This window comes from Vicia villosa, linkage group LG2, assembly GCF_029867415.1.
Source record: "Vicia villosa cultivar HV-30 ecotype Madison, WI linkage group LG2, Vvil1.0, whole genome shotgun sequence".
In the NCBI taxonomy this organism is placed as follows: Eukaryota; Viridiplantae; Streptophyta; class Magnoliopsida; order Fabales; family Fabaceae; genus Vicia; species Vicia villosa.
Genome location: NC_081181.1, coordinates 218,741,606 through 218,798,670, shown reverse-complemented (window position 1 = coordinate 218,798,670; position 57,065 = coordinate 218,741,606). Strand labels below are relative to the sequence as shown.

The window sequence follows — 57,065 nt, the reverse complement described above, 5'->3', positions numbered from 1 at the left end:
TTTACCCTAAACCAATATCAAACTCAACTCCTCTGAGATTTTCTGCAGACCCACTTCCAAGGCTGCATCAAAGGCTCCAATCACCTTGCTATACTACATTCAAAAGCTCTCCAATCACTTAATTTGTAAGTTTTATATTTGTTAGATCCATATTTCAAATGCATGTTAGGGTTGTTTTCAATTGCATAAATGATATAGGGGTAGGTTGTTAGTAGTATTTAGGTTTTTTAGAAGCATTATGGGTTGTTTTGAAGTTTGATTTTGGGGTCTGCCATTGGAGGTTGCAGAGAAGTTCTGCGCAGGGGTGTTTCGGAAGTTCATTTCCGAAAACACCTCCATTCCCAGTTCCGGAAATGAACTTCCGAAGTGTATCAGAATTTCAATTTTTTTTAGTTTTTTCTGTTGTCTCGCATATTAAACGATTTCAATTGTTTTCAGGAACATGTCAGGCAACCAAGCACGCATCAGACAGGGTAGAGAGACCCAGACTGCGTCGGCGAGACGCGAGCGGGCGGCGGCGCAGCTGGCGTCGACACAGGGCCGGGGGCAGGGCCGGGGACGACGTGTGCGAGTTCCCGTGGACGTGGGAGAGGGTACCTCTTCATCTGGATCTAGGAGTCGGCTGGCTCGGGTATCTTCTTCCCGCCAGCGAGAGGAGGAGGAGGAGCAGGAGGAGGAGGTGGCAGTGCCATACCACGAGCCGGAGGGGTACCGGATGTTGACCCTCCATCCGGGGAGGAGGATGAGCAGGAGGACAACTATCCGGGAGGGCCCTTTGACACTTCCGTGCTGATATCCTACCGCGATCACGTCGCTCGGCGTATCTGGGAGGGAGAGGTATTTTTTTTAATTTAACCGTTTATAATTTAGACGTTTATTCGATATTTTCTTAACGGTCTATTTAACATATGCTTTTATTTGTTTTTTTTGTAACAGGAGAGAGATCCTTTGAAAATGGTGAACCACGCCCGGAAGATTTTCAGTCTGTTTAAACCAGCAGCTGAGTGGTTTAACGACGCGGTGCGAGGTTCAGGGCTTAGCGGGCTCTGCATGACGGGGTACACCACCATCAGCCACGGCATGCAAGGGGCATTTGTGGAGCGCTGGCACAAGGAGACGTCTTCTTTCCACTTGCCGGTTGGGGAGATGACGATCACCTTGCATGATGTGCAGTGTCTTCTCCACCTGCCCATCAGGGGGCCGCTGTTGACCCACTCCCGGATCCAGAGGGTCGAGGCCAGTCAGTGGATGGCGCTCTATTTGGGCATGGAGCCCGAAGTTGCTGACTTCGAGTGCATCACGACAAATGGGCCTCATATCCGGTTCACCACACTGAGCGCTTAATTCGAGCACCACCTGGACGCGGCGGCCGATGCCGAGGAGGCGGGTGACGATCTATTCACACAGTATTACCGCGGCTGCGCTCTCCGGTGCTGGTACATGTTTGTGGTAGGCGCTGCATGCTTTGTGGATAAGAGTGCAAGATACGTCGACGTGACATACCTCCGCTACTTCATGGACCTGGATACCGTTCACCAGTGGAACTGGGGGGCAGCTACTCTGGCATACCTCTACCAGAAGCTGAATGAGGCCTCCAGCTGGAGGACGAGGCAGTTGGTTGGATCCTGCACACTACTTACGGTATGTTTCATTTTAATTGTTTCGTATTTATTTATGTTTCGTATTTATTTATAATACATTATCGTGTTTCTGTTTCAGAGCTGAATCATCTCCTACTTCTCCCGCATCCACGACTTCCACATCGATCCTTCGTACGTTGACGCCATGCCCAGGGCCGCCAGATACGTTCTCCAGAGGGGGAACAATGCGGTGGGACCATACCGTGGGTACCTGGACTGCACGATGCACGACGACGTCACCTGGAGGCCGTTCAGCGATTACACTCAGATTGTCCCCTTTGACGACATATCTCTATATTCTGGATGGTTGGCATGCGGGACTACCATCATGGTCCGGTATCTCCCTGAGCGGTGCATGCGGTAGTTCGGATTCGTGCAAATGATACCCAGGTCACCCTTCGAGGCTGCTCCCGACACAGTGACCAGAGTGCAGCTCGCTGCCATGTTTGAGGATTGGGAGCATCATGTGGTACCGGAGGAGTATCGTCGCCGGCGGGTCACCCAGGACTGGCACAGTGTGGAGGGGTACGTCACATGGTTCTATCGGGTTTCACATCCTCTGCTGACACCCGACGCTCCCGGCGCTCCTACGCCAGCACACAAGGAGATCCTGGAGAACCAGCAGGCCGAGGATGACCACGCCATTGATATCCTGCCGATCTGCCAGCGGATAGAGATGCTTGGGCGGGACGCGTTGGATCGAGGTGTCGTTCATCAGGGCGGTCCAGAGGCAGTCGCCGTGATGGAGATGATCGTCACTGATGCGGGTCGTGCGGTGGCATACAGGCGGCAGAGGAGGGCCCAGGGTGAGAGGGTTAGGCACACCCAGTAGTGGTCGGGTTTATTTATTTTTTGTTTTCGGATTGTATCTTTAGCACACTATTTTTTTTTGGATTTGGATCGGCTTGTATATATTACTTTTTTTATCATATTAGTTTTTTCTGTTTATATGTCATTTATTTTATTTCCCGGTTTCCTTTAATTAAAAATACGAGACTGTTAAGAAAAACATAAAAAAAAACACAGTTTCTGCATAATTCGGAAGTTCATTTCCGAAACCCCCCAAAATCTGAACAAAGGTGTTTTCGGAAGTTCATCTCCGAAAACACCCCCCATGAGGTGTTTTCGGAGATGCACTTCCGAATTGTGGAAATTTTTTTTTAAAAAAAAGTGCTTCGGAAGTTCATTTCCGAAGCAGGGGTAATTTGGGTTTTTCGCTGGAGGTGACCCCCATAGGGAGGTGGCTAAAGAAAAAACCTTGATTTTATTCATAACACCAAAAACCTCTTGAAATGGGGGAACTCAAAAATTGTATTGTAGGAGGGTTTTAGAGCGCTTACATAAATTTTCCAAATATCTTTTAGGTTGTTATATTATTCTGAAAATTAAAAATTTAATAATGATAATGATTCTTTTATCATTTTAAACAAAATCATTTTTTCAAAAAATGTCAAATATTTTTCTATATTTTTTAAAATTTTCGTTTTCGGAAATCTTCCCCTCCCTTCCCCTTCAAACTCACAAACATAGCCTTAATGTATTTTATAGTGTTTTGATTCTTATCACAAATAACACTATGCATTGGTATGCTCTGGACCATAAAATAAATCATGCTCATAATATGTGTTCAAAATTTAAAATTTGAACACAAACAATATAGTGTATAATGCCTGATCTTATCCTAAAATTTGAAATATATCTTTAGTGAAGGAGTATTATATTTTTAATTGTGTAACTTTTTAAGATATGAATACTCAGTGATTCTTTATAGTATATTTATTCGCGCCTACAATTAAAGATTGATAAATTTTTTATTTCATGAGATAGTTTGTTGACATGAATTCAAGGTGAAACAGAGAAGTTAGTATTTACTAATGCCATTGTAAAATTTGATTATAATGGGAAAAATTGATTTTTTTTATTGTGTTGGACGGTGAAAGTTATAGTATGCATAAATCATAGAAGAAGAAATTGACATATCAAGATACATTATCTCTAAAATAAAAGTGTCCATTTAGATGAGAGGTTATTTTTTGAGAAATGGTCTTCAAAGTTTTAGTATTGTGCCTGGTTTTTTGAAGGTCATAAATATGTAGAATGTCTAAAAATAGAAAAACAATTAAAGCTTGTTCATGAGATAACAAGTAATATGTTCATCTCAACCACAAGCTTCATCATAGTTGATCTAGTTGTGATGATAATCTTTGGAAAGAGGTGGCATGAGGAGATAAACGACTTCCACCTTTCGGTTATGGAGACATGTCATGCCTTCTTCAACTTCCCATCTAGTTGTTGGTTGCTTTGGGTGTGCATATATTCACAATCAAAGTGGTAGCAAATGTTAAAAGTAAGAGTATTAATCTCACATAGATTGTATTAACTTAAATTTGATTTTCTAGTCAAAAGCTTGTAAATAGTATCAAGTAAAGAATGATAATTATTGTTTGTTGTCACTAGCTTCAAACTTAGATATAGTAAATACGAAGTAAGAATGTTTAACACAGTTAAAAACATGTTGAACAATGATCAATTCAATGATTTTATCTATTTTGCAACTGTGATAAAATATGTCCTAACATATGAGGCTAGAATGCTACCTAGCGGTGTATGCATAAACGAATGAATATGTGCAGTAAATAATTATGGAACAAATTATTAAGTCCCACGATAGCATCTATACACTTCTTTTTCGAGTTATGCTTTTCTCTTGGTTTTAGTTATTTTTCCCTAAAGCAACTAAATGAAAAATATTCATGTTTATTTTTTATCCTTTATGATGTCCATTTATTAAAGGATTATTTAAAATTAATAAACTATTATTTATTCCTAAGATGATTAGCCAAAGAAATAAATATACAGTGTTAATGCATGAGACAAAATAAGTCATTAAAATTAAATCGCATCACAAAAAAAGGTTATTTTTTTTTATCAAACTTGACACTGACCAATATAAAGAGTTTTGCTCAAGGTGAGACTAAGAAATAAAACATCACAGGATACTAATCTTAAACTTTCTAAACAATACGGAAAAAAAAATTTAAGAGTGACACTTTTATTACTTGCATTCTTTAACCAACACGTCCAAATTTTTAAAAAATGATAGATCGAGCAGTATTTTTAAAAAATGATAGGGCAACAAACACGTCAGAATATGGTTTAGCCTTCCTTCTTTATTTTTCAACTTCTTAACATTTCATTTTCCAACGCAAGTCATTTTATAGCCTTCTTAAGTTATAAGGTTGTTTTCAAACTTTAGAACTCGGGCCTTTTGATTATCTATTGATTAGGCTCAAGGAATAAAACATATTCTCTTATTTATCCTCTAGTACTAGCAGTAGTAAACAACATGCAGGAGATAACACGTCTTGCATTAAACTTATTCCGTAGGGTGACTATTACAGCGTTCAAAAATAATGTTTTTAGACTTTTGTCTTCTAATGCTCATCCTCATCTCTTTAACTTTGTAGCTCAACTTTAGTCACCTTCCTCTAAACTCTTCTAGTCAGTCCTAACATTGAGATTCAAAACTTCTACTAGTATCTTCTGGCTAAAGGCCAGTTAGTTAGTGGTCATATATTTTTCACGTGATAAAGCTTGTCTCCAAAATTACTCATGCACACACACACAAAAAGACAAAAACAACAAAAGAGAGCACCTAATATGATCATTAACATTTAATCAGAAAGCATAAAAACACTAACAAATAGCTCTAAGTAAGCATAACTTTGCCATTTAATTTTATAGGCATAAATATCTCACAAATAATGAGATATCACACTTCAAAACTGGAAGAGTTACTTGTCCTTAATTAGGTGATGCGACAAACAAACATAAAAATAAACAACTAAAGAAATCTAATAGCAGTAGCACATTTGTCATAAATTAACTTTTTTAGTGAACTATATTAAAACATTGATACAACTCAGTCTTTTTAATTGGATATATGTACATTTAGTGTGTATGTGTGTGTATGAGAGAGAGTGTGTGTGTGTTTAGATACTTTCTAGAGCGAGTCTTGCTCCAATTTTAGTAGGTGAAGACTATTCCAAGGCATTCCTCCATTCTAGTTTACTTATGATGACTATTCCAATATCTTAAATACCATAAACACATGTTATTCACAATGGACAATACATCTAGATATAAGAGGTTATATATTATGACATCACATCCCTACATAATTCGCTCAGTAAAAGAACATTCGATAATTACTAGCTTAAAAGGATCCTTTGACATGAAATTAAATAGTATCAAATTTTGTACCTCAAAATAAATTAAATATAATAACATATTGAACCTTTTTCTTTTATTATGAAATATATATATATATATATATATATATATATATATATATATATATATATATATATATATATATATATATATATATATATATATATATATATATATATATATATATATATATATATATATGATTTTATTTTATTAATATTGACACATTTATTATATAAGAAAATTGACGGGGGCATTGGTTCATTTTGAATTTGAGGAGAGATGACATTGTCTTATGTGATTAAAGAGGAGGAAAGTAAGTGAATAGCTAAGATTAGAGTTAGTTTTTTTTTTTACTAGATTGAATAATTTGGACCATTTATTTAAAAATAATTTAATAAAATTAATCTATATTCAACAACAACTAAGATTTATCCTACTAATTAGGGTAATTTTTTTATATAAAGATAAATAGCTTTAAATAAAAAGTGATTATTTAGTTTTTGAGTGTGTCGAGTTTAAAGAATGGTGAACCATTTTAAAATACGACGGTGACTCAACCCAATCTATTTTTAACAAGTCCAGTAGACTTGAACAAAAAATTCTTTTGATTTTTTAAAAAACTTCTTATTTTCTCACTATGTTTTTTCTCATTTTATCACTTAATCCACCAATCTAAAATCTTTACATTGTATCATTTTGTCATCAAATATTGCTTAAACCAATATGTATTCAACTGTTTAACAACAAGTTAGTACACATTCGGTTATAATATTTGATTTATTGCATAGATATTTTTCCTATGTTAATGCTATATTTCATAATAGGAAATTTCTTTGGCCACCTCCCTACCTTCTAGTTCACCTCTGGTGAAAATCCCATACTACCCCTGACTTCGGAAATGGACTTCCGAAATGCATGAAAAAGGTGTTTTCGGAAGTTCATCTCCGAAAGCGCCTTTTTTTTTAAAAAAAAATTGTCTTATTTCGGAAGTTCATTTCCGAAAACAGCATTTCGGAAATGAACTTCCGAAATAAGACACGTTCTGCAGATTTAACAAAACACTCCCCCTCCCCCATTCATTTACCCTAATTCAACATCAAACAACACCAAAGGCGAAATTTTGTTGAAAGACTTCCAAGGCAACATCAAAGGCTCCAACAAGCTTCCTATACTACATTAAAAAGCACTCCAACCTCTTCAATCGGTAAGCATTTTGAGTTTTAGATCTATGCTTAAAATTGATATTAGGGTGTTTACAAATAGGAAAATATGTATTAGGTTAGGTTTGTACTGGTATTTAGGATGTTTAGAATGTGTAGACATAGGTTTAAAGTTTGATTTTGGGGTCTGCCATTGTAGCTTGCAGAAAAGCTCTGCGCAGGGGTGTTTCGGAAGTTCATTTCCGAAAACACCTCCATCCCAGTTTCGGAAATGAACTTCCGGGGAGGAGGATGGGCAGGAGGACGGCTATCCGGAAGGGCCCTTTGACACCTCTGTGCTGATTCACTACCACGATCACGTCGCTCGGCGGATCTGGGAGGGAGAGGTATTCTTTTTTAATTTAACCGTTTAATTGTCACCATTTTTTATAGTTTAACCGTTTATTTGTCGCTTATTTAATATATGTTGCTTATTTGTTTTTTTTTTTGTAACAGGAGAGAGAGCCATTGAAAATGGTGAACCACGCCAGGAAGATTTTCGGTCTGTTTAAACCAGCAGCTCAGTGGTTTAACGACCATGTGCGAGGTTCAGGGCTTAGCGGGCTCTGCATGACCGGGTACACCACCATCAGCACCGGCATGCAGGGGGCATTTGTGGAGCGCTGGCACAAGGAGACGTCTTCTTTCCACTTGCCGGTGGGGGAGATGACGATCACCTTGCATGACGTCTAGTGTCTTCTCCACCTGCCCATCAGGGGGCCGCCGCTGCACCACTCCAGGATCCAGAGGGTCGAGGCCATTGAGTGGATGATGCACTATTTGGGCATGCCGCACGAGGTTGCTCACCTGGAGTGCGTCTTGACTTCTGGGTGTCATGTCCGGTTCACCACACTGAGCCTCTTTTTCGAGCACCACCTGGACGCGGCGGCCGAGGCCGAGCAGGAGGGTAACGACCTATTCAGGGAGTACCACCGCGGCTGCGCTCTCCGGTGCTGGTACATGCATGTGGTAGGCGCTGCATGCTTTGTGGACAAGAGTTCCAGGTACGTCGACGTGACCTACCTCCGCTATTTCATGGACCTGGATACCGTTCACCAGTGGAATTGGGGGTCAGCTACTCTGGCATATCTCTACCAGAAGCTGAATGAGGCCTCCAACTGGAGGACGAGGCAGTTGGTCGGATCCTGCACACTGCTTACGGTACGTTTTATTTTAATACATTATCGTATTTATTTATTTATTTATGTTTCGTATTTAATTTTAATACATTATCTTGTTTATGTTTCAGAGCTGGATCATCTCCTACTTCTCCCGCATCCACGGCTACCACCTCGATCCTGCGTACGTGGAGGTAGGGCTGGAAATGAGTCGAGTTGAGTCGAACTCGCCTCAGCTCAGTTCGACTCGTTAAGAATTGGCCGAGTTCGAGTTCGAGCTCGATTCATGACGAACTTTTTTTTCAGCTCAAACTCGACTCGCTAAGAGTTGGCCGAGTTTGAGTTCGAGTACGAGTTTATCTCGAACTTTTTTTTCAGGTCAAACTCTACTTGTTAGAAGTTCACGAAAATCTCGATCCAACTTGTTAGGTTTATTTGTTAGGTTCAACTCGCTTATTTCACAAACTTAAAAGTAATTTTTTAAATTCTATATATATATATATATATATATATATATATATATATATATATATATATATATATATATTTGTCATTTTAAATTAATATTTTTTAATTAATAAATATAGAAATAAAATAAAAGTTATAAGATTAAAATTTATACGATGTTAATTTTATTTGTATAATTATTTATAGAAATATTTTGCTCACTAGAGAATATAAATTATCAATTAAAACCGTTAGATTAAGATAAAATATGATACTAAGACTTAGAGCAAATATACAATCGAGTTGACTCATGAACCTAACGAGTCGAACCATGTATAGTTCAAGTTCAGCTCATTTAGTTAACGAACTTAGTTTTTAGCTCATACTCAGCTCATTTGGTTCATGAACCTAGTTCAACGATTTAATTTTCGAATCGAGTTTCGAACTATTCTCGAGTTAGTTTGGTTCATTGCCAGCCCTACGTGGAGGTCATGCCCAGGGCCGCCAGATACGATCTCCAGAGGGGGAACGATGCGGTGGGACCATACCGTGGATACCTGGACCGCACTCTGCACGACGACGTCACCTGGAGGCCGTTTAGCGACTACGCTCAGATTGTCCCCTTTGACGGCATTGCACTTTATTCAGGCTGGTTGGCCTGCGGGAGCAGCATCATGGTTCGATATCTCCCTGAGCGGTGCATGCGTCAGTTCGGATTCGTGCAGCGGATACCCAGGTCACCCTTTGAGGCTGCTCCCGACACTGTGACCCGAGTGCAGCTCACTGCCATATGGGAGCATTAGGAGGATCATGTGGTACCGCTGGAGTACCGTCTCACTCGGGTCACCCAGGACTGGCACAGTGAGGAGGGATACGTCACATGGTTCTACCGGGTGTCACATCCTCTTCTGAGACCCGACATTCCCGGCGCTCCTAGGCTAGCACACGAGGAGATCCTGGAGAACCAGCAGGCCGAGGATGATCACGCCATTGATCTCATGCCGATCTACCAGCGGATATCGATGCTTGGGCGGGACGCGTTGGGTCGAGGTATCGTGGAGCGGGGCGGTCCAGAGGCAGTCGCCGTGATGGAGATGATCGTCACTGATGCGGACCGTGCGGCGACATACAGGCGGCAGAGGAGGTCTCAGGGCGAGAGGTTTAGGCACACCCAGTAGTGGTCGGGTTTATATATTTTTTGTTATCGGATTGTATCTTTAGCACACTATTTTTATTTTTTTCGGTTTGTATATATTATTTTCATCGGATTAGTATTTTTTTTTGTTTATTTATCATATTAGTATTTTCAGTTTATCTATTGCTTATTTTATTTGGCGTTTACGTTTAATTAAAATGCGAGACTGTTTTAGAAAAAACATTAAAAAAAAACACAGTTTCTGCATAATTCGGAAATGAACTTCCGAAACCCCCCAAAATCTGAACAAAGGTGTTTTCGGAAGTTCATTTCCGAAAACACCCCCCATGAGGTGTTTTCGGAGATGCACTTCCGAATTAAGGAAATTTTTAAAAAAAAAAAAGCGTTTCGGAAGTTCATTTCCGAAGCAGGGGTATTTTGGGATTTTCGCTGGGGGTGACCCCCATAGGGAGGTGGCTAAAGAAATTTTCTCATAATATAAAATTTGAAAACATACTATACAACTGAGTTCAGATTCTATAATCTAAAATGTAGCATAATGCATATTGATTTGTTGATTATTTAATTTCTTTCGCCCAAATTACTAATTAGTTTATATTTTTGTCAATTTTTGTAAATGGATAGGATCAATATGTTAAGAACTCTTTCAAGGAGAAACAAAGACTCAACCATTGCTTAAGTTAGAAAGGACTGACAATGTAAGATTCGAGCAAATCAAGCTGAATCATTGATCCACAACCTCAACCTAAGGCTGTGTACAATGGAGGTGTTGAATAATTTTTTCAATAGTTGAATGCTTGCAATAAGGTGTTGAATTGAGTGTTGAAAGTGAGGTGGATTAATTGATGTTGAAAACATTCAACATGTTGAATGAGGAGGGAGTGAGACCACATAAAATATTTTGCAAATTCTTATTGGTTTTTGTGAATATTTAAATTTTTAGTGTGTTGTGAATGGTGGTGGAGTAAGGTGTTGAATTTTATTAAGCAAAATCAATGTAGTGAGTAAAAACTAAACATGTGTTGAATTATTAGGTGGAAGAAAGAGAAGATGACGTGGAATATAAAAAGTGAAAAAAGGAGGGTGTTGAATTTATAAACCATTGTTCATAGTCTAAGGAGTTAAATATGCCTTGAATATGGAGTTAAATGATGATATACATTTTAGGACAAGACATCTAATAGGATATATGACACCAATTTAAGTAATATATTAGTGTATTTATTTAGTTAATTATTAGATTATTTTATTCAAACATGTTTTCTTATTTGTATAAGTTGATGAAGGCAAGAATGTACCAACATTTTCACATCTTTTTAAAGACCAATATCGTTATCCCGTGTCCACAAACATTACGTTATTTCTATTACATTTATATTGTTATGTATCTTTTAATTTTATTCTTTATTTTTCATCCATACAATTTTAAATGTTTGCTATAATTAATTTTTTATATTTAAACAAAGAAATAAAATGAAGTAAAACATAAAAAAATATCTTTGGTTTTTTTTAATCGTCTGGTTCACCAAAATCGGTCTCGATTTTACGTTTATTTTGGTTTTTTGTACTTGAAACAATTTTATCCCAATTTTACAGACCTAGCCGTTTATTGGTCCAAAGCGAACTGAATTAGACAATAGTTCAAAGTTGAACCGTTTCTATCGGTCGGGTCAATCCAGGTTTTTAAAAATTGCCTAAGGGACATTCTGGGGTACAGGCTGAAGATGAAGCACTTGCTCAAGAGACAAGAGAAGAGGAAGGCAATAGTAAGCTCTCTATTAATGCATAAATATGCACATCAGCTGAGTTATTATCTCGTTGTATTATAGAGAAGAATGATGAAGCTTAAATTTTAGTTAAATAATATTCTAATGGAGGCTAAGAATGTCTTCCATCATAAGAGGCTTAGAAGAAAGGAATTAGTTTATGTACTACATAGTGTGATGTATTTCATATTTATACACAACATGACGTGTATTCATTTATCCATTATTGATAATGCATTTTTGGGTTATAATATTATCTCTTAATCTCATATTACAATTATTATTTATCTTTATGTACTTTGAAGGATCAAATATCAACAAAAAAGTATTTTGCTGCAAAACACAAGTTCATACTCTAGAATGTGAAATCATGTTGAGGGGTGTTTTGCATATTTTAAATTCTATAATTCAAACCCATATTGGAGGGGTGTCTTGCATGATCTAAATTGTATTGCGTGGTCTAGATTGCACCATTACATTATGTGGACCATAATACACAAAAACTTGTATAATAGGCGTGATTGGTTCATTTGCAACAATTAACATTAAAAAATAATGAAATCTTCTTACCCATAGTTAGGTAGAATGAATTTTAATCTAGTTTCAATTTATTATAAAAAAGAGATTGATCAATATCAATGTCTGATTCGAATGATCAACTAGACCAAATGAATCATCATCTTAATCGTCGTGAAACAAGAAAAATGGTCAACGTTGAGTTCTATTGTCTGTCAATCTATATTGATGAACGCATTTAGTTTATTAACATACAACTTCAAAACAACAGTGATGTGAGTATCATGCTCTAGATACTCGGTCAATATCGTGCCAATGAACCATACCCAACTAAGCATGAGATGCTATAAGGAGGTAGTAATATGAATATATAAAAAAATGACCTATATAGTGTTGTTACTTGTTAGGCAATGAGCACATTACTTGATCACATTTCTGGCTAATCATGTTGTACAAATTATATAACTTATTTATTCTTACAAACTAGTAATTTTTACACAATTTTGAAATTGATCTTTAGTCTATTTAATAATCACACATATATATATACAGAAAAATGCAAAAAAAATACGTACATACATATATTGATGCAAATGGTGATATACGAAAATTTAGAAAGTACATATATATTTCAATAACTTCTTAATTTGTTTGAAGAATTCTTCCTCGATTCTCAGCTCCTTGTTCAACTGCAAAATATAGAACCATCATATGAAGTATTGTCTTTTTGAGGTTCAATAGTTTATTATGAAAATAAGAAAAAAAACTGTTTGATTTGGCGAGCCAAAAGCAATTATATGGATGTATAATTGATTCTGGATGATTTTGAGGTGTTTGATTTTTCAAAAGTAGAATTGATTCTGCCTCCAAAATTGATTCTACTTGAAGCTAAAATTTGTAGCTTCTAAGTTTAAACGTGATTTTTACAATGAATTTTTTTGTTCAACTCACTTCTACTTATATGTATCGAAACATAAATCAATTCTGCAAAACTCAATTATGTTTAGAGATGACAATTGTACCCATTCCCAGTTGGTACCCTAAAAAATCACCCATAACGGGTAGGGTAAAAATCCGTAAAACGGATACAAGCATGGGTACGAGCAATTACCCACGAAAAAAAGCGGGTATGGGTGCGGGGTACCTTAGTGTCCACCCCGCCCCATACCCGCACAATTTATATTTATATTTTTATTATTATATATACACTAATGCTTATCAATTATATTAACTACATCTCAATTAAACTTGCACGCGTTTTAATAAAAAAAATGTTTATTTCTTAACTCAATAATAACATTCTCGAATTTTTTAAATGTTGTTAGAAACTTAAAACGACATGATATTATAATTGATCGATAACTTTTTATTAGAAATACTTAGGTACCCAGAGGGTACGAGTACAGGCACAAACGTTGATGCCCACGCGGGTATGGGGATGAGTACTATAGTACCATATCCAGACCCTATCCATTGCCATCCCTAATTATGTCAAAATTAGTTCTACAAAAATCTATTCTTTCAAAATCAATTTAGTCCACCACCGATCCAGACACACATAGTATAAGAAAATATCAATTAGTATATAGTATAATAACATTGTTTAAGAAAATATGTGGTATTTACTCTTTAGCACCAACACCTTTGAAAATGTGACGCATGTATATGTGTTTGAAACCGAAACTAACACTTGTGATTATTTTTAATTTATTCACTTTTTAAAATTATTAGTAGTGTCGACGTATCTATGTCAGTGTCATGTTTCCGGTGTCCATGCTTCATAGGCTATTTATATTTTATGTACCTTGTTGTGTATTGTAGCCTGTTTGTGAGGAATTAGCACGCGTCATAGGACTTTTAACACCATATTTTAGATGTGCTTGTTCATCATTCTTTAGCAAAGAACTAACAGCTCCTTTCACCCTCTCAATCACACCACTACCATTAGAACCTCTTCTAGGACTCGACAATGCTTGAGAATTATATGAACTTTTGGGGCTTGTAGTATTATTAGTCTTCACACTCGCAAGAGAAGGAGACGCATTTTTCATCATTACTGAAGTAAAAGGAGCAACCGGGGTTATTGAACCAACATGATATTTAGAGGAGGAAGCAGATTGAGATGGTGCAGTTGAGTTTGACCCTTCAACATTGGATGATGTCAGTTTCTGAGTCATTGTTACACTTTCTTTTGGGCTATTAGTTGGTGTTGTTGCAAGTTGAGGAGATTTTATTGTAGAAGTTGTGGACTTGATTGGAGTAAGTGCATTTTCTTGATCTTGCTCTTCTCCTGATTTCATTGTCCTTAGAACACGCTTCTCGGAGATTACTGGATTTGCTCTTGGATGTTGTCTCGCATTTTCCTTGTACTCTTCTGGTGCTAGCTCTGATTCATAGACTGAAATAATGGAATATAAATGTTCACATTAAATTTATATAAAATTGACTAAGAAATAAGAACGAATAGACATAAGACTAAGGTTTTAAATTGCGGTTGAAGTTGCTATCTGATTATAATATCGTTAGTGGCCATTTTCTAACATGTAGATTAGGAATTTAAGAATTCTGTTAATTACTTGGAGCTCCAAGGTATTCAGGGTCTTCTTCTTCCTCTTCGTCTTCTAGGCTAACTCCCCAAGACGGAGTGAGATTTTTGTCGTCCTGTCTTTTTTGGCTTAGACTGTTGCGCAATACTAATTTCTTGGCCCTTTCTTTCACTTTGGCGAGAACTGATTTTCTTTGATAGAGGCCTTGATCTTCTTCAAGGTCATGGGGCTTCATCCCAAAATAAGGAGAGGAAGGGGAAGAAGCAAATGTGGGAGAATAGGTTGGTGACATCCTAGAGGATTCCCCTCCTGCATATGGAAACATAACATAAAATTAATATGACTTTTATGTAGGACATAAAATTAGATTATTTTTTTATAGGCGTTACTTGTGATGCAAGTAATTCATTTGTGTAATTTGGTAAATCAAATTTAAACAAATTTTGTGATTGTTCAAATATCCATATGGTTAAAAGATATCTATGATAACAAAATATATATAGTTTCGACATCTCTAAATAAACATGTATTTAGTGTCAACCACTTGTTAGTACTTAACACCGACATGACACTGATACATGTGATTAGATTCAATGTCGGTGATGTGTTATGTATGTGTTTCACATGTCAAAACTTGTTAATAATTAGCATAATTTCATTAACCACGAATATAAATGTGATTAATCATAATTTATAAGGTGTTACCTCGGAGGAATTGTTCCATGGTAGCAATGGAAGGACTTCTTGTTGTAGTATCAACATGTTTGTAAGTGCGTTCTGTCTGAGGCATTTTTCTAAAAAGTTCCCTGGAAATTGCAATGTGCTTCAGCTTTTAAAGTAACGTTTGTGAGATAAATTTGTATGGTTAATAATAAAAGGTTATTAATTTAACACAAAATGAACCATGGTGGAGGAATTGGTTCCGAGATTATAGCATTGTGCAATGATTGAAAAGGCTAAATAGAGTAGAGATACATTAGTGGACTCATATTTTTGCACGTGGTGGAGTCACAAATTTTCAAGCTAAGTAGTGACTTGACATTGATAACATATTGAAACTTGTTTTTGGTTACGATAAGGAAATAAATTGAAACTTGAAACTTAACACACACCCACACATAAGAATTTTTCATGAGAATTGAAGCGTTGTATAACACTTTATTTTAAATTAAGGGTGTGTATTTTAATTTGTTAGATACTTGGTTAATATAAATTATTCTTCTTTTCCAAATATTTATTAGTCTAATAAATTTATATATGTATTGAAAAATTTATAAAAAAAAAATTGTAATTATATTTGATTATAATAATTTGAATTGTTTTGGCACCTTTTATTTTTGTGACAAAAGTTCAATTTATCATATCAAAACTAGAAATGTGGTTTGATTAATAAGATTCGTGGACCATGCACACTATTAGATTGTTAGGTTGCGTTATTTCACTTACTAAAAAATTGGTAAAGAAAAAAAAATGGCAAAGCAAAAAAAAATAGCATGATTGGTTTTAGAGAAACCAGATTTAACAGTGTTTGTTTCAAAAGAAGATGGAAGGATTGATTGTAGAAAGAAAGAAAGCACGGGAAACGATATCCTTCCTTCATTTGGTTCTCTCAAAAAGTTAAAAGAAGGATTACATTTTGGTGGGTCCCACTTAAACAAATCTTCCACGCCAAAATGAGAAGAAAGTGGGATAAGTATATGTATTTTTATTTCTTTTCACTTTCTAGAAGTTTTTATCTTTCTTTCCTTCTATTTTCTTTCATACCAAACAATTAAATTATTCATCTCACTTTCCATTCTCATTCTTTCCTTGAGGAGTGCTAGCAACACTCTCTTTTGAACACTCTCTCAAGCACTCACTTTCTTATTGGTTGAAACATGTGTGGGCCCCTCATTTTAAAAATTGGTCCCACATAAAGTAGTAGGACCCACACATGTTTTAACTAATAAGAAAGTGAGTGTTTGAGAGAGTGTTCAAAAGAGAGTGTTGCTAGCATTTCTCTTCTTTCCTTTTATTTTCTAACTTTCTTTTACCAACCAAACACAAAATTATTCATCTCACTTTCCATTCTCATTCTTTCCTTTTATTTTCTAACTTTCTTTTACCAACCAAACACAGTGTAAAAGTCCGAATGAAAAAGCAGTTTTTATTAGGAACCGGTTTTGAACCAACCTGATCCAAATATAAACCGGTTTTATATACCTAAAACATTTTTATAAAAACGGTTTTAAAAACTAAACCAAACCATATATATGGATCAATTGCACACCCCTAACTGATAGTCATTTTAGTAACAATAGAAATTGTTGGTCTTGTTGTAAATGATAATCACTTAATTAACCATAAAAATTGATTTATTAAAAAGTAGAACCTAAAAATAATGGTCAATAACGTATACAACAAACAATTCATGAGATGAAACCTACCCGGATTACCAAAAGATAATCATGAGGTGTATCATGAAGCATGATTGTACTAGATATTCCCAGTCTGTTCAACAGAAGATAATACCAATTGAAATCTGCAGAGTGAATGCATTATTGTTTAACTCCCCAGAGAGGCCGATAGTATGCTCAACCAAGAAGCAGCGTTGTCTGTGACAGTAACAGAGGCAATTGTCTCAGTAAGAGAACTTCCTTGCTGCACAACATGCTCCACTATTTCTTATATCAACACTACACAAACTCTTTAGTTCTAATAAAAAAAGAAGCACTCTTCTGATTCCACAGAAGAATATCTAGGCATAAACACACCAAAATTCAGCATGTGGGAAATCTAATTTCTTATAATATTCAACCCAAGAAAGAAAATGAAGATTTGTGAAACAGAAAAACAAACAAGATAAACAAAAATAATAAAGACAAAACAACATAATAAGTTCACATGTTACTGCAAACAGGTGAAGGAATTAATAGAGTTACTACAACTCATTGTAGACACAAAATTCAAAAGGGAACATACATATATAATAATAGCATGAGAGGAATTTTAAAGTAGAAATTGAAATTAAACTAAGCAGTGAGTTCCTCTTCCTTGTGATTATCAATAACATCAGACTTAGGGGCAACACAAGTGATAACAAAACCACGTTCAATCTGTTAATCATCAAGGAAAGAAAGAACCATCCAGCATAAACCAGTTCAAACATGTTTAAACTAATCATGAGGCAGCTAGTAAGAGCCTTACAACATCCATCTTTGTAATGAAAACAGAACATGGAAAGATATATACAATGACAACTCAATAGATTCAATTTTTGACCCCATCGGCAAGGACGTCCAATCAGCTTATAATAAATTTTGGTAACTTCGATGCAGGCCACCCATCATGACTCAGACTACTATCAATATCTTCCCTGCATAAAATAACAAGAACAAATCACATTTCGCATTAATTGAAACAAGGAAATTACTTCTTTTTTTTCTTCTTTCTGATAGAACATATTACAGAGATATAGGTTTGCCATTTACAGTTTCACAAAACTCCTAAAACAAGGAGAGCATGACTGCTCTACAAATAAAAATTCGTATTCTTAAATAAACATAAATATTGCTCAATTCTATTCTATCATACCTCTCCAGTAAAATTGCCAGGACCAGGAGGTGGAAATCTTTGTTGGGAACCTGACTGTTCATTGGCATGCTGATTCCCCTTATTGGCTTGTTCAAATTCCTCCATATATGATGGTTTGAAATTCCATCCACCTTCACTAGGCACAGAGTCTCTTTTTTCTCCTTGTCCTGGTGACCCGAAGTTCTGTTGTGGAGCAAAATTTCTTCTTTCTCCTTGTCCTGGGGGTCCGAAGTTCTGTTGTGGTGCAAAATTTCTTCTATCTCCTTGCCCTGGTGGTCCGAAGTTCTGGGGTGGCGCAAAATTTCCTCTTTCTCCTTGTCCTGGTGGTCCGAAACTCTGTTGTGGCGCATAATTTCTTCTTTCTCCTTGTCCCGGTGGTCCGAAGTTCTGCGGTGGTGCAAAATTTCCTCTTTCTCCTTGTCCTGGCGGTCCGAAATTCTGTTGCGGCGCATAATTTCTTCTTTCTCCTTGTCCTGGTGATCCAAATCTTTGTTGTGGTGGAGCAGTACCAAGGGTTTGCTGTTGGGAGTAATTTTGTGGTGCTTGATCAATGTTACGTGGGAGTGAATAATTTTGTTGGGGTGGATATCCTTGCGATGTTTGAGCATGGCTTTGTTGGGGTGGATATCCTTGTGATCCTTGTTGTCCGAAATTCCTTCCACTCTGATTATTGTAAGAGGGATTCCCTTGTCCTTGTCGATTAAAGTCTCGTCTTGCTCCTTGGTTTCTCCCGTATTGTATGGGCGGAGGCCGAGGGATGATGGTTCCATCAATGTACTGGTCTCCTGTATCACACAATTAAAAATGATTCTCATAATCAAAAGGGGCAGGCAGCTTAACACCTAAGAGATCATAAAGTAAATAGCTTAAACTGAAATTGAACTAAGCATAACTAGAATTAAGCTAAAAAGTTACCTCCATATTGTTTGTTGACAGGGTCAATATAGGAATCTGGTAGCACAAAGATGACTCCAGGAAGACCTGTTGTTGAAAAGCATAAAGATGTATCAATTTAACTAAACAAGCCTATTGAATTAAAGGTAAGTATTAGGAACAGAGTTTTAAAAATCGGCCAGCCGACCGTGAAAACGGCCACGACAAAACGGTTTCGAGAGGAGCCGATACCAATACAGTTATCACCAAGTCTATATTAAAGAATAAATTGTGTTGCGATGAACTGAGTCTTTATGCGACACCTATAACAACGGAAATCGCAAAAGTCTTTATGGGACTCCTATAACAACCGAAATCGCAAAAGTCTTTATGCGACACGGCAACACCTATACCAACCGAAATCGCAAAGTATTTATGCATTTAAAACACTGAATAGGAATAAGAAGAAGAAATACTTTCAAATTTCTTGGACTCTTCTTCAGTGACAACAGCCTGAAATCCAGTGTAAGTGGTTGTACTGCAAGCATAAATTTTCTTCTTTGCCTCTTCCACACTAAAATCACATACAAATTCAAATTCAAAATCAAACAAATTTTCAAGAATCTTAACTAAATTTTGTAACTAATAATGAATAATAAAAAAACCTGATGTTGAGACCCTTAGCACAGGTCTCTTCGTAGGTGCGAACCATTTCTTCGGGTGAAGGCTTGTTATCTTTGGGAAAATCCATAACGAAAAGCCAGTGGTTGTAGTCGCAACCCTCGAAGAGGATCGTATCAGGACCAATCTCATCGGGTGTTTCGGTATAGCGAGAAGATAGAAGAGAAATAGGGGTAGACCTGAACGAACGGGATTGAACGGCGAGCATGTTCGGCGACGATTCCCGACGTGAGGGTAGTGATGATGATGAAATGTGGGAGCTGATCGGGAGAGTTAGAGTTGATGAAAAGGAATGGTGGAGGGAGGAGAGTGCTCTGAAGGTGCGGCGGTAGATGATTAGCGACGATGCCATCGCGGTGGTCGGAGAGAGAGTAGGGTTTTGGGGTTTAGAGAATTTGGGAATTGATTGACAGTAAAGTAAGAAGCTATCCCAAATGCTGACCATTTTGCAAAATGGGCCTTCTAATGTTTGGGCTTTGTTTTTTGTTTTAAGAAAACTTTACCTTATAGCGTTACCATTACTCCTATACCCCAACATTTATCAAGATAGTAGAATTATACACTTCTCATTTATTATTAATATTTTTTTACTAATACATTACTTGTCTGGAACACTTAATAAAAGAGTTTCGATAATTAATTTTTTAATGTACCGGAATACTTGACAAAAGTATTTTGGTAGAAATTTATTTTAATTTTTCCTGTACCGAAACACTTAGAAAAGGAATTTCGATAATTAAATTTTAATTTTCTCAATCGAATAACTTAATTAATGTATTTCAGTAATTTTCAAATTGCTTATCGGAATATTTAATTAATTAATATGTTTCAGTTGTTTTCAAACTACTCACCAGACAATTTTATTAAAGTGTTATGATGGTTTAATTTTTTCTTTAAAATTTTAGACTTTAGGCACGATTTTAAACTCTGGCTAAAAGTGGTGCATTTTGTAAAAAGTGGGTTGTAGTTAGGGGTGGCAAAACGGGCTCGGCTCGCGGGAAAAGCCTGTTTTACCCGCACTTTTACGCGGGGCAGACCCACTTCCTTTAATGTACCCGCCCCGCACCGCACCGTTTTTTTGCGGGCTTTTGCGGGCATTAACTTTTTCATACACTTTTACTATTTTTAGGCCTAAAATATTTAATGCCCGCGGACATTCCCCGCCCAGCCCTCACTTTTTGCGGGGCGGGGTAAGGTTTTAGGCCCGCACAATCAAATATGCCCGCCCCGCCCCACCCCATTTTTTCGCGGGCTTTTGCGGGGCGGACCTAAATGGGGTGGGCATGCCCGTTTGCCACCCCTAGTTGTAGTGTAGGCAGGAACTTTAGGCAACACTTTTTTGTGTTGCCTAAATTCTTTTTTTGAAATTGAATGAATTGTAAGTTTTTTAAATGTAATTTTTTCTAACTTAAATTACTTATTTAAGGATATTTTAGTCAAATTGAATGAATTGTAGGGATAGGAGAATGATTGTTGGTAGGGATGTAAATGAATATTCATGGAGACAGATAATATGATTTCTGTATCCGCTCCGTTGTATAAATATGATATCCATATTCGCCCCATATCCATGCAGGTATCTGTTAAACGGATAATCCGCGGGTTTTAAGATATCCGCTGATATTTACAAATATCCATGGATAATATTTTTTTTCTAAAATTATGTTTTAAAAAATATTTTCAGCCTCTTTTAAAGACATAAGTTATTTTCACATAACATCCATACAAATCTCTATTATTTTAACAACAAAAATTCATCATATTAATTTTCTTCATTTTCGCCAAGGCATAAATATAGAAGGATCGTTGAAGGGAGGTATAGAATATAAAAGGCGGCTAAATATGAAATTGTCAAAAGGATTTGTATGAAATATAAATATTTTTTTAAAAGAAAATTAAAAAAAAATGAGCAGCTTAGATTTTTAGAGGATGAGAACAATTAATATATAAATAATTTTTATAATTTATTAACGGATATGCATATCCGCGGATACGGGTAATATTAAACTTGTATACACATCCATTAATAAACAGATATTTAAATATTCTTTTATTATATCTGTGGATATCTATTAAGCTATCCGCCCCGTATCTGTGATAGATTTTATCTGCGGATACGGATTTTTTTGCCTTCCTTAATTGTTGGGGTATGGGGTAAAATTTTCATACTTTACACTATACCTCTACCATTATTCCTATACTCCAATATTTATCAAAACTTTTCTAACTATACCATTATATATATATATATATATATATATATATATAAAATTAAATTTTTTAAAATGATAAATTTTGTACTCCTATATTAGTTTACCAAATAAATTAAAATAAAACATTCCGGTAGATATATATGTTCATCGGGTAAATTGGTAATAAGTTATTTTAAATTGTTCATCAGATAACTTAATTAAAGTGTTCTAAACTTCTCATACTTACGCATCTTTTCGTTGTCACTAGCATCCGGATCAGAATTGCCAAGCTCTTCACTTTCATAATCTCCATCTTGCTCTACCACCTTTGATGAACTAGGTTTGCCTTTCATGACCCTTGCAGGAACACGAAACTTCATTTTTTTTTTGGAAACTTTAAAATTGGTTTATCTTTCCTAGCTCTTAACTTGTACCTTAGCTTCTTACCACCAACTTCAACCCTATTACTTTCATCCGGTTTCTCAACTTCAACAACCACAAATCCTTCATTGTCATCATCCACTCTTTCTTCCTCGTTGTCCCCAAATCCTATTCCTACAGATTCTTCATCTTCACTCGTTTCGCCAACATTAACTTCAACTATATTCGAAATCTCAGCCCTCTTTGTGTTGTCACCAACAAAATGCTCAAGATAAATATGTCCCTCGATATTTTTCATAATAGCATGATTTGCAATTGTTGTAACATGAACATCATCATTGATGTGAAAGAAGTTTTCATCAATACCTTCTATTTTCCTTCACATTCGGATTCCACTACAGTCGAAACCACATTAGAGAACTAAACTCATAGCTTCATATATGACCAACTATATTCGGAATCTCAACCCTCTTTATGTTGTCACCAACAAAATGCTCAAGACAAATATGTCCCTCGACATTATTCATAATAGCATGATTTGCAATTGCTGTAACATGAACATCATCAGTGACATGAAAGAAGTTTTCATCAATACCTTTTATTTTCCTCCACATTCGGATTCCTTTACAGTCGAAACCACATTCGAGAACTAAGCTCATAGCTTCGTATATGATCAGGTGTCTGAATCTTGCCCTCTAACAATAGTTCCAGTTCCTCCTCTGTAAAAAACGATTCTATCACGTACAAACTGACCGTCATGGTGAAAGCTTACAGTGAATAGCATCATTCCTACAAATGGAAAATACATTTTAGGATTCATGAAAAACGATGTTAACCTAAGTGAAATTAGAGAATAACGTACCTAACAAAGCTTCAACAACTTGACAATTGTGGATTCGTTAGCTTGGAAGAGGTGACGGAGAAGAATCTTCAGCGACGAAGAATAAACTTGTGTTTTCTAAATTAGGTTTTCGGGGGGGTAAATGAGTGTGCATGCATGGCATTTGATTTTAATTACATAAAGGATTTAAATAAATTATGTTAATTGGATTCAATAATAAAAATAATTTGAATAAATTACACCTAAGCAAGGGGCATACTCAAAATGCTTACATGAAAATGACAACTCAGCAAGTTAAATCACCAAATTCACTAAAGGTTTAAAATGTGGAAATCTTCATATTACAGGGATGGAATCTGTGTTTTTTTACTGAATTATTTTTGGGATTCAGCCCAAATGGAGGGGGCAAAAAGGTGTTTAACATTAGTTTTTAAATTATTCACTGGATAACTTAATTAAGGTGTTCAGGTAGTTTTCAAATTACTCCTCAGACAATTTAATTAAAGTGTTTTAGAGATTTAATGTTCTTCAAAATTTAGACTTAGGCAACGGTTTAAAAACGTGGCTAAAAGTGGTGTAGTAATTAACCGGTTCACAATTTTTACTTTAGACAACGATTTAAAAGTGTCGTCTAAAGTAATGTTCTAGTTCTTAGGCAACAGGTGATCACTTTAGATCATTTTTTACTATGTCGAATAAACTCATTTTGTTTTAAATTTTCCTGATAACTTACCAAAATTTGTTTGAAATGTGACTTATTTTCAAACATAAATCATTTATTTAATGATATTTTAGTCAAATTATATAAATTATAGAGTAGGAGAATAATTGTCCAAGTATGAGGTAAAATTTTTCTCTTTTTAATAGTATTTTTCTCATACTCAATAAAATCTTAAAATTATTTTTGTAGCGTAAATTCATATCTTCTATATTTATTTAAATGATATTATTTTTAATATTTTAAAAGTGTGGCACTTAAAACTGCTCCAACTTATTTTGTCTAATAATATTATCGGAGCAATTCTTGCATGGACACGACCATAAATCTATATTCCTAGGCACAACCAATAAGAATAGAGTAATTTTTAATTTATTTTTATTTTAATTTTATTTTTAATTGGATTCATGGGGTGGTTGAGATTATGAAGGAGAGAGAAAATTCTTAATTTATTTTTTAATTAATTAAAATTATGTGATTGGTTGTGTGTAAAACAATTTCTTAGGTCTGTGTCCACCTAAGAATTTTTCATATTATCGAGACAAACTCGTGCTTTTTAAAAAAAAAAAAAAAAGTGCAATAACGTCAAAATTTACCTTGTTCAAACATTGAAATCGTCATGGCAATTAATTCACTCCTTAAAACATTTATGAACCTTTAAAGTTTCATTTTTGAGTGAGAATATCTCAATCCACCTCTTGATACTCGTAGACACCTAACAAAATTTCATTTATGTCCCCTGCTTCCGTAGATTTACATCAAAAAGTACATTTTTTGCCCAAATTTAAATTTTTACGGAGGTGCATCTACAGAGGTGGTTTATAATGGTAAATGTTTGGAAAAATTCAAATTAATTCAGTTCAGAAAATGTTCCGTAGATACAGCTCTGGAACGTCTTAACGCCAGAATGTTTTGTAGATGTACCTACGGAACCTTCTACTATATGTTAAATCAGCTATAAACTTCGTTTTTTTTTGCAACAGAATAATACATTAGAATATAAGTCTAGTATCACAATTAAAATAATAATAATTAATTTTTTATAAGATAGTGTTTCTTACAAAAAGAGAGTACTAGTTTTAACACATATTCTTCCTTCCTCTTTTCGACATACCCTTCAGGTTGCCTCATCATGATTGTTTCATCTAGATCACTATACAAGAACACAGTCTTCACATCCATCTGTTCCAGTTCAAGGTCGAACTATGCCACCATGGCAAGGAACATTTGAATGGACCTATGCTTCATAATAGGAGAAAATACATCTTTGAAGTCGACACCTTCTTTATGAGTGAAACCCCTTGCAAACAGGAAAAAATTATATTTCAAAGAAAAATAAATTCTCAAAGTTCTCACCTCTCAAAACTTTCCATTATTTTGATTTATTCTAACTCTTTAAGTTGTGTTTGAAAGGGAGTAGAGAAATTTTTTGGAGGGAAGAATTTAAAAAATTGATGTAGGTCAATTACTCTAGAAAACTACATTAAAAAAAAGGATCGATGGTTATACACTATCAGTGTAAAAAGTTTTATACTGTCATTCCATTACAATCATTCATAATTATTATTTTATATATAATTAAAATAAAAGTCAAATATAACTTAAAATCTGACGATTATAATTCACTGACGGTGTAAAACTACTTTACACCGTCGGTGTAGTCCGATTAAGTTCTAAAAAATAAATAAAATAATGAGGGTAGTTATTCAGTTACCCTGGTAAATTGAATTAGTACACTATCTCACAACCGCTACTAATTCATCAAAATTGTTTAAAACACCAATTCATTTTCAGCAACCTCTCCTTAACCACCACCATCCCAAATAGTTCAAGTTTTGGTTATTCTAAAGAACATCACGGGATCATTTCATAGTGGAAGCACATGCACTGAATCGTCACCACGGTTCAATTTTCATATAATGTTGAAAACTAAGGTAAATTTCATATCCTAACATTAATTACTTGATGCACATCACTGTCTGGTTTGTTATGTACATTTCAATTAAAGAAAAAGATTTGTAATAGTGTACAGTACTTTGAAAATTAATTTTGTTAATCACATTTTCATTCACAAAACATATAATATAAGTATTTATATGAACTCAACTTGGAATCAAGAGATGGATAAATGTTTGTATGATCTATGGATAACAAGCATAAAGCCCTTGATAATTTAAACTCATACGTTTATTTGGTTATGAAAATTAAAATTTACTCTACTTTGATCCATGAAAATATTTTTAAAATTTGTTAGGTTGCATTAAAAGCTAGGGAGTAGTAGTGTCTATATAATTTTTTTTACACGATTAGTACATCACAACTATTCTTAAGTAATATTTTAAATGTGATTAAAGTAAAAACTCAAACAGTTATAAAAACTTGACAATTAAAATTAATTGACGAAGTAAAATTCATTTTCATCGTCGGTGTATATCAATTAAATTCTAAAAATTATTTTGATCCATACCAATTATTTAGTCTAGCATTAACTTCTTAGTCCCGCTAATTAGTGTTTTTGAAATTGAAGGACTAATTAGTGTTTTTGAAATTGAATTTCAATTCATTATTTTTTATTGTTGTTTGAATTTTTAATTCTTCTATTCATATTCATGCATTGGATGAAGACATAATTAATTTTGATCCACATCTAGAAAAATATTTTAAAAAAATTAATTTAGATATTTATTTACTCTTATATTAACTTTTTATATTCTTCCATATTTAGCATTGTTAAAAAGGAATATGCAACAAACACATTTTACACCATTCTTTGATAAAAATCAAATATACTCATAAAAAACCGTTATAACGATATAACTATCGATATTATATTATTATTCGATAAAATAAATATAATTTTAAAAAACCGTTATAACGTATAAAAAATTAATTTAGATATTTATTTACTCTTATATTAACTTTTTTATTTTTCCATATTTAACATTGTTAAAAAGGAATATGCAACAAACACATTTTACACCATTCTTTGATAAAAATCAAATATACTTATAAAAAACCGTTATAACGATATAACTATCAATATTATAGTTATTATTCAATAAAATCAAATATAATTTTAAAAAACCGTTATAACAAAATAAAAAATTAATTTAGATATTTATTTACTCTTATATTAACTTTTTTATTTTTCTATATTTAACATTGTTAAAAAGGAATATGCAACAAACACATTTTACGCCATTCTTTAAAAATCAAATATACTTATAGAAAACCGTTATAACGATATGACTAACGATATTATAGTTATTATTTGATAAAATCAAATATAATTTTTAAAAACCGTTATAACAGTGTGATTGATCGCCATGACTATTATTATTAGATTTATGTAAGTTATTAGCGCTGATAAATGTAAATTCGTTATCAAATTTGTGACATTTCATACTTAATTTTTTGTATTAAAAATACTAAATAATATATAAATGATAAAATGTAATTAATTAGTAAATGCAAATGAAAAACATGATGTACAAAATTGCAAAAGTGCATGAACCTAGTTGAAACCAACAACCAATAGCATTGCAGCATTGTAGTAGTAGAAAAAACAATATAAATACTATTTGATTTTGCAAAACCAAAACCCATCTAAAACCCTTTTCTTATGTTTTTCTTTCTGTTATCTGTTGCTTTCTTGTAGAGGTCACCTTCTCAACTGTAGCCAACAACAATGTCTTCTCTTGCTCCCTCCAAAGGCAACATTGGCCCTGTCTTGTCCGCTAACAACAACAAGAACAAACAGTCTCTTCCAAAATGTAACTCTCGCACACATCTCCCTAACGGTCGCAGTGTCTTCAAAGCCATTTCCACCACCATTGCTGTTTCTACAGCAACTTCCGCTGTGCTTCGCTTTAAACCAACTACCGGTGGTGGTGCTGGTGATGGCGGAGGAATTATCGGTGGAAGTAATGGCGGAGGTGGCGGAGGATGGTGGTTTCATGGTGGAGATGGAAACGGAGGATTCTGGTCTCGGTTTTTCACTCCGCCACGAGCAAATGCGGATGAACCTCCGTCCGATGAGTTTGATTCTCATGGCTTGCCAGTTAATATTGTGATTCCGTTATACAAACTCAACGCGTTGAAGAAGTACAAGGTTTCCGATATTACATTCTTTGATCGGCAGCGAAAAGTAAAACTGAATTCCGACGATGCATTCAGGGAGATGCTTAATATTTCTCCTGGCGGAGTATACACTAAGGCACAGCTTAGTAAGGAATTAGATGGTTTGGCAATGAGTGGAATGTTTGAGAACGTTGATCTTGAAGGAAAAACCAATCCGGATGGAACTGTGGGAATTACGATTTTGTTTAACGAGAGTACTTGGAAACGCGCTGAATCGTTTCGTTGTATAAGTGTCGGTATGTTGCCGACGTCTAAGGGTATTGAATTGGATCCTGATATGACTGAAAAGGAGAAGTTAAGAACCTATTTGAATCAAGAGAGGGAGTACGAGAAGAGAATTAACAAGGCAAGGCCTTGTATGTTACCTAAGGCAGTGGATATGGAGATTATGGAGATGATGAACGAACATAAGGCTTTGAGTGCTAGGTTGTTGCAGAAGATAAGGGATAAAGTTCAGAGTTGGTACCATGATCAGGGCTATGCTTGTGCTCAGGTGGTTAATTTTGGAAATCTCAATACAAAAGAGGTTGTTTGCGAGGTTGCGGAAGGGGATATCAGTGAATTGACTATTCAGTTCCTGGATAAGCTTGGCAATGTTGTTGAAGGCAACACTCAAATCCCTATCATAACGAGAGAGATTCCGAAAAAGGTACAATAATATACACTACATAGTTATGTATCATGATATTTTATCTGTTTTGTGATTCATTTTTTATCCTTACTACTTGTGATGGATGTTTGTGTTGGATTAACAGCTGCTCCCAGGTAACACCTTCAATATTGAAGCAGGGAAGCAAGCTTTGAGAAACATAAATTCGCTTTCATTGTTTTCGAATATCGAGGTTAATCCGCGGCCTGGTGAGAGTAGAGAGGGAGACATTGTTGTTGAAGTTAAGTTACAAGAGATGGAACAGAAGGCGGCTGAAGTCAGTACTGAATGGAGTATTGTCCCTGGAAAAGATGGATATCCAACTTTGGTATTTTACTGTCAAATTAAATATCAGTTTTCTTTAAAAACCGACGGATTTTGTCTGCTCGATTAATCTGATTGTTTGTTGTTTGATTTCTGTTTAGGCATCACTTCAACCCGGCGGGACTATTACTTTTGACCATCGGAATATTAAAGGACTGAATAGATCTGTTAGTGGCACTATAACCACCAGCAACTTCCTCAACCCTCCGGTACTCTTGAGTTAGTTTGTTGAGTTTGTGCATTTTATTTTGAGAATAGTTTTGTGTTTTGTAGATATTGTGAGATTGGTGTATGAAAATGTCCTTCATGTTTTTTCCTAGGATGATCTTGCATTTAAGCTAGAGTACACACATCCCTATTGGGATGGTCTAGATGATCAACGAAACCGTACTCTCCGAGTAAACTGTTTCAATAGCAGAAAGATTAGTCCGACATTCATTGCGGGGCCTGGGATGGATGAACTGCCATCAGTATGGATTGACCGTGCTGGTGTCAAAGCTAATATTACAGAGGCAAGTTTGTTTGTTCTTTATCATTACATGAACACATAAACCTTGGAATGGCTATTTAGGTTAATGTAGTGTGTTTTTTTATCTTAATTTTTTGTTGTGTGCCACGCAGAGTTTCACGCCGCAGAGTAAATTCACTTATGGACTTGTAATGGAAGAGATAACAACTCGTGATGAGAATTGCAAGATCATTGCAGAAGCTCCAAGAGTATTACCTGATGGTTCATTTTTACTAAATGGACCTCCTACCAGCCTCAGTGGCACTGGCGTTGATCGCATGGCATTTTTACAGGCAAACATCACTCGTGATAACACACGTTTTGTGAATGGAGCTCTAGTTGGAATGAGAAATATGTTTCAGGTGACTATCTCATCCTAAATGGCATTTTAGTGTATCTGATGTTTTGAGGTTAACTGAACGCGTTGTTAAAGGATAAAACCTTGCTTAGAGGACAAGAAATTGATGTTTTGTATTTTAAACTCTTGAAGTATGATATGTCAATGCTTTCTGATTATACATCTTTCACTTGTGAAAATTACAGGTGGATCAAGGCCTAGGGATTGGCACTAAGTCCCCATTCTTCAATCGCTACCTGCTAACTGTGACACGATTTTTCCAGTTGATGTCTGTGGAGGAAGGAGCTAGTAAATCACCACCACCAGTGCTAGTCCTCCACGGCCGTCATGGTGGTTGTTTTGGAGATCTTCCAAGTTATGATGCTTTTGCTCTCGGTGGCCCTTATTCTGTAAGGGGTTACAGCATGGGCGAGCTTGGTGTTTCCAGAAACATGCTGGAGGTAGGAATCACTAGACTCATTTTATGATTCTTCGTCATGATTATGTTTCAACTTATTTTTATCATCCGTGTGCTATTCAGACCAATGTTTTAAAAAACGGACATTGGTTTTGGTTCAACCAGACTGCAGTATAACCGGGACCAAACCAGCCCGATACTCAGGGAAACAACTGATTTCTTTTTCTTTCCACAGGTTGCAGCTGAGTTACGGGTACCTGTTAAAGGCGTGAATGTGTTTGGCTTCGTTGAGCATGGCAATGATCTAGGGAGTTCAAAGGATGTCATGGGGAATCCTTCAGAAGTCTATAGGCGATTGGGTCGGGGTTCATCTTATGGTGTTGGTGCCATGATTGGTAATGCCAGAGCAGAATATGCCATTGATTATAACTCAGGAACTGGCGCGTTTTTCTTCCGTTTCGGAGATAGGTTTTAAGTTGCAAATAAGTCACAATTTTTGGTGATTGTGCTAGACTTGGTTTTTTTAGTACTTGGAGAATTGGTACAAAAGTTCTGGAATAATATTTTATGTAGCAGCATCTTGATGTTTGCTATTAGATAGTTTTATTTTTTGTGGCCAGTGATCACTACTACACAGTTTGCAATAACAGACGAAACCTTGTTATATGAATTTTTTTCTTTGATGAAGGGGTTCAAATATTGATGCTTCTTGTGTGCATAATATTGTAGATGTTAATGGTTGTGATTTTTTATATCTTATATTTTTCACTTTTGTCCTAAAACATATTTTAATAAGGTTGGTAGAAATACAAATATGAGAGCATGTTTATGGTTTACATAAGTTTAACTACATTTCTACATTTTTGTTGTTTCATCTCTCCAAAAATGCATTCATATCCACTACAAGAATCTTCTAGTATGTGAAGATCAACCGCCACTATCATGCATCATATAAATCTGCATCATATCCACTACAGTGTCTGTTGGGGGATTTGAGAGCTTTGTCTCGTTACCCTCTTGCATTTTTCTTGCATATCATTATAAATCTGCATGCATTACTTTTATCATTATCCACTATAATTCATTCATTGCATCTCACTGCATTTTGCTCTCATGGAGGGTAAAATACATGTTTATCATGATCGAAAAAATGTGGCTGTTACAAACTCTAATTTGTGGAATGGTAGCAATTTTGATATTCCTTCTCATGAGTAATTTAATGGAGCAGATGTTGTTATTATTGGAGGAAGCTTGTTCGGATTGTGAATTTTGCTATTTAAATGAAATTTTGGCCACTTTTTAGAGGGTTTTGAGTTTTGAGGAGCAAGTGGCGGCTAAGGTCATTCAACTAGCGATTTTGGAGCACATTGGAGTCATTAGAGAGCAATTTTTCCATATATTTTGATGATGAATGCTTCTCCACTCATGGTATTTATTAATTTATCAATGAGTATCTAAGTTTCTCTAGATTAGAGCTTTTTGAGATGAACCTTGTTTTTACTATGTTGGATCATATGTCTATTTGAGATTTGTTAAATACTTTCAATATTATTATATTATTTAAATTATTCTTGTGTTTAATGTTTTTAGTCGCTTACATGTGTATGAATTGATCTCGATAATTACGAATTTTTTATCGTTATTCTAATTATTTGAGCTAGAAAATTTATTCAACTTTTTAATGAATTAGGAATAAGAATTTAAAAGTTATTGCTTATGAATTAACACAAAGACAACGCCTAATTTGTCTTTGAATTGACCTAAAAAATTATGGAATTATCGTATAAATTAGTGAGCTACGCACCAAAGAATTGGATGTACTAGTTATGTTAATATGTAGTGAGATAATAATAGGATTCAAACTCAAAAGGTACATAGTTCATCAACAGGTAAAAATAAAGGGATTCGATAAATAGCTCTAATGCAATCTTAAATTACCTCCTTTTCAATCCTTGTTTAGAATCGCTTATCAACGAACCCCACTCTGTTTAATTACTAAATTTCTCAATTATTTTTTTTTAAATCGAGTCCTCGTGGAAAAGAATCTTTTATTATTGCTTTGACGTTATCGATACACTTGCCGAAAGGTTATTAGGGTTTAAATTTGAATTTTCATGCATTGGGCCGGATTGCCACGCCCCTTTTCCATTGGTTAGGTCTTATGTGATGCAACCCATAACATTTATATTGGCACCCCCTTTGATAACAAATCTTTCTCCCCTTGTTTAGGCTCCTCCCATGGTTCTCCGGTCTGCTTAGTTAGAATCTCCGACTATTTAGACGAAGTAGTAAAGGATGACGGTCACTATGCTCATCTTTTCTCAGTTCTTGGTAGAAGTTTGGAACCTTTACCTCAACTTTTGAGGTTTATATCTATTTAGGCTCTGGAGATCGTAACAAGGCTCTGGATATCATTTGATAGTATTCAACTTGGTAAAACAGGATATGAAAGTAAAGTAAAATACTAATATGGTAGAGAACATTGTAATATTGAGAATTACATTATTTAGTACAAGAAAAATGCATAACACAATGGAGATTGATAGTCTATACAATTCAAGTAGCCTAAGGATCTCCCAAAGTAACTAGCTAATTTCACCATACTTCCACTACCGTCATTTCCCCCTCAATTACGGCTAGATCTAACATTTTTTCTTCTCCTACACACCTTTCCCACTAACCCAACTCATCGACTAACATTTTACATAACAAAAGATCATTTTGAAATATTGATATGTGAAGACTATTTTCTTTTTGTTTACATGAGAAAACAAAGAAAAAAAATGTAAGAAAGAAAACTACTGACCACAAGAGTAACTAACACTCTTATTATCTGTGCAAGAAACAGATAGAGCCTAGCCGGATGATCCACAATAGACCATGCTCTAAGCTTGGCTAAGAAGTCAGCACGCATGATTAAGAGTGTGACAGAGTTGGAAAGTCCGACCATTAGCCATATACTGTCTGAAAATAGCTATTTCATCCACATAACTGAAGACACTCGCACGTGGTATCAGATGAATAGTATGTGTGATATAGAAGACTATTGATGCATTCCTACAATTTCAATGACTAAGTTACATATTTACTCCTCAATTTTGCTAGCAGGAGCCACCAAGAGATAATAAATGAATGAGAGGCAATAAATTGGCATCTGAGCTTCAACCAACTATCATTTTTTTCTTCTATAAACCTAACTCCTTTTTTAACTGAGCAAGAGCAGCTTCTACTTCATCAAGGTTATCCTCAACGCTTTTGTTTTCCTTGCGAGCTTCCCCTTGACTCCTGTTATTTGGTGTCTCTGTGCCATATAAATTAGATGGATTTCCTTCTTGAGGATTGTCATTTGGATCAACTATATTGAGTTCTTTCTCAAGGAACTCCACAAACTCTTCTCCTATTTCCTGTAAGTTAAAATTTAAGAAATCATGATTCCTTGTTGAATACTAAGGCTTTTCTTGGAAATCTATGGTGATAATAAAGGATTATACATTGTCAACAAACCACAAACAATTAGAAACAAATACAAATGTTAACAGGAAATCTCACCGACAATTCCTCCCATAGACTCTTTGGTTTTCCTTGTGAAGCCGCACTGGCTTCCCAGTTCTTGAATTCTTCTTGAAGATCCTTAAAGAAGTCTCCTGTAATAACGAAATCATCAGAACTCAAACCACACATGAAATGAAATATAAAACTAAGTTGTAACATTAGAGACATCCCTTTCCCCAGATAAAATTTGTAATGAAATGCAGGCTAATCGTATTGCTGGTTTGGTCACATGATGTCTATCAGAGAGTATATATAACTACCTATTGTTATTTCAACATCTCTCAAAAAATTACCTGCAGCAGTAAGATATTAACATAAGATTTTTTTTTTCTTCTAAAAATGTTGCTAAATTGAGGAAAGTCAAAAATGTATTTTTTTAACAGATGCTAATGCAATAACAAAATTGAAGAATTGAAAATGTATTCTTCAACAGATGCTAATGCAATAACGAAATTGAAAAAGTATTCAAATTGAAGTTTGTAGATAGATCTCCAAACAAGACTGCAAATTATTATAAACCTTTACCTAATCCATAAAACTCTTCTTCAGCTTGTGGATTCCAACTTTGGTTTCTTTGAGAAGAATTAGAACCACGATTTCCCGAATCATACTTTCTGCGTGGAGAATTTAGCAACGTATTGTATGCATGTTTTATCCTCAAAAATTTCTCCTGTGCATTCTTCTGCGAGAGTACACTTTAAAATGCAAAAATAAGTACCAAGTATTTGTATCTTCTAAAAGTTAACTGTTATACAATAATTGAAAATATAGTTTGTGCAAACCAGCAAAATTTCATGGGGACCATATTGCAACAACAACAACGAAAACCAACAGAGTATGCAACCATGAAATCTTTAATTTTCAAACAATACGTTGCTACATCATTTAAAACTATAATATGTTCGACTTCTTATAACGGCAGGTTTGGAAAGTTATTATGTCAGTTATAGTGTTTAATATTAGGAATTAATCGAGAAAGGTAAGAAGAAACTGATTATGAGATAGTTTTTAAATGGTTTTAGGTGGGAGAGACCAAGCTCTCAAATTGTTAAAAAGGAGAAACCAATACTCACGAGTTTCATGGATAGGAATGGCTTTATATCTATTCTATCACTAATTCTCGAAACATTCTCTGACGGTGTGTGTTAATTATGTATTAATAATATAAACAATTGTTTTCGACAAATTCTGCATAGGATTGTTCTATCATTCCTGTTTTCTTTTCATTAATTCATTGCCTATAGGTAAAATTTCTATCATAATATCCCAACAAGAAAAAAATACATTGACTTGTTTGGATCGATGGAATTGGATGGAGTGGTGCCGTATGAAATGGAATGGAGTGGTATTTCATTATTCAGATCATTTAAAATCGGATGGAGTGGAGCGGAATGGAGTGCCATGACATGGATTTCATTTCATTCTATCACTTACCACCATATTTCTTCCCCTACAATTTGGACAAAATGAAAAACTTGTTTTATTCTGTTCTAAAATTTTCAAACAATAGAATTGGATTTGCACTTAACTTTCAATAAACTATCTCTAACACAATAAATGTCCAGCAACAATCATGAATAGATAAAATTCAACACAGTACACAACAAAGAGATTGAAATAATAGCAATTACCTCTTTATTAACATCAGGATGATACTTGAGAGCGAGTTTCCGATACGCTTTCTTGATTTCAACCACAGATGCGGAAGGAGACAATCCCAGAACCTCATACGGAGACTCGCCGCGCTTTGCTTTTACAATTACAGTAATTCTATTGCTACCTCTTCCTTTACACGCATGCTGATTTCTATTTGTGAAGATGCTAGGGTTGATTCTGCATCTAGGTATGGAAATTGAACAAGTGGTTTGGATTTGGTAATGGAGGCATGAAGATGTTTGAAGAAATCGATAAATTGGAGAAAGAGAAAGTAACATGTTAGAAGGGAGAGTTAAGGGATGCATGTTAATGGAGAAAGCTTTGTTGTTCTATCATCTTTTTCTGGTTCTTCTGGTTCGGTTGAATTTTGGAGATTTCTCTCGTCCGTAATTAACGATATAAATTTGTGGGGACTGATTTGGAATAATTTCTTCTCATGTAATTCGTCTGCGTTTCTTTGCATTTCTAGTTTTCTACCTTCAGTCGATTTTTTTGGTCCCAATTTTGGGGATTTAGATTTTTCTTACTTAAACAAAATAATTATTTTTAAAATTAAAAATAGTATTTTTGTAAGTTTAAGATTAAATTGAAGAAGTTTTTAAAATATTTAAAAGTGAAAATCTTATTATTTTTAATCTTGATTTTTTAGAAATGACGTCCCCAGATGATAATGATAAACTATAGCTTACAATGATTGGCTCCTTTGTCTCGCGGTGGACGTACCTCCGGTTCTTCTTCCTCCGGACATCCACCTCCTCCGTCATATATTCCGGCCCCGGTTACACCTCCTCCGTCATTTGTTACTTACTGTAGTACGTATTTTTATTAACATGATAAATCCAATACAAAAACATTGTGCGATACAATCCGAAATCCGAACAAAACAAAACAAAACACGTCAAACAAAACAAAAACATGTTATTCTTCCCGACGAGCGTTACAAAATACACATCAAACAAAATAAAAACACGTTATTCTTCTCGACGAGCGAACTCCTCCGAATGAAGATAATTATACCAATCTTCATCCCACTCAGTATCAGAACCATCAGCGTTGATCACGCCTGAAGGCTGAGCCTGCGCGTCCGAGCCATGGACTCCCAGGGGACGAGAAGCAGAACCAGTCAAAAGCTTCTTCTTCTCCTTCACCTCCTTCACCTCCTTCACCTCTTTCACCTCCTTCTTTGAAGAACCCTTTCTTCCCTTAGCGCCCTCTTTAGAAGACGCAGTCCTGCGTGCTTGTTGGTTGTCTGACATGTTCCTGTAAACAGTTGAAATCGATTAATATGCGAGACAAAATAAAAAACAAAAAAAATTTGAATTTCTGATACAATTCGGAAGTTCATTTCCGAAAACTGGGAGGGAGGTGTTTTCGGAAATGAACTTCCGAAACACCCCTGCGATGCACTTTTCTGCAACTTCCATGGCAGACCCCTAAACCAAACTTCAAACCAAATCAAAATGCTTCTAAACAACCTAAATACTACTAACAACCTAACCATATATCATTTATGCAATTAAAACCCTAAATAACATGCATTTCAATAATAGATCTAAAAATTTCAAAACTTACAAAGTGTTAGGATTGAGGGCTTTTGAATGTTGTTTAGCAGTGTGATTGGAGCCTTGATGCAGCTTTGGAATTCTGTTTGCACAAATTTTCGCCTTTGCCACTTTTTGTTTTGATTTAGGGTAAATGATTGGGGGAGGGGGAGTGTTTTGATAAATCTGCAGAAATCGCAGTATTTCGGAAGTTCACTTCCGAAATAATGTTTTTGGAAATGAACTTCCGAAATAAGTCAATTTTTAAAAAAAAAAACGCTTTCGGAAATGAACTTCCGAAGCAGGGGTATTTTGGTATTTTCGCTGGGGGTGACCCCCATAGGGAGGTGGCCAAAGAAATTTTCCCAAAAAATGATAATCTCTCTACATTAAATCAATAATAATATGATAAAAATATGTATGGTTCATAAAATTAAGGTACTATACTCATAGAAAAAATAACAATGTATCTTCATTAAATATTGACAGCAAAGATGCATTTATACCAAATTGTTAACTGGAATTCTATAACCTATCTCCAACATCTCCTAAGAATACAACAAAATTATAAAATAATGGCAAAATATATTTTTTTTCTTTAAATATATTTCAGAGTTCATTTTGATCCTTGGTTTTTAAAAGTTTCAAAGTAGTCTTTTAATTGTTCAAATAGTGTTAGAGAAATTCTTTCCGTCTGTTTTGGTCAAACGTTGTTTAGCTAGTACGCGTGGCAATTTAGTTTGCAGTTATTCTTCATCTTCTTCGTTTCCACCCTAAGGTTTACATATTCTGGTTCGTTTTCTTCACAAATCAAATTTGGGTTTATGATTTGGATGATTCCCAACTAAAATTGTGCATTGAAATCGAAGGTTTCATATGTGATGAATTCTGGGCGTTATTCGAACCTATTTAAACAAAACAGCTATGCAAGTTTTGATTCAAATGTATACACAAGCTCAAATATGTGATGGAAGCACATTTGTCATTGTGGATACATGGTTGTTCTTCGTAGGGTATCAATCATTACAACTTTTGGAAAATAGTTTTGGGGTTATCGACATTTCAAGGTAAGAATGATTTTGAATGTTCTTTTCTTTGTAGTGTCAACTGTAATAAATGTATCATTTATTTTGATTCGCAGTGTTTTACACAAGCTGGATGTGGATTTTTTGATTCGTCCTATGAAGATGCGGTAGATAAGAATGACTAATTTTTTATGAAGCAAAAAATGTAGGTTGGAGAAGCTAGCAAAAGAAGTTGATGCAGCAAAAATGGAGGTCGAAAATCTTAGGGTTACAAATGAGGAGCAGAAGAAAGAGATTGTGGAACTTGAAATTCAATTGAAAAAGATGGTGAAAGGGGCAAAAATTTTGAAGATTATGTTTTGTATTGTTGTCTCTGTGTTGGTATTTAGTGTGTTATAAACTTGTAACATTTTGGGTAATTGTTCAGTTAATCATTTTGTGTTAGGTTATATCTGTTTGTATCAAGTTGTAAAATTTGAACAAGTTGATATTTGTATTAGTGGCTATCACTTTGAATGAAATAATTTTGAATGGGATAAATTTGAAGTCATATGAATCCATCTCAGTTAGTTTAATATCTTTGCACCAGTTAATGTTGTTAGAAATTGAATATAATGTCTTTGCACTAGTTAATGTTTGATCCAATATAATATTGTTAGAAATTGGGTATAATGTCTTCACACCAGTTAATGTTTGAAGCAGTATAATGCTGTTAGAAATTGAATGGTTTATACCAGTAAGTCATTGCTCATTTGAATGGTTTATACCAGTATACATCAGTTGACATTATACCAAAACAGATAAGACAATGCTCATTTGATCTTTACCAAAACAACTAAGACAATTCTCATTTGAATGGTTTATACTAGTATACATCAGTTGACATTATACCAAAACAGATAAGACAATGCTTACTTGATCTTTACCAAAATAGCTAAGACAATGCTCATTTGATTTTTTACTAAAACACATTACTAATATTTCGTGTATGCACCATAATATTTTCTATTACATAGGTTCAAAATACCATTAAATCCAAAATACTCTTCATAAGGTTCAGCAGGTAATCTAACTTAAACTGAGTTCAAAAGATAACAGACAGCAAACAAGTATAAACTAAACTAATTTTTCTTCTTTGGTGTGGTTCTTTTTGTTGGTGTTGACCTTCTTGTTATTGGCCCAACTTCACTCTTAGCTGCGCCCAATCTAGTTGTAGGTCCTGGTGGTATAAATGGTGTTGATGCCCTCTTAACATGTAGCTTCTTTGGTCCTGGTTGAGTACTTGAAGGAGATGCACTCTTAATAGTTACCTTTTTTTCCCCTAGTTGAGTAGGTTGTTGAGATCCATGTTGAGTATCTTGTTGAAATGCTTGTTGAGTAGGTTGTTGAGATTCTTGTTGAGTAGGTTGTTGAGATCCTTGTTGAGTAGGTTGGTAAGATGCTTGTTGAGATGGTTGACTAGCTGGTGTCACCTTGCAATTGAGTTTGTTGTGACCCGCCTTATTGCACCTAATGCACTTGATAATAAAATGTGTTCTTCTTATTTTTCTATCAGAGCCATCAATCTCCCTTTAATCTAGACTTCTCCTTTTCTTTGGTCTTCCAGGAATTTTCTTGTACTTAGATGGTAACACATCGCGATATTACATCATAACCCACATATCTGATCCATTTACAGGATAAATCACATGTTTGTACATAGACATGTATGTTGATTTTCTGTAATACTTAGGGATATAATCACCAACCTTATGGTTCTTACTCTTCATAGCTAAAATTTCATGAATACGAGGAAGACATGTGAGTTCCCATCTTATACAGGAGCATATGTGATCCTTCAAACATAGGAAATTTATCTGCTGGATTTTTACGGGGTCTCACTTCAAAGATGTGTTCATCTGACATCCTACAGCACAAAAATTAAGATCAACACAAGGTAGGCACATAAAATTTAGACACAAATTTCAATAAATACTTACCTAACAAGCCATAGATTTTGCAGCTTTGATTCTTTTCATTTATCTTTCTCATGCTTGTGAGTAGGTAGATTTTATAGCCTTCCATATAAATTCCTTCACCATTTTTCTAGAATTTTTTTTCTAAAGTTGTTATAAAGGTGCCTAACACAGAATCTCTTCTAAACACCAGGGAGAAGCTCATCCATTGCAGGTAACAGACCATGCAATCACAAATGATAACCATGATCAGAAATGAAAACACAAGATTAACATCAAATATAAACATAAAACAAACATAAACATACCTTTTGTTGATAAAAAATGAGTGTGTATGCTAGACACTTATCTCTACCTCCAAGGTCATCAATAAGAAGCTCCAAGAAACCATGTACAACTATCCTTATTTTCACCCTCCACTAGTGTAAAATCTATTGGCAGCATTTGATCATTGGGATCTCTACCTATGGCTGCCAGGATTTATCCTCCACAAAGACCTTTTAAAAAGAAACCATCAATGCCTATGAAATGTCTACATAACTTGAAGATCTCCTTACAGGATGCATAGCAAATGTATAGCCTTCTGAAATGGGTACTTTGATCAGCCTCACTTTCTTGAATAGGTTGAACATTTAGTTTTATAGTTGACCTTGGTTTTTTTTTTTATATCTCATGACAATAGTCATAAATCCTAGTATAATCCCCTATGAAAGACCCGTCAACCATATCTTTAGCAGCAAATCTAGCTCTCATTGCCTTAGTCTTGTTGACCCCTACATTCCACTTCTTTTACACCTTTTCCTTTATATCCTTAATCTTCATCCTAGGATTGGCTTTCAAGGAGTTACAAATCCTTTTACTCGGCCATTTAATACTCATCGTCTTCATATTATACTCTCTACTACAACTATGAATATTAACCACCTTTCGTTATTGTCAAGAATTCTCATTTGCCAACTTAGCACAATATGCTTCCCACTCACATTCATCCTTACATCTAACCCTTACTTTTACTTTGTCATTTTTAATGAACTTCAAGTTTCTTCCAGATTGTACTACATATGTGGTTATTGCCTCCTTAAAATCCCCTTTGATATTAAAAAACATTCATACTTCCCACTTGTAATTGGCCATGTCTTTTTGTAACTTAAACGTAGGGTACTTCTTTCTTATAACTCCACTACTATCATCACTGTTATTATCACTCACTTTGAATATCGTTCACCAACTATTGATAATGAAGGAAAGATTAAGTTCAATAAGTTTTAATTGGAGACATGTGCAGATGTAATTGCTATGTGGAGTACATTTCATCATTACATAGTTTAGAGTTCAATCGAGGTAGATGTGACACTTGTGAGATCAACCACGAGTATTCTAAAGATGATGAAACAACGTGAACCATTCATATGTGATGAAATGTCATGTTAGATTTAAGTTAATAAGTATCCATGTTATGTTATGTATTTTGTGTGTGATATAAAACGTTTATGTTAAATTATGTTTTTTTTTTGTTTTTTTATTTGCCACTGTTGGTGTGTTTTGTGTTTGTGATACCAAAAAAGAATTTGAATTTCAATCTTCGAATAAATCCTAAACCATATTGTTAAATTGTTGTTTGTGCTGTGTTCGTAATAATAAAGGTGAATCTAAATTTTACTATCCAGTCACACTCTTTGACCGAATTAATTACTTATATGTTCTGTTTACATGATAGATAAACATACATATATATTTCATTATCCGAAAATATTTTTTTAACGCAATATTTGAAAATATTTATTTGTATTTTGTGTCATTGAGGTGTATATGAATTTCTAATAATAATTAAAGGCATATTTAGTCCCATATTTTTAGTTTAATTTAATATTTCATTTTGTCTCTTAACTAAAAAAAGTTACAAATTAGTCTCTTAACTTCACTTTTACTCTAATTGATCTGTTTCGTCAAATTCGGGCAAACAGACGTTATGGAAAAGTGGATGTACATCAAGACTCAAAGTCTAAATATGACTCAGTATTTATACTATAAAATATAATTTCCATTTAAGTTTCTAAGATTAACTTTGTTCACCTTCTAGAAAACTTAAATGAAAACTCTATCTTATAGTATAAATGTTAAGTCAAATTTAGACTTTGAGTCATGTTGTATCTATGTCACTATAACTTAAATTTATTTATTTATTAAAATTGATGGAAGAGACCAAATAGTATAGCACAAATGAAGCTAAGAGACTAATTTATAACAATTTTTAGTTTTTACATTAAATTAAGATAAGGAAAAAAACTATTATACGTAATTTAGAAGTTTCACAGGAGGACTATTAAACATTTCCCATAAGATTTACTCATAGGATCTAATCAACAAAGATAGCAAATCAACCCATCACAACCGTGGTTGTGCCACGTCACATAAACAAAAAAGTGAATCAAGTGATTGCTATTGCTAGCCTAAAGGGGGTGAATCAGCAAGTCAGGGTAAGAAGCCATGGCCAGTGCTGCATTTGCATCATCTCCACAAATTGCAACCTTCCTTTCAAAATCTTCTTCTTCTTCTTCTTCTTCTTTTCCTTTCCAACCTCGCTTTTCCTCTTTAAGTCTTCCAACAACTCCGTCTTTCTCTCCCATTATCACCACATCCAGAAAACCCATCCTTTTTCAAACAAACTCCAAACTTCTCCCACCTCCCGTCGCTGCTGCAACTGCCGAAGACGCCGCCGTTGATGCTACAGAGCAATTGGTCACAACCACCGATGATGGAGTTTCCGTAATCGTATCAGTTCTTTTCTTCATCGCCTTCATTGGCTTATCCGTTATCACTATTGGGGTATATTCGTAATTTGCTCCTCTATTTTTCACTCATTTTTTTATAAACATGAATTAGTCGGTGTTTATTTGATTATTTATATGTCAGGTAATCTATTTAGCAGTAACCGATTTTTTGACAAAGAGAGAGAAGGAGAAGTTTGAGAAAGAAGAAGCTAAGAGTGGAAAAAAGAAAAAGAAGAAGAAAGTTGTTAGGGCAGGACCTAAAGGATTTGGTCAAAAGATTATTGAAATCGAGGAAGACGATTAATTCATAAGGTTCTCCAATCCATTCTTGCAATGAAATCAGATTTATTTTCTCCTATGGTTTAGCAAACTGTGTAGTTATTATCATCGCAATGTTTTAACAGAGAAGCAAGAAACATTATCGTCAATGACATGACATGTTTGAGGATTCATGTGTTGGTTTCCATCACTGATTTTTTTGTCTCAAACTTCAATCCTAGTTTGTTATCTTCTGTTTGTCAATTTACTGCTACATTTGCATTTTTTTTTGTCGGGTTAGATTCTGGAGAATTGTTTTTCAATTGAGTATACAATTTATTGTAATAAAGAGTGTGATTGCTCTAAAGAGTGTGATTGCAAAATTTAGACAGATTAACAATTTCAATGTCCAAAATAATAGGTTGTCCTTAAAAACGTTATCATTTTATCTCTAAATATTTATTAATCATCGATCACAGAAAAAAAAAAAGGTTGATCAACAAAACATAGATTTATTTATCTAGATCAACAATAGTTTTGCAAAAAAAAAATATTAAGCCTTTTTTCAATTATAAGAAATTAGTATAACTAAATGAATTAAGTTGAATATAGAACCTGTCACAAGCAGCTTTTTAAAAAGAACCATGTCCAAATGACTGGAATTTCCACCGTACAAAAGCTTGTATCAGTGAATAAACATGGTACAACATAACAAACAAGATATATATAATAGTGAAGGCAAATATGAGAAAGAAAAACTCTGCTTTCATCTAATAATGATAAACATAAACAGCTCTTCACATAGCAATATTTTGTACATTCTCGTCAGCTTATAAACTACCTCACCGTTTTATGAAAACTTTACATCCACCTTACCTTGCCTTGTATTGTCATTTTATCTTCCACTGCAGGGGCATCAGAGGTGTAGTAGTAGTATTACACATCTGAACCTTACCTCACTTAAATATTCTATGTATACACTACAGAATGTACAGTTCTCAATTACAAACCGATAATTTTATTACCAATCGGCCACAACTATCCATCACAGACAGATAAATAGATAGATAAACATAAATAACTCTTGCATGCAGAGGAGGAGATCACACTAGCCTCAGTTAGCTGTACAGACAACACTCTTTTTCTACTCTCACTCCTAAGCAATAGTATGAGGAGACTGAGCAGCAATTCTCCTCTCTGCAACAAATTACATGTAATTAGTACCTTCTCATGCAATTACAAGAGTATATAAAAAGTTACATTCAATTAAGGAATAAATACGTACCTCCAGCAGCAACAAGTTTCTCTACACGGGCTACGATATGCTTTCCGTAAGTGTACTTTTTCAGTGCATTCAAATGAACTTTGATTCGCGAAAGAATTAGCTCGCGCTGTTGATCATCGCAGGTCTCCAGCACCTTCTGTACAACGTAATTAGCAAACTGATCTTTCATCATTGCCTGCATACAAGAGGGGATTGATTTATCATTTGCAAGATGACAAATTAGAATCAATTTTGTCGAGCAATACAGAAAGTTTGATATGATTCTATCTGCAGAACTTCTTAGTTTTTAAGGAATGTAAAGAAACCTGCAGAGGCTCATTCTCATCCGTTGAGCCAAGCATCTCATTTACAAGCAATAAACGTTCAGCAGGACCTCCAAAGGTCAGACACTTCTCCACAACATTAGAGGCAAACTTCTGCTGGCTCATTTGAACTATATTGCCTGCTAATTCCTTGATAATTGTAGAACGCTCGTGAGGTTTACCATGCTCAAGGACATGCTGTTATTGAAAAGGAGAAGATGAAAGCAAAAATATCAGCTTATAAGTATAAATGACATGCTAAAGGGTAATTGCTCAATACAAGTGGAGTATGAAGTATTGTGTGGAGAGCAACTAGAAGTTTGGATCACAAAAGGACAGGATTTGAATTGAGTATAAAGCATGGTATGCTATGACATCAAGCAATAAATGCTTAAAGAAACAATAAGCAACAATTAAGACCAGACATTCTTAATAAACTTAGTATCAACCCATAAAAAATCTAAAAACTAGTCATTTAATATAGTTGACATAAAGAGTACTGTATGAGATGGTGTATATATCATAGAAAAAGGAGACAAGCATATTGTCAAAAACGAGTGGCCCGGCTGAGATTTTACTTGGCCCAAAGTGAAGAAAAGCTAGATAACTGCAATGAATTACAAAGCAAAACACCATAATAAAGTAAACCATACAAAAATTATGATTGTTAGGTGAACCACTTCGAATCAATAAGTGCAACAATAAATAGCTCAAATATAAGTAGTAGTAATGATGAATTAAAAACCTGGACAACATAGTTGCCATACTGATCCTGGGCTAACATGCTAACTGCTCCTAAAATCTCATCCATAACTTTTTGCTGTGTGCTAGGATCTTCACAGTGCTCCAGTACTCTCTGCCATGTGAAATAAATGGTATTACATTTTCGAGGACTTTAAACTGCACAAAAAAAGAGAAAGAAAAGCACTTAATAGATCTTACCTGTATCACCCGGCAACCATATGGATGGGTAGATAATGACACAACTTGATCAAAAAAAGTTGAGACAATAAAGTCAATTGCATCTTCAGGTACGCATTCAATACATTTCTGAATGACATGGTTGCCATTCTGATCTCGTACACAGCGCATGATATTACCATCAAGCTCTTGAACCATTTTAATCTTCTGGTCCAGATCAACAACTTCTATGGCCTAATTATATATACAAATTAAGAAAGGATGTCACATTCAGACAATTATGGACACAAAGCCACTTGAAATATCAACTACTGCACTTAATTGTCAATACCTTCTGGATGACTCGACAACCATACATTTGAAGGCTAAGCGTCAGAACATGGCCATAAAGCTTGTTGGCTAACTCTCTTCTCTGGGATGCAAGTCCGTGCTCAAAAAACTGTCGGATGCAAATTGTTACTCTACCAAGATTCATATTTATGCATGGTCAACATAGATACAAAGTAATAAATTATAATTACCTTCTGAACCACATAATTACCAAAGACATCAGTCATCAAAGCAAGAGCATGTGGAGTGATTTCTTGATAAACCATATTCTTTTCTTCAGTAGTTGCTGTTTCAAGCTTTTGTTGAATAAAACGGCTCCCATATTGATCAGCACTGCCAATAAGAGCAAATTCAATTAATTTTATTTTCCCCCAAGAATGTTGATAAATATTAGAAATAATTAACCAACAGAACACCAGCCAGGCTAAAAAGGTATACCTGAATTCAACAACATGGCCAGATATTTCAGAAAGCTCAAAACACTTTGTTTTATTGCTTTTAAACTCTTCCAACAGAGATGAAGCGAAGTTTTCATCCACGTTTCCAGCATCTAGGTGCCATGGTGCCATAACCCCAGCTACATTCCTCATTCCAGAAGCAAAATGCATATTCAGGTCATTATGCCTGATAGGACTGCCAGACCCAACTGGCGAATTGGATAAAGAGTTTGCCATTGGACTTCCCGGATAAGACAAACCAACACCATAAGCAGGATTTCCATAATAACCATGATGGTTGGAACCGCCAGATTTACCACCAAGTGGAACATTGTATTGTGACTTCTGGGGTGAAAGCAGAGATCCAAGATAAGCTTTCTGAAGCTCAAGTAAATTCATGTACGAATTTCCCAAGTAATTCCTGTCTGCAGATGGGTCATTAAGAGCACCAAGTTGTGCAGCAGCATACTCGGGTGTCCTCGAGTACTGAAGATACATTGGATCAACATAAGAAGCCTGAAGACCACCACCTACAGTTTGATTTCCCATTCTACTGAGAACATGCACATCAGATGGAGACGAACCTCCAGAGGGAAAACCACCTCCAAGGATTCTTGAGTCCATTCCAGGAGATGCCATTGCTGCAGCAACATTCTCAAACAGGGGTGGCAAGTTACCAGTTCCAAGTTGGTTAGCCATGAAGGATGCCAAAGCTGGATTTCCACCATACCCACTCAGGCCATAGTTATTAAATGATGAATTGGTACTGTCTGAAGTCTGGTACTGTGCAGGCAAGCCACCTCCACCACTATAAGGAGAGCTAGGTGATGCATTGAAATACGAGTTATTAGGAGAAACAGCAGACATTTGATGCTCGACCTGCCTATCCAAGGATGGACTTTTCATGTCTGGCCTGCTTCCGCCTCTCTTAACTGAATCAGAGTGAGCTGTTTTCTGTAAGTGTTGCTTGCCATGATCCTGACCACCTTGCATACCAAAAAGATATTTCTCATAATTATTAACATCAGACTCAACCTGTGATGGGAAATGGTTATCACCATCCAACACATCATCTGCTGACAATTTCATGCCAGACAAGGCTGAGACAATATCTGCAGACCCATTTTTGATGCCAGGTGATACATCAGTAAATGCTTCAGGACTGGTAATACCTCTCTTCTCAGCAGCAGCAACTCTCCCACTGCCAATCGGAGTGGGGCAAGGACTGGGAGCCCTAGCAATGTGTTGTGGATCAGGAGTAGTGCTTCGTGACAGGGAAGAGCCACCAAGTGCAGCAGCATAAGAATATGAAGCTTGAGAACCAACATTTTGGGATGCAGGTGACCCTTGAACATTTGATCCAGACCTTACACCATCAGTGGCTGAGGAACCGTGGCGCAAATGAGCCAGCTCTGCTTCAGCAGAGGATGTAATCTCAACATTTTCATCAAATGCATTACGACTGGCTGGACGAGAAGGAAAGCCAGTGACAGAGGAGCTGCGTCCCAAGTCATCCTGCACAAGTAATGGTTTGAGATGATCAGTAGAATGAAAAGGGTCAAGAAAGAGATAAATGTAAAATTTGAATATTCATACATTTAATATATAACATGTAGTGCAGGAAGTTCGCGTTTGATAATAGCAAGAAAAAAAAATTTACAATCCGTAGGAAAGATAGATTGTTTCGCCCAAAAAAATAAAAAGATAATGAATTATCAAGCAAACATCCAAAATCGAATAAGAAATAAAAGATTAAGCTGAACGGATAAAAGGCTCTGAAAGATATGAATTCAACAATATAGCAGCAAAAGAGCTCCAGGGCCATTATCAACATATGCTCAGAAGCTTTAAACTATGATGTTTACAAGTGTCCAAAAATATAGGATTATTAGGAAGTGCAGAATACGAGTCAAATCAATTAAATTTATGGTATTCAATATGTTAGAGGCCTTGGAAGTTTCAAACTTTCCATGTGCCCAAAAGATTTTACAGTGGACGCAAAGATCAAACTGAAAAGCGAAAACACAGAAATGAAACATGACAAATTCCAGTGAAAACTAAACAAATGCAAAAACCGAGTAAAACAAGCCAACAAAATTACAGAGCAATGAAAGAAACAAATCACCTGAAAAATTTCTGCAAGGCTCTTTTGTTTGCTTCCAAGACCAGGTCCTGGCAAACCAATGAGACCATCACCACCCCACTCAGCAGAGCCTCTAGATTTTTCATCAACCACTCCCTCACTTTCTCTTTTCCTATTGTTAAAACCCGGAGGCGTAGCAAACACCGATCTACCACCACTATCATCAGCCCCATTAACTTTCCTCCTATCACCAATCCCACCAATTACAGAAGCTCCACCTTTTAGTCTCTGCGAAAACCTCCAATCCTCCTTTGATAGCATAGGAGGTGGAAGTCTAGGATTCAAATTCACATTCGAGTAATAATACGACAGATAAGCTGGATCAGACCTAAGCTCTTCCTCAGAACCAAAACCATCATTCCCAGAAAACTCCGAAATCCCAGCTACCCCGGTCGACCCACTTCCAAATAACCCACCAACTGCATTCAAAGAACCATCCACAGTTGGAGGAGCTGATCCACTCCTATACAAATTGACTTCATGTTCATGATCATCAACCTCATGCCGTCTTTGATCACGAAGCAACATCCCTATTTCCTTCTCAAATTCATCTCCAAACGAACCCTCGTTACCACCACCAATCACCGGCCTCCTACCCAATTCAGACAACATTTTTTCCTTCAAAAACTCAAACTGACCATCATCGCAGTTTTCATCACCTAAAACCTGATCACTACCCTTACCCCAGAACAAAACCCTAAACCGCTAAACAACTCAAAAACCCAAACTTTCATCGTCAAAACGCAGAAGCCCCATATTTACAACTTCAAAAGCTCTCACTTGTATGTAAAACTGAAAAACAAAACTTAATTAAAATAACAATGATAATAATAATAATTGTAATAATAATAAAAATCAACTATCTTCATGAACATGAACACTGCAAGCTGAAACAAAACTAACCTAAGAATCAATCATCAAAAAAGCTTGAGAATTTGAGTATTTGAGATTGGATTTCCATAATTACTGACCGAAAACTGGAAACAAGAATCTAATCGGTGAGAAGAGAAGAAAGTGATGAAATCGAGTGTGATGATGAAAGCATGAATCTGGCGGCTATTGGTTCTTACAAGAACCCTTAGGGTTTTGGTCTAGAAGAAGAGAGGAATTTATACAATGATGATATCAAAAGCAAACCCAAAACACAAATTAAATTTTAGTTTTTTATTTATTTATATTTTTTGCAAATTAAATTTAAATATCCCGAATTTTTTTCTGAATTTATAAAATTGATATTAGAAATAAAAAATCCAAAAAAAGAGGAGAATTGACCAAGTGATGTGTATGTAGTGGTGTTATGAGAGAGGGAATTATTATTTGCTAAAATAAGTAAAAGAAGAATCTATAATAAGTTGACACGTAGTGTTGTTGAGAAAGACACGTAGTGTAATTAGATTCGATGTTTGAAGGAAGATAGGACACAGTATTGTAGTACTAGTATATTAGCTGAGTCCAGTTAAGTTTCTTCAACTGCCCATGACTCATTACTTCTTCTTTGCCTTCTTCTAGGACTTTTTGGGTAAGGAAGGACTAAGGATAGTTGGTTTTTTATCATCATATCATTTTATATTTTTTTTATAACCTTTTATTATCATATCATTGTTTGAGTAAAAAATAATGAAAAGTCCGGAAATTCTACTTTAATTTAATGATATTTATAGTAGATGTGTGCGATAATTGTGATTAGTTCGATTTAATGGTATTTATAAATTCGTGAGATATTAGTGATTATTTCCTCCTTATTTTGATAATTGTGATTACTTGGATTTAATGGTATTTATAAACTCATGAGATATTAGTGATTATTTCCTCCTTGTTTTATAATGAATATCGTTTTAATATAGTAATAATTATTATTTTTTAATATCAAATATCAATCAATATATTTGAGATAAAAAAAGTAAATTAATTTATTTATGAAAAATTCTCACCTCATCCCTTAAATCTCTCACGCACCACTTATTTGTCAAAATTGTACCTCTGCTTCCTCTGTAGACATACATCCGAAAATACTTTTTAAAAAATTTAATTTTTTAGGTTCTGTTTGATAAGACATGTTCTCGAGCTTATAGTTTATGTTTTATAAGTTCATATAATAATTTAGACTCGTTTGTTAACGGTCTTTTTATCACAAGCTTATAACTTATTTTACTAATTTATAGCTTATTTTCCAGACGCTATTTTAAATAGCGTTTTAGGTTATATCTTATAGCTTATTGTTTTTATCCTTTTTTATCCTTATTATTTTAATTAATATCTATTTTTAACTCTTATAAAAGTAATTTAATATTATCACCAATACTTATCAAAAAATTTCTACATCTCACAGTCATTTCCTTGATCACATCATTTTAAAAATATTTTTTGATCCTCTTTAACTTTTCTTTATGACTTGAAAATACATTTATAAAATTATATCTTATCTCAATCTTTTTTCTCCAAAATTTACCAAAATCTTTTTTTAATGGGTCAGCCCGAAGCCCGCTTGGCCCGGTCCACCCCAGTCCATAAAAAGCATAGGCCTGACGGGCCCGACCCGCGCTAAATTGTAGGCCTTATGGGCCGGTCCAATGAACCGAGTCCATTTTGACAGCTCTACATCTACGGAAGCAAATGACATAATTAAAATTGCGCCTAATGGCTACAAGATTTAATGGGTGCATTGGGAAAATCTCTTATTTATTTTTCTATTGCAGGAGAATTTGTATTCAATCGGTGCAATTGATAACATGTCTCAGTATATTAAAAATATATGAATATGATTTTGGTTTATATGTGAGTTTATTTTTTATCAAACACATATGTTTTTATTCATGATTTTCATTTAAATTTTTTGTGATGATTTATTTTAATAGAAAGAATTAAAATTAAAAAACAATATAAATATTGAAATAAATTTTCCCTTTTAATCTCTGAGGATATATAATAAATGCTATGTAGCATACATGTAGTCTGGTAAGTTTAAACCCGAAACACTCTACCATATTTTCTTCAATTGGTCTCACATTCTGAATTGGATTAAGGTTGCAAATTATCCTCAGCTTTTCCCAGCTGAAATGATGTGGATCAGTGACAGTACAAACAAGAAAGGTCGGAAAGCTAGATTGTCGGAAGGCTAGATTGTTGAAGTTGACATTTACAAAAATTGTTTGTGGTATCTGGCAGTTGCGTAATTCTACCATTTTTAGTAATCTTGATAGTTGTACAGCTAATATTATGGTTGAAAATATCATATATAGAGGCTGGAAAGATAAAGATCTAAGAGTTCACATTGTTAGGCTTACAATTTAGTAGTGTTTTTCCGTAGACTTTGTCCTTTTTGATTTGTTGGATCCAGGTGATCACATATAATTCATTGTTTTTTGAATTAATAAATTTTTTTTAGTTTAAAATAATAAAATAAAATAATATGTAACGTTGACTAAGTCAACATTTTTTTTTCATTGAATAAATTAATTTCTTCAACAAAGAAGTCAATTGTATGAATTCACCATAAAATTTTCCTTAATTATTTTAATTTACACTACTTTTAAAATGTTTATAAGGTTAATTTAGTAAAACTGGCAATATGATTATATTTCTTAAGTTGTGTGCAAAAATCTTAAACTATAATTATTTTAAAACTGAGAGAGTATAATTTATCTAAAATGTCTTTAAATAATTAGCTACTTAATTAGGTCATGTAAAATAACCTAATAATTAGCCAATAAATATAAACCTTATTATAGAAGAAGTCAAAATATGTTTTTTTTATTTATAGCTTATTTAACCATTTATATTTTATGGATTTAACATTTTCTTTTAAAAGAAACTATTCTCTCCGTTTTAGGAAAAACATTGTTTCAAAATGAATGTCATTCTCTTTTTTTAATGTATCAATGATTATTATTTGTTTTCAATTGTGTCATTTAATTATTAGCTTGTACATTATTTCTAACATATTAATAGGGTTAATTTAGTGAAAATGTTATGCCTTATAACAACATTATTGTATTTCTTATTTCGCGTGCAAAAACTTTAAACAACACTTATTTTAAAACGAAAAAAGTAATATAGAAGAGGAGTGCTCACAATTCTCTTTTCAACACTCTCTACAACACTTACTTAATTATTAGTAAAAACACGTGTGAGTCCTTACTTTAAAAATAGATTCCACATAAAATGGTAGGAGTAGGACCCACACATATTGTAACAAAAATGAGTGTTGTAAGAGAATGTTAAAAAAAATTCATATCATTTCTCTAATATAGAAATATTAATGTATTCAACTTTTTGAAAAAAGTTAAAATTATTATTTTCATTATAAAACTTCTACTTTTTCTTTATTTGTTGTCAAGTTATTTTTCGGAAATAAATAATTTTTATTTTTTGAAAACAATTTTTTTTTTCTTAAATAAAATTTCATTGTTTTTTGATAATCTATACTTTTTCAATTTTTTTAATTTAAAAAAATTCAAGAAAAAATATTATATTTTCCAAATTTTAAGAAATAACTAAAATTTAAATTAAAAAATAATCTGTTTTTTTTCAAATTTATAAACAATTGGTTTTAAAATGTTTTTTATAGAAAAATCATTTATAATTGATTTTTTTCGAAAAAAAGGTTTTATAATCATTTTTATAATTAATATGGATTGAAATGTGATTATAATTATAAATTTAAATTATTTAAATAATTTTAAAATAATTATAATTTGATTTCTAAAAATAATCAACAATCGTAATCTCTAGTTTCATTTTACTTTTCTACAAATGCTTCGTTATTTATAGCCATTATTGAAACAGATTTGTACCCCAAGGAAAATACTACTTTTGAAACAAAGATTATGTTGCCAACTAACACCACCTTCACGAACATGCCTATCTTGTTGTCAAACAAACACTAGCATCCAACAAAGCTTTCCGACATCCTAGTTTCACATTCCACTTCTAGTGATTTCTATGTAACCTAGCACAAAACATTTTCTTACTCAAACACAAAACAATATTAAAACAACAAAAATATGCAACAACAAATCCAAAACAAAGTCTTATCAAAGGTGTTACCGAATAGTCTTAAAAAGGTGGTATGTGAGGTGATTTCAAAAAGAAAAAAAAATTGTTGGTAGTCAAATTCTCGATGAAATTTTAATCACAGATTAAGGTAAGAGAAAAAAAAAATAAGTTGACTTCTAGAAGACCTTTGATTCGGTTGATTGAGTTATGTGAGCTTGTAGAAAAGTATTTTAATCACAGATTATGTGAACTTTCGTTTATCGAGAAAACGAAAGTTGAAATATGATGAAAATATCGCTTTGGCGAAAGAGTGTAGTGCAATCATCCAGAGGAAGTTTCCACACAAAAATTCGCTGATTCATGTAGATTTAATATTATTTGCTTAATTGGTTCACTAAAAATTAATCATGCATTATGTGACTTAGGAGCTAGCATCAATCTTATGTTTTTATCCATGATAGAGCCAACACAAATGACCTTGACTTTAGTTGATCGTTCGATCACGTATCCATATGAAGTGTTGGAAGATGTCCCGGTTAGAGTTGATGAGTTATTGTTTCAAGCTAATTCTGTAATTCTTGACGTGCTTGAGGATTCATAAATACCATTCCTATTTAGAAGACCATTCTTGGCAACAAGTAAAGCTCTCATCGATGTGGCACTAGGAGAATTGATATTGAGATTTAACGAAGAAAAAGTTGTCTTCAACGTGTTTGAAGCGTTGAAGTGCCACAAGGAAAATCCTTAGTGCTACCAAGTAAGCATGATGAAAGAAAAACTGAAAAATCTCAAAGGGAAGAAAATGGTAAGAGTGTAATTTTAGGTAGACCGGGAAGTTGTCTTGTATAAATCTCGCTGGAATGGATTGCTAGGTATGTGGGAGGCTAGAACTTCTGGTACTTTTATTGTGAATGGATTTTTTGCAGGTGGAGCTATTGAATTCATTGATCCATGCGATACGTGCACCTTTGTGGTGAAAGGAAGGAAGTTGATTTCCTATGAAAGAAGTGAAAAGCATCGGAGACGATTTCTCTAATGCTCGCAGAGCCTTAGACAATAGATTCAAGCTAGTGACGTTAAACAAGCTTTTAATGGGAGGCAACCCATCATTTTCATGTTCCTCGCAATTTAGAATTTTAACCAATTAATTTTCATTTATCTGTTAATGTGTGTTGCATGTATAGCTTGTTGTTGAAGAAAAAGGAAAATAATGCCAAAGAAAAAATAGAAGGAAGAAGTGGAAAAAGAGAAAAGAAGAAAGAATTGAAGGAAAAGGGGACTGGAATGAACATGGAAAAGAAAAATCCCATCGCGAGGCGATACACCCCACCGCGTGTGCAATATTGACTTTAGAGAGACGAAATATAGACGTTTGGGCCTACCATTAACCATCGTGGCGCGATAACATGGAACGCAGGCACGATGCCACATTACCTTTGCCACTTTTAGCTATTTCATCCGTACAGATTTCTAAACTCCTCTCTTATACTCATATTCTATTAACTTTATTTCAATTTTTGTGCTATTTGTGTTCTTGAGCTTGTCCATATGGCACCCAAAGGAATCTTCAAAACTCAAGATACCTCATCATTCAACTTCCTCTAACGCCCAAACCTTTTCATCTTACCTATTCGCCTTTTAAAAGCATAAAAAAAACAGAATATGATCTGACACTACAGTGTAGTAAAGGAGAGAGCTTTTGAGGTTGATAACTTGGAAGGCTATGAGGAGTTGGTTAATGTGTTAGGAACAAGAGGTTAGACTCAATACAATAGTTCGATCAAAAAGGCCAACCAATCTATTGGGCTAGAGTATATGCAAATTCCGCTCACCGCCAGTTCAAATATTACACATCTTATGTTCAATAGATGAGAGATGTTGCATTAAGTGAGAGTGTGAAGGAGATAATGTTAGCTGAATTTTGTCATCCTGGGTCTTAGTGGGTAATTGCTCAAGGGAAGATGTTGTAATTGCACAGTAATGACATGCGACTTATCCTTTGAGCCTGGACATCATTTATTTTTCAAACTTTAGAGACAGCTTCCAAGCAAGCTAAGTTTATTGTGAAGAGATTCCATATTTTGCTGGCTATTCTGAATAATGAACCAGTTGATGTTGGGATGTTGATTGCATACAACATCAAATACATGGATAACGCTCCACAAAGAACTTGTAAATATTTATGTGTTATTAATAAATTATGCGGGTTAGCTGGAGTGCAAGCCCAACCTTATGATGTAATGGTTGGTCCAATAATAACAATCAACACAAGTGCCATGAGACGAATCCCGACACCTCCATTACAAGAAGAAACACGAGAAAGAACATCCAAATGTCTACCGTCATGAAATTAATCAACCAGAATGAGCCCCACGTCACCGGCAAGAACTTAACTACTTGTAAAGGCTTGAGGAGTACGGTGTGGGTATGACAAATTGGGTAAATAAAATCTCGCCCATTTTTTATGGTAGCCCACCAAGATTTATAATAAGCTTTCAGAGCTTATATGATGATCAAACAGAACACATTTAGGTCCAGAACCTGCGGGAACAATTTCCCACATTTGTTACTATGGAGACCTACTTCATAGAGAAAACCCAATATTTGCATAATAGGAGAACTTAAATGAGGACTTTATGGGCCAGACAGGATCAGAGATATCAGGATGATATTCAGGGTTTGAAACAACCAATTTTTAGGGTTTGAAACAACCAATAAGAATAGAGAAAATTTAAATTTATTTTCATGGATACGAACCTAAATTTTTAGGGTTTGAAACAACCAATTTTTAGGGTTTGAAACAACCAATAAGAATAGAGAAAATTTAAATTTATTTTAAATTTAATTTATTTTAAATTTAATTTATTTTTTAATTGGATTCATAAGTGATTGTGATTGAGTGGTTAGAAAAAAAATTATTTTAATTATTTAATTAATAAAGTATTATGATTGATTGTTTGGAAAGGCGACATTTTTCCAAATTCATATGAATGTATATCACATTTTTATAATTTACTTGTATCTTTTTATTGTTAGTTTCATTTGATAATTTATTAACATATATTTTAATAAGCTATCAAATTTTGATTGAATAATTATTAGTCTCTCAGTTTTAAAAGGTGACATACTTAAGAATTTTTTACTTTTTATACTAATAACAAAAATAAAATATATTTTAATTATTATTTATACAAAGTGATAGAATAATAAATATAAAATATTAATTATATATTATAATTGAAAGATAAAAATTAAAATTATATTAAAAATTAAAAGTAACATTTAATATTATGACAAAAAAAAAATTTAAAACATAACACTTATTTTAAAATGAATGGAGTAATATTTTTTTTTTTATAATACAGAGGGCTAAAATGCCCGAAAGAAAAACAACTACAAGGCGACTAAAGGAATAGAAACCATCACAGCATCAAGATCTAACCGATCAACAAGGAAATCAGGAGCTTTATCAAAAAAAGATAAATTTCTTTTCAATGCACTCATGATTGGCCAGAAGAGTAATAATCTAAATTTGAGAGTTTGTGAATGAAAATTTCTTTAGCCACCTCCCTATGGAGGTCACGCCCAGCGAAAATCCCAAAATACCCCTGCTTCGGAAATGAACTTCCGAAGCG

The 57,065-nt window shown here is 34.4% G+C and overlaps 6 protein-coding genes across 8 annotated transcripts; 2 read left to right on the top strand and 4 right to left on the bottom strand.

The window, feature by feature from the left end:
* Nucleotides 1-12,574: 12,574 nt before the first annotated feature.
* On the bottom strand, nt 12,575-15,415 carry LOC131648272 (uncharacterized). Its single transcript, XM_058918047.1, has 4 exons — nt 15,330-15,415; nt 14,655-14,933; nt 13,883-14,476; nt 12,575-12,767 (listed from the first exon to the last, which is right to left on the bottom strand). Exons 1-4 carry the CDS (start codon nt 15,412-15,414, stop codon nt 12,721-12,723), a joined length of 1,005 nt encoding a protein of 334 aa, XP_058774030.1. The 5' UTR covers nt 15,415; the 3' UTR covers nt 12,575-12,720.
* A 2,215-nt stretch (nt 15,416-17,630) lies between these two features.
* LOC131653963 (multiple organellar RNA editing factor 1, mitochondrial-like) lies at nt 17,631-20,167 on the bottom strand. The gene is made up of 5 exons (XM_058924321.1): nt 19,736-20,167; nt 19,547-19,644; nt 19,113-19,178; nt 18,198-18,982; nt 17,631-17,979 (listed from the first exon to the last, which is right to left on the bottom strand). Exons 1-5 carry the CDS (start codon nt 20,101-20,103, stop codon nt 17,968-17,970), a joined length of 1,329 nt encoding a protein of 442 aa, XP_058780304.1. The 5' UTR covers nt 20,104-20,167; the 3' UTR covers nt 17,631-17,967.
* Nucleotides 20,168-27,571: 7,404 nt separating this feature from the next.
* LOC131651361 (protein TOC75, chloroplastic-like) lies at nt 27,572-30,786 on the top strand. Its single transcript, XM_058921024.1, has 7 exons — nt 27,572-28,672; nt 28,779-29,000; nt 29,098-29,205; nt 29,317-29,508; nt 29,618-29,866; nt 30,048-30,302; nt 30,495-30,786. The coding sequence occupies exons 1-7, from the start codon at nt 27,572-27,574 to the stop codon at nt 30,732-30,734; spliced, it is 2,367 nt and encodes a 788-aa protein (XP_058777007.1). The 3' UTR covers nt 30,735-30,786.
* Nucleotides 30,787-33,290: 2,504 nt separating this feature from the next.
* LOC131653962 (uncharacterized) lies at nt 33,291-35,950 on the bottom strand. 2 transcript variants are annotated; one of them, XM_058924319.1, is made up of 5 exons: nt 35,443-35,950; nt 34,337-34,493; nt 34,072-34,104; nt 33,809-33,903; nt 33,291-33,663 (listed from the first exon to the last, which is right to left on the bottom strand). In XM_058924319.1, the coding sequence occupies exons 1-5, from the start codon at nt 35,770-35,772 to the stop codon at nt 33,445-33,447; spliced, it is 834 nt and encodes a 277-aa protein (XP_058780302.1). In that variant the 5' UTR covers nt 35,773-35,950; the 3' UTR covers nt 33,291-33,444. The 2 variants fall into 2 exon arrangements, with proteins under 2 accessions (XP_058780302.1, XP_058780303.1); XM_058924320.1 differs by lacking the exon at nt 34,072-34,104 and having other exon boundaries at nt 35,443-35,942.
* Nucleotides 35,951-42,362: 6,412 nt separating this feature from the next.
* On the top strand, nt 42,363-43,211 carry LOC131653961 (uncharacterized). Its single transcript, XM_058924318.1, has 2 exons — nt 42,363-42,814; nt 42,902-43,211. The coding sequence occupies exons 1-2, from the start codon at nt 42,476-42,478 to the stop codon at nt 43,061-43,063; spliced, it is 501 nt and encodes a 166-aa protein (XP_058780301.1). The 5' UTR covers nt 42,363-42,475; the 3' UTR covers nt 43,064-43,211.
* Nucleotides 43,212-43,762: 551 nt separating this feature from the next.
* LOC131653960 (pumilio homolog 2-like) lies at nt 43,763-49,610 on the bottom strand. 2 transcript variants are annotated; one of them, XM_058924316.1, is made up of 10 exons: nt 49,339-49,610; nt 48,418-49,227; nt 46,294-47,807; nt 46,047-46,188; nt 45,857-45,964; nt 45,547-45,759; nt 45,350-45,460; nt 44,608-44,802; nt 44,303-44,477; nt 43,763-44,214 (listed from the first exon to the last, which is right to left on the bottom strand). In XM_058924316.1, the coding sequence occupies exons 2-10, from the start codon at nt 49,045-49,047 to the stop codon at nt 44,174-44,176; spliced, it is 3,129 nt and encodes a 1,042-aa protein (XP_058780299.1). In that variant the 5' UTR covers nt 49,048-49,227; nt 49,339-49,610; the 3' UTR covers nt 43,763-44,173. The 2 variants fall into 2 exon arrangements, with proteins under 2 accessions (XP_058780299.1, XP_058780300.1); XM_058924317.1 differs by having other exon boundaries at nt 49,407-49,610.
* Between the last annotated feature and the right edge of the window lie 7,455 nt (nt 49,611-57,065).

What these genes read in the sequence shown, in the direction of transcription:
- LOC131648272 (XM_058918047.1), bottom strand. Translation starts at nt 15,414, where the DNA reads ATGCCTCAGACAGAACGCACTTACAAACATGTTGATACTACAACAAGA. An exon ending in TGAATACCTTGGAGCTCCAA is followed by an intron (nt 14,477 to 14,654) that starts GTAATTAACAGA and finishes CCATTATTTCAG; the next exon opens with TCTATGAATCAGAGCTAGCA. An exon ending in AGGCTACAATACACAACAAG is followed by an intron (nt 12,768 to 13,882) that starts GTACATAAAATA and finishes TATATTTTGCAG; the next exon opens with TTGAACAAGGAGCTGAGAAT.
- LOC131653963 (XM_058924321.1), bottom strand. Translation starts at nt 20,103, where the DNA reads ATGGCATCGTCGCTAATCATCTACCGCCGCACCTTCAGAGCACTCTCC. An exon ending in GCTAAGGGTCTCAACATCAG is followed by an intron (nt 19,645 to 19,735) that starts GTTTTTTTATTA and finishes ATGTGATTTTAG; the next exon opens with TGTGGAAGAGGCAAAGAAGA. An exon ending in AGAGTCCAAGAAATTTGAAA is followed by an intron (nt 19,179 to 19,546) that starts GTATTTCTTCTT and finishes TTTCAACAACAG; the next exon opens with GTCTTCCTGGAGTCATCTTT.
- LOC131651361 (XM_058921024.1), top strand. Translation starts at nt 27,572, where the DNA reads ATGTCTTCTCTTGCTCCCTCCAAAGGCAACATTGGCCCTGTCTTGTCC. An exon ending in CGAGAGAGATTCCGAAAAAG is followed by an intron (nt 28,673 to 28,778) that starts GTACAATAATAT and finishes TTGGATTAACAG; the next exon opens with CTGCTCCCAGGTAACACCTT. An exon ending in TCAAAGCTAATATTACAGAG is followed by an intron (nt 29,509 to 29,617) that starts GCAAGTTTGTTT and finishes TGTGCCACGCAG; the next exon opens with AGTTTCACGCCGCAGAGTAA.
- LOC131653962 (XM_058924319.1), bottom strand. Translation starts at nt 35,772, where the DNA reads ATGCATCCCTTAACTCTCCCTTCTAACATGTTACTTTCTCTTTCTCCA. An exon ending in AGAAGAGTTTTATGGATTAG is followed by an intron (nt 34,105 to 34,336) that starts GTAAAGGTTTAT and finishes TTACTGCTGCAG; the next exon opens with GTAATTTTTTGAGAGATGTT. An exon ending in GTCTATGGGAGGAATTGTCG is followed by an intron (nt 33,664 to 33,808) that starts GTGAGATTTCCT and finishes TTTAACTTACAG; the next exon opens with GAAATAGGAGAAGAGTTTGT.
- LOC131653961 (XM_058924318.1), top strand. Translation starts at nt 42,476, where the DNA reads ATGGCCAGTGCTGCATTTGCATCATCTCCACAAATTGCAACCTTCCTT. An exon ending in TATCCGTTATCACTATTGGG is followed by an intron (nt 42,815 to 42,901) that starts GTATATTCGTAA and finishes TTTATATGTCAG; the next exon opens with GTAATCTATTTAGCAGTAAC.
- LOC131653960 (XM_058924316.1), bottom strand. Translation starts at nt 49,047, where the DNA reads ATGTTGTCTGAATTGGGTAGGAGGCCGGTGATTGGTGGTGGTAACGAG. An exon ending in GTTGTCGAGTCATCCAGAAG is followed by an intron (nt 45,760 to 45,856) that starts GTATTGACAATT and finishes ATATATAATTAG; the next exon opens with GCCATAGAAGTTGTTGATCT. An exon ending in ATGAGAATGAGCCTCTGCAG is followed by an intron (nt 44,478 to 44,607) that starts GTTTCTTTACAT and finishes TCTTGTATGCAG; the next exon opens with GCAATGATGAAAGATCAGTT.